We start from the raw sequence: 70,933 nt of genomic DNA on the forward strand, positions 1-70,933 counted from the left end.
ACTTATTATCAAAGGTATTTTTGAAAAAGTTTTCCAGGATTTACTATAGAATCAGTTACGGAAATGATACAGATCGGAAATGTACCTTTTTTTCTTTCATTTCTTTACAGAATTTCATTCTGGTGCAAACTCAAAAAGTGTGAAAATGAATTCAGGCAAGGATATGTTATAGCGGAGCTGGATAACGTACATTTAAAAAAGCCTTGTTCTATCTCTGTCCCTGACATTAAAATTTGATATGAAATTGAACTTTTTAAATTACAAACTCGTGAAATTTGTATTTCCTCTTAGCCAATGATTCTGCTGCTGCATTTATCGTTCACGATTGAAAACTTTTAATTATCAAGAGGGTCTGTAAAACATTGGTGAATGACAATTTAAAAAAATGAAAAACATTGTTTTCATTAGTAAAGTTATAAGAAGCTTCTTCTGTAAGATTATAAATAGTACTTTTTCATTTGAAATACCGCACTACACCGTGGGGTGCCTCACTTTCTAACTGATATTTTCAGATAGCAAGTCGGTATGTCTTATTATGGAAAACATTTCAAGTCAATTGAAACAATATTCGTCAAAATATTTACATCCGAAAATTTTAAAGAGAAATCATGAAAGCTTCTCAAATTCATAACACACGCTGATAAAAATAGATTTCATTTACAAGGAAGCTTTTGGGGTATCTTCTACAAATATTATTTTGATGAAAAGCGGGAACATCATAGCAAAATATGTGCAAACGTAATGCATGAATACTTTGTCTGCTTCATTTTTCATATAAAAACAGAACACTCAAGGGGAAAGAGATGGATTATTATTATCAACACTTTACAATAGAAAAGACAAAGAAGCAATCCGCTAAGGAATTCTCGTCCTTCATCCAAATCCGCTATAACATATCTCTGATTCAGGTATTTCTTCTTTTAATGTGAAAGTCAAAAAACAGAGCCAGAGTTTTCTTCCTCACCCTTTCCTCATCGAAACCAGGTCTTCCATAATGTTTCCATGACAACCGAAAAACTTTTCCGTTTGTTTTAATCCATGAGCATCCAGGGCAATCATTAACATCAAGTCTTTCAACAAGCCAAGAACGTAGTTTTTTCTTTTGGTGCACTATGCCTTCAGATAGTGAAGGACTGTATGGTTCATAACCATCAAAATCATTTCCTGGAGAGGCCATTGCTATTAGTTTTTATATCTGAAGTTAAATAAAAAGGGTTGTTTCATTTTAGCATAAAATAAGAAAGGGAGCATTCGAAAACTACGTTTGTCCAAATTTCCCTACTTTCAGACCCTCTTGTATATAAACGATCTTCACCGCTGTATAAGAACCTCTGAAACATATCATTTTGCTGATGATACTCAATTACTAAACTTTTCAAAAACTGTATGGAGTCTTTGTGGGAGGGTTAATGCTGATCTCAGAGACTTAGTCAGTTGGCTTAATGCTAACAAAAATTCCTTAAATGCTAGCAAAACTGAGTTTGTTATTTTTCGTTCCCCTTGGAGACAGATGGACTGTATTCCAAGAATTAAGCTTTGGGGGAAAATCCTATCACCAAGTAAAAGTGTGAAGTATTTGGGTGTTCACCTTGACAATCATCTAAACTGGAACGTTTATACTTCTTTCGTTGCTGCTAAATTGAGAAGGACAAATGGGGCAATATCCAAACTTTGTCACTATGTTCCAATTCACATCTTTCTAAACATTTATTACATATTATTACATATTACATTATTATTACAAGTGACCGTAGCATAAAGGTAGAGCAACCAGCTACGGTGCGCAAGGTTGTGGGTTTGATCCCCAGCTGGGTCATACCAAAGATTCCCGAAATGGTACTTGATGCCTCTCTGCTTGATGCTCAGCAACTAAAGAGACGGATCAAGGGTAAGTGGAGAAATCCAGGGAAAGTAGTGACGCCCTCCCCTACCTTCGGGTAGACAGCTATACGAAAAGGGAGCCTTCGGGTCGCCCTCAACTGCGGTCGCAAACTTACTACTTAAACATTTATCATGCAATTTTTGCCTCTCATGTTCGCTATGCTAGTCAACTCTGGGGACTGTGACAATACTGTCAGCTTAAATTACTCAAAATCTTTGATCAGATGAAAGTAATGAATATCTTATTTATTCAAAAATACCTCCAGGGCAATCTTCCGTCTGATGTCCTATCAACACTTAATTTTGATGAAATTGATCACAAAACTGGCAAAAGGGGCAAAGCTATTAAACTACTAAAACTTTCAACAGTCAAAACAACAAATTTTGGACTTAACTCTTTCTCTCGTCCTTCGTCAAAACAATGGAATGAGTAATTGATATACTAATACTAATAAATCATCCTGACACTGATTTTCACAACCTTGATACTGTTGATGAACTAAAATCTTTAGCTACAAAATTCTATTTAGTCAAATACAAAGCTGAAGATGAATAATGTTTGTGTGTGTGTGTGTGTTTCTGTTCAAATGTGTGTGCGTGAACTTAGTGTTTTCCCGGGGTGGGAGGGGGTGGGTGGTGTAACAGGAAGAACTTTTCAAATAAAACTACTCAAAGAAATTGTCATAAAATAAAAGTAAAAATATTATTCATACTTTTGTTGTTACTATTAATATTATGATAATCGTTTATTAATTTTTTTCTTTAGTTCTGTAACCATTTTTCAGTTTCTTCTAGGTTCCCCCATTGTATTAGAGTAATCTACTTTTTTTGTAAGGGGTTATCCTGCTGCGTTGCAGCGAAAATATATTCAATTCAAAACTCCCCCCTTGTTCGTCAGCGTTCGTTTTAAAGCCCCCCCCATTTGTATGTTCATTTCTATCTCAAATTTTTTAGCCCCTCCCTCGAATATTCGATTTCACCCTAATCCTGCTTTACAACAGTCACAAATACAACAAAAATTTCAAACTTTGACTTTTCTTGCGCCACAATTAGTTTTATGGCGTGAGATGATAGGCAATTGAACAAGTGGATAGCATTCTACTAGACTTCAGTAAGGCTTTCGACAAAGTCAGTCATCGTAAACTGATCATTCAACTAAAACATTATTATGGAATCAACGGCGACATCTTGTCCTGGATTAGGGACTTCTTATCAAACCGTACTCAGTGTGTTGTTGTACGTGGGAAATCATCAAAATCCTCACGTGCGTCATTTCTGGAGTACCTCAGGGTACAGTCCTTGGACCGTTGCTTTTCTTAATTTACATAAACGATTTGCCCGACGAAGTTAAATAAAAAATAGCTCTATTGCAGATGATGCATACCTTTATCGTTCATTACTCTCGATTGAAGAGGCTTTTCAACTTCAAAAGGACTTAAACAATCTTGTCTCCTGGGAGACAAATTGGTCAATGCAATTCCATCCTGATAAATGTCTAGTCTTGAGAGTAACCAACAAGAGAAATATCATTGACTCAGAATATAATATTCATGGTCAAACACTAAAAACTGTTGAGAAAGCAAAGTACCTTGGTATCACCATCTCAAAGAACCTAACATGGAATAACCACATAAACTGCATTACATCAAAGGCAACCAACACGAGAATGTTTTTACAACGAAATTTGTCATGGACTGACATAAACACGGGACTAACATGCTATAAAATATTCATAAGACCATTGGTGGAATACGCAAGTACGGTATGGGATCCAGTAGATAATCAATCTTTAATTCACCAAATTGAAATGAAAATCAATACGCTGGATAGCCAATGAGTGGAGTTATGAAGTCAGCCCAGAATCCCTCAGAAAGCCTTTGGACCTTGAAACCCTTGAAGGTTGGAGATACAAATCAAAAATTAAGATGCTACACGATATTACATCCGGTAAAAGGTTTGTTGACTTAAAAATCCACCCAAAGAGGCAACGCTGTTGTAATGTGAAATTCCAACCGATTCAAGGGAGAGTTAAGTGCTATTCATCATCTTTCTTTCCCTCCACCGTACAGTACTGGAATAAACTGCCATCAAATGTTGCAAACCTTGTTGATGAAAACGAATTTAAAAAAGAAATAGATGAAAATTTAACTTTAGGAATTTCAACTCTTACAAAATCACTAAGATAGATAAAACTTACACTAAACTACTTACTCAAATCCTTTTGCTAGTTTTTGAATAAATTCTCACACTTTTCCACACTAATCTACTATGCAAGCTAATCAACTCAAATCTGTCTGCTTAAAATTTAAGATTTCGACATTAAGATCATTTTATATTATAGCTTATTTATATTTACATACACGTACATACAACCGTACATCATGTGCCCAAGTTCAGGAGTTGCCATAAAGCCCTTTGGTAATAACCAGGAGGGCACATTGCTATACATTGTATATTTACATACATTTATTTATTTATATTAGATTTTAAATAAACAAACTTTTATACATAACTAACTTATATTTCAATCTATGTATTGCTGACAGCACATTTAAAAATTTTTCATTTTTGTAATTTTTACGTAGAATTTGCGAGATTAGGCTTAATTGTCTTATGCAAATACATAACTAGAACTAGAACTAACTAGAACTAGAATTCGATCTGCCTAGCCAGGGTGCAGTATGCAGTGCTGACAAGTCCTAATAAGGACGAATCGTCAACTGCTCTAACTATCTAACAAACAATGGGACGGCAATTCGGCCACCATTTCACCGAACCAAGTAGGCTTTTAAATCGAACGGAAATGGGCCATTCCAGAAAATTTTTGTATACCCCGTCGGACGACGTGCATTTTTAATTTTTTCTAGCCTCGGAAATAATTTTCTTTTCCAGTGGTGGGTCGGAAATTCTGATGAAAATCTATGTACTTTTGCTAAATGCATCGGAAATTCCACTCTATTTAGCCTTTTTTAATTCAATTGCCTTGGAAATTCATACATTTTCTTCTCTCACCTTGGAAATTTTGAATTTTGCTGAAAAACTTTGCCCTCGGAAATACGACGGGTATAAAATGCATAAAACCGCGAAATCCTCTTTATAGAAGAGTTTCTTTGTAAACATTCCAATCAGAGGGATTTCCCCAGACATGAAATTTACTTTTCGAATCCGAACGAAAGAGAAAACATTCGAATCATAACAACAAAAGGTTTTCCTTAGCATAAATAATAAGAAGATGCAACAGATCAGAAAGGTTTTCCCTCTTCTTCTTTCTCAAAAAAAGGTAAACACATAAACATTTGACTGTAAAAAGATTCAAAGTCTATTTTCTTTGGTCTAGCTTTCGCATAAAGCTCTTTAATTTATATTGCTGGATATTGGCTTCTGTCCGCTTCACATGGTTAATTCTTTTTTAAGAGGGAAAACCCGTTGAAATTTATTAGTAATTGTTCGAAAAGATCTCTGAGAAAACCTAGAATGAAGATCTTGCTATAAAATTTACGTTGTGGATTAGAAAAGTAAAATACGGAGGAGATATTTTCGTGTTTTTTTTACTCTAAACTACGTTCTGTAAAATACAACTATGAAAATCATAATGGCGACAAGCATTTTTAGTCGATCATGGATTTTCGTCATCATTAGGGTAGGGCGTCAACAGTCATTTTTGGGGCAAAGTCAGAAAATTCAAGATGTAGTGTTTTTTTATGAAAATTTAACCTATTGTGAGGCATTCTGCGCAATTTTTAAGGTCAGAAGTTCAAAATTGGCCGAACCCCCCTGGGGGTACTGATTCGCACTACAGGCAAAAATTGGAAAAATTGGCATTTTCTGGCCTTTTCAGGCCTGAAAATATGTCAAAACTATTGCAAATCCTATTTTTTTCACTTGCTGTACTAAATTTTATGAAGAAACAACAAAATAATCATATTGGATTGAAAATTGTGCCTATTAGAGCCCTAAAAGAGCCGTTTTAAGCCAATTTTGGGTAGCAAAATGCTTTTTAAGGCCAATTTTGCAAGCTCATAAACTTTAAACTGATCGATTCATATGCCTGAAATTTTCAGAGATGGAAGTCTTCAATAAAGTCTTTAAGCAAAATGAATTTCAAGTTTTTCACTTTTTTCAAAAAATCATAATGGCGTCTTCAAAAATCGCTTTTTAGCAAAAAAAATCATATTTCTCAAAAAATAGCATTTTTAAGGCAAGCTTCTACAAACTGAGTTTAAATGCTGACTGAAATTTTTTTTGCAGTGATAGTATACTGGAGATACTCCAGGGAAATCAAAATCATTTGCGTCTGGGATGGGTCTACCCTTACCAAAATATTGACTAGAAAAGTATACTTTCAGTATATAGAAAGTATACTGCATTCATACTTTTGCTCAAATTTAAAGATTAAAGTATACTCTAAGTATACTTACCAAAATCAAAGCATCACTCAAATTAACAAAATGTGTACTGCATTTATACTGCAATAAGAAAGTATGAGAAAAGTATACTGTTTTTATACTTTACTGTACTTGTTTTTCAAAATGAGATAAAAATAAAAATAGCTAGGTGTATTAGATCAAAAAGTATACTTTAAGTATACTGCCCTTGGAGTGGGAAAGTTCTTATTTGTTTTGAAATCATTTTTCCTTTGTTAATTTTCATGCATGAAAGGTTTTTTTAAAAAGAAGTGAATCTCATAAAAACTTTGAAACACATGAAAAAATTCTCTCATACATCAGAACATTAAATGAGTGTGGTGTTGTGAGAGAAATTTGTTTTTGACAATTTTTTGAACAGTTGAAAGTTTTTAAACATTTATAAATTTGAAGATGAAGGGTTTGCTTTAACGATAAGTAAAGTTCAATGGATGGTGTGCAGTGACCTTGCTAATGTAAGTATAAAGATTACCTGTATATTATTCAAAACTAATGGTGCACTATATGAATGTAATGAATCTTGTTTGTGATTATACTAGTGAGTCTGTGACAGCATGATGAGTTAGGTAGTTTAAGTTAAACCTGGTGTGAGTGCGGATACAGATTTTCTTTATCTGCTAAAGAGTTTTTAAGAATATTTACTTTCAATGTTACTTACAGTTACTTTACTGTTACTTTCAATGTATCAGATTAATGAAGTTTAGTTTTAAAATTTCTTGAAATTCATAAGCCTTATAGGCATGAACTTTTCAAATTTCATTGAAAATGTGTTTTGAATGGCCATGTGGTTAATAATAGCAACTTCTATGAAAGTATACTTTATTTATACTTTTTTGCAGTATATATGAAGTACACTTCCATGCAGTATACTTAAAGTATATGGAATATTGTTCCAAAAATTTAGTACTTAAAGTATACTTCCTAAAACATCAAAATATATACTGAAAGTATACTTTTAGTACTTCTGAAAGTATACTTGCAGTACAGAATAACATATACTTAAAGTATACTGAGTTTTGATAAGGGTATGTCTGCCATTATGGAAATAAAATCCCAGCTAATAGCCATTTTTCAGGCCAAAAACCCAAATTTGGACTGAAAAAATCTCTAAAATGTCAATAGACATGGGTCCAAATTTTCTTGCAGTGATAGTATTCTGGAAATACTACAGGAAAATCAAAGTCATCTGGGCTTGGGATTTGGGTGTATCCACCATTTTGGAATTGAAATTCCTGCTAAAACGCAATATTTCAATCAAAAATCCAATTTTTCACTCAAAAAATCTTAAAAATGGCAATAGACATGAACCTAAAATCTTTTTGCAGTGATAGTCTTCTGGAAATACTCCAAGGATATCAAAATTGTTTGGGTTTAGGATTTGGGTATATCCACCATTATGGAATTGAAATATGTGTTAAAACTGGCTAAAATACAATGTTTCAAGCAAAAACCCCGTTTTTGAATAAAAATTGCTCTAAAATGACAATAGACATGGACCCAAATTTTTTTGCAGTGATAGTCTTCTAGAAATACTCCAGGGAAATCAAAATTGTTTGGGTTCAGGATTTGGGTATATCCGCCATTATGGAATTGAAATATGTGTTAAAACTGGTTAAATTGCAACATTTCGAGCAAAAATATTATATTGACTTAAAAACTGCTCTAATATGGCAATAGACATGAACCTAAAATCTTTTTGCAGTGATAGTGTTCTGTAAATACTCTAGGGGTAAAAACTATTCAGGTATAACATGCTTCTGGGACCGCGATTTTTAAACTGAAGCCAGTTTTAAAATGTATATAATATTTCAAGCTAAAATTCAATCTTTTTTTGACGGAACAAGTCTTGAAAATGGAAATGTAAGTGGGCTATAAAGAATTGTTGAGTGAAATGGGATTTTTACATTCTTTGCTTAATGTAATATACACAATATTTAGTCAATTATGATATATTGGATGGAAATATGTAGCATTTTAACAAAGATTTCATTTCCATAAGGGTGGATGTAAACAAATCTCAGACTGAAATGATTTTGTTTTTCCAGGAATATTCACAGAATACTATCACTTCAAAAAAATTTGGGTCCATGTCTATTGTTATTTTAGAGCAATTTTTATTCAAAAACGAGGTTTTTGCTTGAAACGTTGCATTTTAGCCAGTTTTAACACATATTTCAATTCCATAATGGTGGATATACCCAAATCCTAAACCCAAACAATTTTGATTTCCTTGGAGTATTTCCAGAAGACTATCACTGCAAAAAGATTTTAGGTTCATGTCTATTGCCATTTTTAAGATTTTTTGAGTGAAAAATTGGATTTTTGATTGAAATATTGCGTTTTAGCAGGAATTTCAATTCCAAAATGGTGGATATACCCAAATCCCAAGCCCAGATGACTTTGATTTTCCTGTAGTATTTCCAGAATACTATCACTGCAAGAAAATTTGGACCCATGTCTATTGACATTTTAGAGATTTTTTCAGTCCAAATTTGGGTTTTTGGCCTGAAAAATGACTATTAGCAGGGATTTTATTTCCATAATGGCAGACATAGACCCATCCCAGACGCAAATGATTTTGATTTCCCTGGAGTATCTCCAGTATATTATCACTGCAAAAAAAATTTCAGTCAGCATTTAAACTCAGTTTGTAGAAGCTTGCCTTAAAAAATGCTATTTTTTGAGAAGTATGATTTTTTTTTGCTAAAAAGCGATTTTTGAAGACGCCATTATGATTTTTTGAAAAAAGTGAAAAACTGGAACTTCATTTTGCTTAAAGACTTTATTGAAGACTTCCATCTCTGAAAATTTCAGGCATGTGAATCGATCAGTTTAAAGTTTATGAGCTTGCAAAATTGGCCTTAAAAAGCATTTTGCTACCCAAAATTGGCTTAAAACGGCTCTTTTAGGGCTCTAATAGGCACAATTTTCAATCCAATATGATTATTTTGTTGTTTCTTCATAAAATTTAGTACAGCAAGTGAAAAAAATAGAATTTGCAATAGTTTTGACATATTTACAGGCCTGAAAAGGCCAGAAAATGCCATTTTTTCCAATTTTTGCCTGTAGTGCGAATCAGTACCCCCAGGGGGGTTCGGCCAATTTTGAACTTCTGACCTTAAAAATTGCGCAGAATGCCTCACAATAGGTTAAATTTTCATAAAAAAACACTACATCTTGAATTTTCTGACTTTGACATTTGACGCCCCACCCTATCATCATCCAAAATTCAAATTTACGGCTTTTTAACCTTTATTTTCTGGTAGAAAATGGTATATTTGTTTTGTTGAAAGTATTATTTTTCAAATTCTCCTTATTATGGCCTCTAAAATTGAAATTTTTCAAATATTATGCATTATGCATTATGCAATATGCATTATGCTTTATGCATTATGTACCCGTCGCTCGGAAATACTGTGCCGTCCGCCCTGTTACAGACAAATTCTGGAAAGGCCCAATATGAGAAAAATCCGCAGACGACCCTGCCGGTGCACCCGACAGTCGGGTGCTGTCGGGTGTTTTGTAGGGTGCTGAAATTTCTAAATTTGCGAAAACACCCGAAAATTGTGCACCCAACAGTCGGGTGCTTAAAATTCCTAACTTAGTGAGAACACCCGACAATCAACACTCGACATCGCCTCTGATGGGCAAAATCGCCACCCGCCCGTTACATGTCGGGTGCTGTTAAGAGCGCCCAAGATATAGCACCCGACAAAGTGCACCTGACTGTCGGGTGTTAAAATTTGGTTGGCAGACGATATCATCCACCAGGATGCAAGTGAAATTTTTCAATCTACGGACCTAGACGGGGGTTCGGTTATTATCAGTTAGGGTTAAGGTTGGAGCTCGAGAGTCACAATATAAGGCCGAAGGCCTTCTTAGGGGCATCCGTACCCTGTGACCTAACTTAGGATCCCGTAGGGATCCTTGTAGGGGCACCAGTAGGGTTGGGAGCTTTCCTAATAAAGGTCTGTAAATTACACACTATAAGTATTTGTGAATGACAGCATTCTGCCGTGTCTCGATGGCGCTAGCGGTTAGGCATTGGGTTTGTAAACCAAGGGTGCTTGTATTTGGTGGTTCGAGCCGGGGGTCGGCGACCTATTTCAACGGTACGGGCAAATTTCAGAAAAATACTTAGAAAACAGTTAGAAACACTAGAGAAAGTCAGAAAATCAGGATAGAAGATAGGAAAGTAGAAAATAGGGGGGAAATAAGAGAGGATGCATCCTGGTGGATGATATCGTTTGCCAACCTTAAAATTTCTAGCTTCGAGCACCCGACAACAGCACCCGACTGTTGGGTGCACCGGCAGGGTCGTATCCGCAGTGGAATAGAATATCTGGAATGAAGAAGACCAAATTAGTAGCAAAACGATGGAGCATTTGACATCACTCGTGCTTCAAGTTACACACTTGTTTATAGCACACATTGCCGCGTGCGTAATATCGATAAACAAAAACAAAACACACGGCATTTCCCAAGCCACCATCAAGCTGTCAGAACACAGAAGGAAGAGTAGAGGAGAAAAGGCAAAAAAAGCATCAACCCTGGCCTATCTAAACTTGACAAAAAAACATTAAATAAAGTAAGACATGAAAGTGAAACAGGAAAAAAACAAGTTCAATCAAGCCACCTTGAAAATTTCATGATAAAGCATAAAGGCAGTTTGGGTCTAAAATATTTGCAAAGTCGTGTGAAAAATTTAGTTTCATTTTCGATCACCTCCTCATTTGGCCATCTTGGTTTGTTTTGATTGAGAGAAAAACATTTGCCGAGAACCGAGCTTCCCGCTGAAACCCGCCCTGTGCGCCCACCCGCCAATACATTCTTCGCCAACCTTGGCCTTTTGCTTTATATTTATTTTTATCATGATTTTCTTGATCTCCAAAAATATAAAGGTCAGTGTTGCCAGTAAACACTCCATTAGAAAAAAGCCTTAGAAGTTTCAAATGCTTTATTTACGTTACTGCACTGATGGACGCCAGAGGAGAGAATACCCTGCAGGGTATTGAAATGCATCTTTTGATTTTGTGAAAATTTGAATTTATTTTGATGATTCTATCAAAAGTTATTGCAATTTCAATTTTTATGACGTCATCAAAATAGCGCAAAATCGAGGATTTTTGCGAATTACGCAAAATTTCAGAACAAAAAAATATCTGCCTAGACTGAATCTTATTCTACTTAGTTATACGCTTCGTTTGAGCCCAAAATGAGCTTCTGAAAATGATTTGTAACGTTGCAAGAATTTTGACCTCCACGAGCCCGCCTTATTCCCTGACGCTATCTCGGACACTATCATCTTAAACCTATAATATAAACGTCAAAAAGCTGATAATACACAGGGTACGAGGTTGGCTCAACCTCAGCCTGTAGCTCAAAATGGGAGAGGTAGTTATCACCATCCCACGACCAGTACGACAGAACCTCTTCTCTGCAATATCTTCTGGCTGTGAACCGTTGATGATGAGAACGCAGAATATAATGGTTGAACAAAACAATAAGTCGCTTTATTGCAAACCTTCCTTGTAGTAACGGTATGTCACTTGATGCTTGTTACATTTTTAAATAACTCTCATAATCATAATATTATGTTGTTTTTACATACATGTTTTATATTGCGTCATTGCGTTAATGCTTCCGGATTTCGTAATTTTTCATTTCTTCTGCCAATTTTTTTCCCTGTTACACGACCGTTGTGTGTGATTTAATGACCTGTGTGTGAGTATTTCAGGTCGCACTATGAATCCTGCCTATAAGACTCTAAAGGACAGTATTTAATTTGGACTCCAGTCCAATGACATTGATTCTCACGTCACGGTCAATTTTAAATCTCAAAGTTAGAAATTTTGGCGGCGAAATTTGGAGGATGCTCGCTAAAAGTTTTATTATATTCGCTGCCGGACTACAAGTAAGTAGAGCGCTAAAAATACCGTATACATAGTACTTCAAAGGGCCATGAATTTTGATATAGAAATCTTAGAATCTACGTGAAAAAAAATTCTGCGTCCAATGGTGTATGGTGATTTGAAGGAATTTAAAACAAAACATAGGCCACCCTTTTGCGATCTTGTTGTGAAAATTTCAAAAGCCCCAAAAACTATTCAAATCGACTCCAAGTCGTCTTATATGATGAGAAATACCTAGACTTCACACCAAAATTTCTTTAAAGGTATATGCAAAAGATTTGATTGATTTGGTTGTCTTTTTGAAATATCGAGAATTGACGCTCTCTAATTCGATCTTCAAGGGGAATTGGATTTTCATCGAATAAGGGAGCGTCGTTTATGAGAGTTTCTTGTTGACGGGGACTTTAAATCTAATCGAATAAGGGAGCCTTATGGAATAGTAGAACGTCGAACTAGAGAGCGTCAACTGTAAATAAATATTGAATGATTAGGTCATTAAAAATCAAAATAAATTTCTACCCATAAATTCTGTGCCGCGCTTTTTTCCAGACACGCAGTATACTCTCCTTTATCGCATTTAAATTATAGTTCAATTTTTTTCTTCTGAACACGATGTTTTAGTGCGACAAAAATAAAGGCTTTTTTTTAAAAGCAGTTTTCTCATCGAAAATAATCCAATATTATGAACAAAAGAATCAGTTTTCAACCAAAATGTAAAAATTACGGATATTTTCAATTTATTAATTGCAATATATATTGGCAATCTGAAAATGAAAGTGTCAATATCATAAGCCTAGTCTGTTTTAAAAGTTTTTGTTTTCTACCCCTGTGAAAGTCATTTTATTTCAAATTTTGATTTAGCTAGATTAATTGGTAGATGGCTATGTGTCTGATTGTGATATTTTTTGGAGTTTTACTTTTAGGACGTTTAGTTCTCTGAATAACAAGGGCTTATAACAAAGGAAGTAAAGTTTAATATCGAGGGCGGGAAAGGTGCGGGCTCAAGAATCATGCTAATCTACATATATCACAGAAACAGTAGAACCTTAATTGGTCGAAAATCGTCCGCTGAGTTCCTAAATAGTTCCTATTCCGTCGAATATCAGGTAGCTTTACGACACATTGTTGAATTGTATCGGCCAACCATCCAGTCAATAGCACAAAGAGTCTAGTTAGAGACTAGATTTTTTCAAAAATCTCGTTAAGAGTGATGACCATACCTGGAGTTTATAAACATTTTTACGACCTTTTAAGCGAATTTCTAACAGGTCACACTCGGTGAGATCTTATCTCAAATGTCCCAAAAAGAGATTCATTATCTTATTTACAAGCAGTAAAATATTTGCCCATTTGTCCTACCATTTGACGCAACAAAGCAAACAAAAAAAACTTAACTTTGCTTTGAGCTATACTGATCAAATAAAGAATTTCGAAAAAAGAATAGAAATGGATACATTTGAAACTTTATAAAAAGTTTACTTTGAGATTTATATGGTATATTCAGCGTTTGAGAAACAGTCATATTATAAGCTGACTTACATACATGCTTGGCTTTTCGTAAGTTACATCTGTCGTAAGTGTGACTTTAACGCAAAAATTTGATGGGTTTTTAATGCTTATTAATGAGTTTGAGATTAACGACCTAGTCACATGATAAAAGATGAACGCAGCAAGGAGAAAATCGTAAGTAATTTCACACATCTATAGTAAAATACCGGAATAAAATCTTTGACTTGAGGAGAACGCGTAAAGCTCGAAATCCTTAGAAGGTTGTAAAATAATGTTTTCGAAGCAATCAAGTTCGGAGGGTTACAAACAATTTTATATTACATTGATGTGAGATTTAGTAGCGTGGTGGGTCGACCAAAAGCTTTGGGCAAACTTGGGATGAGACTTTCGAAAGTTGGGACGTTGGTGCCTCCCTTATCGAATGTGAAATGAGGAGGGAGTTTATACAGCTTTTCGATTGTAGCCGCCAATTGCCGCGCAAGCATTTTTTGCCCGTTTGACCACCCTAAAACAGTCCCAGTCTTCGCGCCTAAAGGCAATAGAAAAAAGTGTTAAAAAGGGATTGGATCGAGTTTCGGGTAGTAAATTAAATAATAAAGTTGCACGCGCCTGACCGCGCAACTACGGTCGAAAATATGTATTATATTAACGTGAGATTTAGTATTGTGGTGGGCCGACCAAAAGCTTTGGGCAAACTTGCTGGGATGCAATTTTCGAAGGTTTGGATTTCGGCGCCCCCTATCAAATGTAAAACGATTAGGAGGAAATTGGAGTTTATTGGTAGCCGATGAAAATTTTATACTTTTTAGGTTTAGAAAAAGAAAAATAAACAAGTAACTGTATTTTACATAACATTTAACATTTTGATGTTTGACATTTACATTTGACGGAAAGGAGGGAACCAGCTCGAGCTTGAAAATGTGAATTGAATGACCCCACTCGATGTTCCTTCTGTCGAAAATATACGAAAATTGTTTGTTTCGGTGGTGTTAAATTTCATTTTCTGGATTTTTTTGATAAGCATTTGATTGACGTTTACTTATTCACGCCAGTATCTTCGTTGCCTAGAAAGCCGGTGACGAGAAGCCGATGACGAAAACTCGTATGGCGAATCCTATCTTTCTGTTTTTTTTTTTAATATGGTGATATGGCTACGGTAACAGATTATGGGGCTCATTTTCAACTAAAAATTACTTGGATAAGAATAGGCTAGACAAATTCAGTTAGGGCAAAGGTGCTTACCCGTTTTTGGTTCAAAATTACGTCATTTTCGCATTTTCGAGAGAGATCTCTACATTCACAAAATTTCTTCTAACTAATTTGAAAACTTTAATTCCCACAATGGCAGCTTTTCTTCATGAAGTTTTGTAACCGACTTTTAAACTTATTTATAAGTTTTTTTAGCGAGGAAACTGAGGTATACAACAAGAGACACCTTTTCGACCGTAGTCGCGCGGTCAGGTGCGTGCCACTTTATTGCTAATTTATCACTCTAAGCTCTAATCTAATCCCTTTTTTACACTTTTTCTATTGTCTTTAGGCGCGAAAAAATGACGGGGATGGTTTTAGGGTGGTTAAACAGACAAAAAATGTCCGCGCGGTAATTGGCGGGTACGGTCGAAAAGGTGTATTATAGCAAAATGAGAACATATATACAAATTACAAGTAGGAACAGATGTTTGTGAAAAACGTCAATGTCAGAGGAAGACCTTTTGAACTAAAGGTAAAGATCCGGTTTCTCTTTAATCACACCACGCAACTTCGTGATATACGATAAGTGTTAGTGTTTTGTACAATGACGCAGATTAGGACCTGAGTGAGGAAACCCTGCACAAGTGGCAAGGGGGTGAATTGTGGAGGCGTAGAAAATATCAGAATTGATTTTTAACTCAAAAATATCAATTTAAATTATTAAAATAATTCAATTCCCTCAGAACTGTAAAGGACTTATTTTGAAAGCGTATTCTTAGCTGATCTTTTCGGCTGCGCTGCCTCAAAGGTTTAAAGTGGTCAAACCATTCAATCCGATGGGAGAAAAGGATAAATAATAACATCCCTGTCTCAGTGCCCCGGTGGAACTTTTTCCCTCAGTAGGAATGAAAATTTCTGTCGAAATCCCAATGGGGATAGAAAATCTATTGTTTCCAGTTCGAAAATTCCAGTGGGGATGGTTTTGAAGTGCAATTTTTCCATTCAACTTTTTAGGTATTTTTTCCACCGGGGACGATTTTTTTGCCAATTTTCCCAGTGTGTGGGGGGGGGGTCCACCGGGTCTGTGACACAGGGGTGTATAATAAGATATAGGTCTTCGACCAAACTTTCTATTACTTGCAATGTCTAAAACGATGAAGTGAACTCATTAAGTTGACAGCCAAACGTTGGTGGGATACACGCTTTTTTTACAAGAATAACTTCTATAAAAATATCAGGGTAAGATTTCGAAGTTAGAACAATAGGCCTATTGTTTAGAACAATATAAAAATAAGAATAATGCTCACTCTTAGCCAAAGTAAACTATTCTTATAAAAAAGCGTGTATTACTCTTTCTTTTGATATGAGTTGTAAGGAACATATAAAAAGGACAAGAAATTGCTAAGCATGCGGAACTTGATACCACAATGTAAACATAGCCTTATAGGATAACCTTTTTTTCAAATCCATCTATTCTTGTTTTTGTATTTTTTGACAGTGTAAAAATGACACTTCCAGAAGACTCAACGGTGGAGTTCGATCAAACTGACGAAGCCTTTGAGGAGGAGGGTACGATCAATCAAACCGGTCTATCGGCACGGGATAAATTAATTAAGGAAGGAACTGAACTAGGTTACAATACCACAAAACACGAACAAATACAACAAAGTACAAAACAGCAGGATCAAATAAGCAAGTCAAAACAAGAAAATATCTTGCACAGCGAGGAAGATAAAACAGTATGGCGCACTGTACAAAACACTTGTTTGGAAGATAAGCCATTGAGAAATCGTAGACTTGGTCTTATTCACCAACAGTATTCTGCTTCACATGAAGATTTGAGAAACGTATCAAACAATAATCGGAGATTATCGAAAGATAATTTGAATTTATCGGCAAAAGATCTTCATTTACGAGGTTCTAACAGAGGTTTACGACGAGTTCAGGATACGACTGTAAACCAGCACCATCAAAGAGCTTCGACAGAAAATTTACATTTACTACATAGAAATCAACACTTGCGACGGGTTTCCGTTCCACATTTGGATCAAACGAGGAGCTTACCTGTGAGCCCGGTCATGTCTCCACGCTTAATGCGTCGTGCGAAAGAAAACTCAGGGTTCATACCTTGTCCACCTGATTCTCCGAAATCGAATCGCAAACACATAAGGAGGTCAAGCAACACAAACTTGAATCACATCAAAAATATGAGAAATCCAGAATCCCATTTGACAATACAATGTGCAGAAGATGAGGAAATTAGAATTTTAAACTTATCTGGTGGAAAACCTGTCAACCCAACGGATGATATTTTGTTAAAATTCGCTATCCATCGATCACAAAGGTAACGTCCATAAGCTCGCCTACTTCACAATAAACTCTCCCTATTTCGACCTATGTTATTTCGGTCTCCCCATAGCCCAAGTTAATTTGACTAATTTGTGAGCGTTCGAGTTGAAGAGAGGTTACAATGGATACAATGGACAATTTAAATAAGACGAAGTCAGGGATGGAGGTGTTGCCCATAAGGGGGGAATCATACCTTTGTTTCAATCGTAATAATTATTTTCTTCAAATTTTCAAGCGAAAAGAAATTACAGTTCTTTTTTTAAACGTTCTTTTTTATTGATGTTTCGAATCAATTCTTTTTCAGTGTGAAATCATTGCCGAACGCCATGTCACCACCACCGACAAATATAAACCGACAACTACCAACAAATTACTCGACTGGACGACGAAAATCGTTGCATAATTTTCAACGCTGTCAATCGGCTATGAGTTTACCGAATTCTCCACCGCAAACACCGATCGGTAACGCCGATCATCCATCGGGAGATTATCTTGCTAGTCGGCGTAGAACGGTAGCGCTCGATAGAGGAATTCAACTTCGAAAGACATTCGAGGAATGGTTGAACACAAAAACCCAAGAAAATCGGAGACGTTCGTTACACACGCTACACGTGAAAGAAATCGAACGACTACGCGAAGAACAATCGAAAAAAGAACGATTCGATCGAGGAAAAACATTCGATGAATGGAAATATGAAAAAGAAGAACGATTACGTCAGCAAATATGTCACGAGAAAGAGAAAACGAAAATTCTAAGCGAACAACAAGTGGTTAAAGAAAAGACAAACGAAGAGTTAAGAGAAAAGAAGTATAATGAATGGCTTGTTAAAAAATTCGAGCAAGAATTGAGAGATGAGGAACAGAAAATTGAAGAATTAAGAAATAGAGAGAAACTGAAACAGAAGAAACGACGAAATTCAAAATAATATTTTTCTTGGTTTTGAAAGGTTTAAATGATGTAAATAATAATAATCATTTCATTTAACGTGATTTGTACACAGTTTGGTAGCAATACAAACGGGGAATCATTTGCAAGAAAAATGATAATTTTGAGAATTCATATCTGCTCGTGATTTTCAGTGCAAAGTAAACCCGACGAACGACAAACACTCTCTGTCAATCGATACGAAAATTCTCTTTAGGTACTTAACCTAATCTGTTTAAAAATTAAAATTAGGATGATGATAGGATCTCTGAAAACCACCACGGATTCAATGACTAGAAAAATGCTGTACTTTAAAATCTTATAAACAGATGAGCAAGGATATAATCTCCGATTTCAAACCCAAGGTCATTTTTATCAAAAGAACATTTGATATTGGTTTCATTATGACATTTTCATGTCTTCATTTCTTTGAGAAAAACTGGTACTTACATGTTTCTGTGAAAAAAGGAAATTGTGAAACTTTTCTCTTGTCCTCTATACAAGTAATAACTTTCATTTATTTACTTTCAAGGGCCTGTAATGTAATGTCTGTGTGACCAAATGATTCCAGCAGGACAAACCGAAATGATCTCAAATCATAGAACCTAAAATCCATCATTTTTTCAAAATCTTTAGTACTTTCACTTCAAGTGTAATTCATAATGAAGCGACATGTCTGAACGGTGTTCCCATCAACAATTAAAGTAGTTTAAAGATCAAAAGAATATGAACTCTTTCTCTATCAAGTAAAGCGGTTCAGTCATAACCTTTTCTACCCATGACCTTAAAAAACTCCAAAAATCTTCACCAAGAAAGAGAACCATACCATCTCGTGTATTGTTATTCCGAAGCTTCTAAATTCTCCGAATTCGAATTTTGTACTTTTATTGCGAAACGAGTAGTTGATGCTTCTTTACTTTCCTGTAGCAGACGTAGGACTTGAATTTGCACTTTTATTGCCACCGCTAGTGTTCGTTTCTCCACCCTCATTGTTTTCAACAGAACGTAATAATCGGAAGAGGCTAGCAGCTTCACGTATACTACTGAATTCCACACAGAATGCATTCACTTCAATCGCAATGTCTTGGATGTTGATACTTTTGTTGCGAATTAAGGATTGAAGAAATACGCAAACCTAAAAAAACGAAAAAAACGAAAGATTTAGCAACAGTTGGTGGTAAAAAACCAGAGTTTTTCTTCGAATAAATTATTCCTCAATAAGCATCAGAGCTTGAATTTCCTAAGTTTTTATAATCCTCCTGCGTAACTTTTTTTAGTAAGGGAAATTTCTTCTTGAAATTTTGAAAATTGACAAGTACTTTGGCCTCGAAATTTTTACCACTGGTAGTTGGGTAAATATGATATGGAGAATCGGAATTATTTAATTTAGGCACGGCCACTTGTTTGGTTGGTATACAAAAAGGAATATAAACAAGGCTAAAAAACGTATTTTCTGATTGATTTAATGTGTTGTTCCTGAAGGGGGGGGGGGGGTGATTTGTATAAGAGACAAAAGAAACTTGCAGCTGAACCCATCCTCAAAACTCAGAGATGACTGCTAGTTTTTTTAGCCAGTAATAGGTATCGAAAATTTCAGTTCTGTCCACATGCCTGTCTGGTATTTTGAAGACCAGTCCATTTATAACACGAAATTTCCGTCAATTTCATTTTCGGCTTAGCCGATGGTCTGACTTTACTCAAGTTTACCGTAATTAACGCTTCAATTGTAAATACGTTATTAATTAAAATGGAAACAAGGGTATGTGTATCAACAAACTTACCAATCGTACCAGCCTCGATTGCATGTATTTATCTTTGATTGTTTCACATTTAGAAATACAGTTAGAGATGTAGAAGTGGATGAATTCTTGTGGTAAATCCACAGCTGTGGTCAAGCGGTTCACAACTTCCATAGAATGTAAGGACATCTCCATGTTGACCAGAACTGAGAAATATCTAGAAAGAACAAATTTGGTTAAAACTTTTTTTTTTCGATTGAACTTTTAGCTGGGAAGTACAGAACCCTGTTACACATTTTTTTCTTCTTATAAGCAACCAGGTTGTTAAGGTTGCTAAGGCTCGAGCCCTGAAATTTGACAATTTTTTTCGCTATTTTGAAAAGTAAAGCTTTTTAGAACCATGGAAAATCATGGCTTTTTTACAATGGCAAACCAAAGCCCCTGGCTCAATAAGCAAAAATATGGTATAACATCAGGGGTGGTCAAAGCAAATTTTTCAGAAAATGAGCTAGAATACCAAGCCATTTTTTTCTTAGAAAGTTTCACTAAAAGCGAAAAAAGTTTAGTGCTTCCTTTGATCTTGATTGTGCTTGTGACCAGCGAGATGTTGAAAAGACAAATATTAAGAAATATTGAAAACCGACCTTGATATAGAAGAGATGGAGGCTAATTTAAATATGAATTTATTTGATAAGAACAAAACGATATTTAAACTTAAAATCCCTTACTCAGTGATTTGCGAGGATTGCATCATTTTCAAGAGAACTTCAATGGCAACCAGAGGGTTGTTCTCAACTAAGTCAGGGAGTTTGCTCGGTGTCAAACCAACGTGATAGACTAGTTTACTATCTTTCTCCAATTCTTTGAGTAGTTGCTATAGTAGAAAAGGGAAAACTATTTGTTAGACGAACGGTTACAGGTCTTTGATATTCATCAAGAGTAACAGACCCTATTAGAGATAATAATTACTTAACAAGATAATACAATACATACTTTAAGATGTTTTTATCAAGTTCCTCAAATTTGGAATGATTTGGTTTCGCAATCTTAGAAAGGCTTTCGAATGTAAGAATCCCAACCTTTTAAGATTTTTTTTTCAATTTTCTTGAAATCAACACAATTTTTGAGAGCAAAAATTTGAAAGCATGTACCTGCTGTTGAGTTAAGGTGAGGGCTCCTTTGAAAGCCTTTCCCATTAATTGCCTGACTTCAACTTCGGCAGAATTTTCACTACACATCATTGTATCCCATTCGAAAGTGAAACTATCATCTGAAATGAAAAGTTATTAATTGTCCAAAACGTTAGAAATCTTCATATCAGTTTTTTTTGGCCATGAAAACTTTTGCAGTTGCGTCCCACGCAGTCCCACGAGAGCTTTTACGAACCCTAGGTGTTGGTATGTAGGGGCTACTTATAGGAAATTTTTTTTTGGTAAAATAGTACTTGCCAAGAAAAAAGTTTAGAAGTGTGTAAGAATCTACAGAATCACACACTCCCTTTCTTAAGGCCTCGAAAATAGATTCACGATCTTCGGATGAATTTGGAATTGGGAATTTCGACACTATGATGGAACCTTCGGATAGTCTCATTATAAACTAAATAAGTTTGCACAGTCAAGGAAAACCAAGACTCCCTTTTTTTTGCCTGTCTATCTGAAGATAGGGAAGGGCTTGGGTCTTTTCCCTGGATTTTTCATCTAGTGTTCGACTTTTCTGTTCAGTAAGTAGCCAAACATTAAATATTTTTTAAGGCCTTTGGTATGATCTTGTTGGGATCGAAACTGAAACATTTTACACAGTAGCCAAATGCTTTCACTTGCGATAGCTTTAAAATGGTACATTCATTGCAGAATATCAAACCTTTTGGGTTCATCCAGCAGAGCTCGTCTTGTTCCACTTTATGAAGAGGAGGTGGCAGCCGGAAGAAAGTGGGTTGTATGGAATTCTCCAATGCTCTTTCACTGTGCAGTGGGTTACATATCAACCCTTCGATCACTTGTTGTGCAACTGGAATGAAAGAAATAGAAATGGTAAAAGGTTTATCTGGTACAGTAGAGTCTCTTTAACTCGAACCTCTATAACTCGAATGCCTTCTTAAAATCGAACAAGTTTTATGGTCCCTTCAGTTAACAATGCTTTATAAACCTTCATCACTAGGAATTTCAAAAACTCGAACAAGTTTTCCAGTTATAGAGACTCAATTGAATATAAAACGACAGCTGTCACTAGGGATGGCACGCGGAGCTTGTATCGACCGGAACAGTTAGAAATTTCGTCGTTCCCATTAAGCACGACAATCCAGAGCATCTGTATGCTCCTGAGGGGTTTAAGAAAAAATGAACTAATATACTAGTTGTATTATTCACCTAACCAGAGATACCCTTTTAAACGTTGGATTTTGGGATAGCAAATTCCAAGATTTAATGGGTGTTGGTATAAATGAAAAAAAAAGTAAGTCATGTAAATAACCATGTTAGTCGGCTGGCAGGTTAAAATGACTGTCTTAACTAGTCTTAAACACAATAACATAGCGAGGACGGTCCGCAGAAAAGATTAAAATCCAAATACTCCCTTCTATGATGGTGGACATTATGCTATAACGTAGCTTTTCTATTGACGGAAGTTTTCACTCATATATCTGATAATTTACCTGCGGGATTGACGATTCCGTTAGTATCCATATCCGGGTCAGCGACCAAAGGGTTGATACCGCTCCTTGAGACTTGTGGTAAATCTGTTTGCTTTTCCAACATGGCGACTTGAAGTTCACTTATGTCGATTGGTCGAAAATTGGAGATGTCCATTGTCATTACTTGTCGTGGTGTCTTTTTCAACAGCTGTTAAAAATGGTAAGAAGAAAAACAACAATAAATTGAAAATGAATATCTATCAAAATGATAAACATCGAAAACCACAGCTACGATGACCTTAGAGCTTTATGATATTTTAAGTGTATCAACAAACTATATGATGCTCTGCAAAAACCTGCAAAAACCTGCAAAAACCTGCAAAAACTTCATATGCAGTTCGGTGACCACATAACACAGGGTACAGGGTACGGTACATCCATTGATCAGGGGCCATCCATGTAGTATGTACGCAGTGAAGGGGGAGTGGTTTAGCAAAAGCGTACGTCTATTGTTTAAACGACGTTATTTCTATTGTTCTCTGCATACAAGGGGGGGGGATCTGGAGATATTTTGCGTACGTACTATGTGGATGACCCATGGGCCCCCCACTTTTTTGCAGACCATGCCATACTTTTTAAAATTTACTATTTTAAGCCGTTATTCTCCCCAAGTTATTCTCCCCAATTAGATAACGTTTTAAGGTGTTTTGAGGGTGTAAAAAGTGAAAAGATTTCTTCGTCGCCCAACCTTGGTGTCCCCCCCACACTCAAAATGGCCAGCCGGGGCCCATGTGACCCCTTATAAGAAATTCTAATACCTGAGGAGTAACAGCTGGTGTCGTGATCAACTGATAAAGAAACATTTTTTCAGGTTGTGAAATTTCCATTGCGCTCGTTTTATCTGGTACATCACTGAGCAGATGAACAAACAATGGGGCGAAAGGATTTTTAACCAATGGTTGACTTCTATACATCTCGTACAGTAAGAAAAGAATCGTTACACGTTGGTTTTGATCAGGTAGCAAATCTGGTTGTTGGAACAACATCAGCTAAAATTTACATACAGAGATGATGTATCAATTCACTAAACATAGAATTAACATTTTCAAAAATAATATAACATTTAGTGTTTAAGGTTTTGTTTTCAAATTTAAGAGCTATATCGTTTGCTTGCTCATCAATTTCAATTTGCAAGCTTTTTAATATTGAATTGACACAGATGTGGAGCAAGGATGGTCAGAAAGAGGAAAAGAAAAACATTTTTTTGCTTATATCAGTACAATATAACAATAGGCAGACACTGTCCTGATATGAGACATGTAAAATATATGTAAAATATAATAAAATAAAAAGTAATATGTAAAAATAAAACCTTTAAAAATTTCCTGAGCTGTTAAATGTAAAAAATAAAATAATTTGGTCTAGACCAATTATCCCAACATAAATAATAAGGCAAAGATCTCCTTAGTAATGAATACTAACTACCCTAGAATGGCTAAGTATTATTTTCACAGCTAAACATTCCTGGCAGCGCATTTTTAGGATATTTCTGCTGCTTTAACCAGGCATACCAACAGAAAAGATTTTCTGCTACATACAAATGCTAGGAAATAGGCTACAGGTCAGCACTGACAGGTTGAAGTTACTTTATTACCTCCCAAGAGTATCAGTCTTTTTCTGTTGTAAAGTGTCAATAGGAAAGTTTAGCCGGGATTGCGATAAGTTTAGCCATCTTAGAGTATGATTTGGAAAAAGTGATCATTTTTATTGCTACGTGAAGAAGATAGTTATAATGATATGATACAAAATTGCTCAATATTTCCTAGGCTGGACTTAAAAAATTGTTGGTTTGCCGTCACCCGACCGACCCTACCTCGAAACCTGCCGACCCAAAAAAATTTATTGCCATTTTAAAGAAGATTTTTTTTCCTTCAAAAACTTCAAACAATAAAAAATCAAAACACGTGTCTTGTTTGTCTCAAGCATAAGAATCGTAAATTCCCTGCTAGCACTTCTGTTTTTTATTCAAAATTACCTAAATGTAAACAAACTGTTAACCCTTCTATGGACGAAAATTTCATAAATCCCCAAAATAAAAAAATATTTTGACCGACCGACCCGCCTTCAAAATCTAGGGTCGGGTGACGGCAAACCAACAATTTTTTAAGCCCAGCCTTAGTATACAGCATGTTTTCTTGAATTAATATTTCCACTTACCAGTGCTGTTCCAAGACGAAAATAATCATTTGGACCAAAATAATGATGAAGCGCATTCGATATAACATCAAATGTTGAAGCTGACTCTTCTGCAAGAATACTAATGACTGATAATAATTCCTTTTGTGATAATGTCATTTTTTATGAGTTTTTATTCATTTGAAATCTATGATGATAAGAATTAAAAAAAAAATTAAAAAATTCTCCTCACCTTGTCTTTTGGTGACCCCCCTGAAAGACTCCCTAACACCATGCTACTGGTTTTCTGTAAACTTTGTCAAAATGTTTAGATCAGAATAGACTTTTTATCAGTAATTGTTCCAAAGATATTTTCAAAAGGGATAATACCAAACATCACCAACTTGACCTAATTTTGGATCACCTTCTTCCCTTTCTTCAAATGTCCCTGAGCTTAGGTCCACTTTTGCGCTGTCTATTCTGATTGTGAATTAAGAAGCCGGGAAAAGGTTGGCTGTCTAAACCGTTTTTTTTTAACGTCAATGCAATGACTTCTTTAAGTAAAGATTTTAACTACCAACTTTGTGCCAAATTTTTGCAAATTTTTTGTGTCAAATTTTTCTTACAATTAGAATAGGCAGGACAAAAAGTTGGTTTAGACAAGAGCTTATTCCCAAGAGGAATTAAATTATAGATGAATGAAAAATATAATTTCTCTTGTTTAACTTTCTTGTTTTAATTCCCATTGGAAGCAAAGAGCTACAATAAATTTTTGTTTGCAATATCCATCCAATGTCATAGCTTTTAAAAGGATTGCTTTTATTAGCAGAACAATGATCTGCTCCACATTTTGGAAATAAGCCCTCATACATATACAGATGTTCAGTTCAAGCAAAATTCAAATTCAAAATAGTGACCAAGCCTGACCAAGCAAACATTGACAAAAAAAATCAGCAGCAGAGTAAGACAGAAATTTAATGAAGTAAAATATAAACAAACCTTGAACCTTTTTGTCTGTCCAAACAAAGAAAATATTCTAGCTGTCTCAAGGGAATTAAGGCGGGGTCAAAATACTTGCAACGTTACAAATCATTTTCAGAAGCTCGTTTTGGGCTCAAACGAAGCGTATAACTAATTAGAATAAGATTCAGTCTAGGCAGATGTTTTTTCATTTTGAAATTTTGCGTAATTCGCAAAAATCCTCAATTTTGCGCTATTTTGATGACGTCATGAAAATTGAAATCCCAATAACTCTTGATAGAATTATCAAAATAATTTCAAATTTTGACCAAAGATGCGTATTATTAATGTTTTTAGGATTAGAAAAAATTTTCAATAAAATTTGATGACGTCATCACTTTTCAGCCAAAAAACTAAAACCCTTAAAAAATGCTGACGTCATCAAGATTTTGAATTTTTTTTAAAATCTTTTGAAGATTTGCATTAAAATGCATCTTTGGTGAAAGTTTGAAATTATTTTGATGATTCTATCAAAAGTTATTGGAATTTCAATTTTTATGACGTCATCAAAATAGCGCAAAATTGAGGATTATTGCGAATTACGCAAAATTTCAAAATGAAAAAACATCTGCCTAGACTGAATCTTATTCTAATTAGTTATACGCTTCGTTTGAGCCCAAAACGAGCTTCTGAAAATGATTTGTAACGTTACAAGGATTTTGACCTCCACGAACCCGCCTTAATCCCCTGGAGGTAGCTTTGTTACTACTCGCGCAGCAGATATGAGATTGTAAAATTGTAGAGTAGAGCTGTAAGCGGAGCTGCGTAGTTTATTTGTTTTGAAATTTTGCTGCTTTGATTATTCAGTCATTTGAAGGCTATGCATGTTAGCCTCCACTGTCCTCAGTGAGGAGTTTTTGCCTAATTGGGAAAGTATGTGCATGTGATCTATGTGCTAAAAAATGCGGGTGGGATGAGTGCTCTTTTAGTGAACTAAACTTACCTTGCAAAACCAAGTGGATATTCAATGATAAAGAGGTGCGGAGGTAATCAAATTTATTGTCGAATTTGCCAGTCTGTGTCAATCGAACAACTTTAAACAAAAACCGCAATCAAACCAATTGAATGTAATCGAACGCGATTGAATAATTGCGATTCGATTGTCGAACATAATCGAATCTCAATTGAACGGCCGATTCCTGGGTAATATTAAATTGTGTTCGATCGCCAGTTAGTCACACTAGGAAATCAAGTTATTAGAAAAAACAACATCAGTCATCTACAGGATGTATTTGCAACAACAAGGATGAGCGTTACCTGAATCAAGTTCAAGATCCCAAGATAATCAATTAAAACTTGAAAACTTAAATGAGACAAAATGACGGATTGCGAACGTAGAGCAGCCAAATATCCAACCAAATTTAGTCATTCAATTCCCGAGACAGCGCTTCGATTTTTTTATTTTTTGGCTTAGCTGATCGATACTCAAGATTTTTTAAAGGTCTGATTACCTATCAATTCTATTGGTTAATCGATATCTAATCCACCAATTATTGATTACTCAAGATTATCAATTACATCGATTAACTACGCCTGGTCCAATTAGATTTAACCGCAATCAAACTCATCGACATAATCGTAATCGAACGAAATCGAAGATTAATCTAATGCAATTGACAATCAATCGAACGCAATCAGTTAGTCACGCTAGCCTCCCGCCAAATGCGTATCAAAGATTAATGCTGCGAAAGCGCTATATCGTTTACCTGACTCTGAAGCAAAAAAATGCGCCGCAAAACTTCTAAAGGGATTCATGAAAAAATAACCTGGCGCTTTTTAATGAAATTAACATTTTCAAAAACTTTGAGAAATTGCCTAAAATTTGAGCCATCTAGATGAAAAAATTTGAGCCATCTAGATGAAAAAATTTGAGCCAAGCCAACCTTGAAAACTAATTTCGGTTAGGAACATTTGGCGAGTTCCCGTACGCCGCCGTAATCAAAAAAATTATAACATCACTCATTAAAAAGTGGCTTTCGTGTCCTTTCGCACTTTTTTTAGCCTAGACGATGTAGCAAACATAGTAAGTATAAGCACACTGTGCTTTTAATTGGCTGAATTATTTTTTGCGTCGGAAAAACTTTTTCAAACTTTCAGCGATGATTGTCCAAACATTTTTTATCTCCTTACTTTCTTCATTTTCAATGAAGCACTCAAAGTTTACTGAAGGTAAGCACATAAGATATTCTTATAATTAATGATACTCATTGAATCACGCTTCGTCGTGCGCTGCGGTGGAGTGCATGACGTAACTCGCGCGGCAACTAACTCGCCTTCTGTTGGAAGATCATATTGGGCGTTTTGGCGTTACCACCCTCGAAGCAACAGGCGCCTTTGTCTTTCCGCAACTCTTTCCACCATTTTAGATCGCCTTAACAATAGATAAAAAAGGGCGCCATAATCTTGGAAGATAATTTGTTTTGGTCTCCGGCTTTTTTGGTTGTTTTCGATAGAAAATAGTAAGAAACTTAAGTTTACAAGTGTCATTTAGTTTTTGCTGGCTCATAGAATGGCAGGATCCTGGATGGTTTCCCTAACTGAATTTACAGACCAACTGCCCAAGAAAAAGATCTACGGGGAGGTGGAACCCACCTAGATCCGCGCACCACCGGATAGGCTGTTTCCTGGAAATTTTGCCGGGCCTTACAATGACCCATTTACATGTGCGGAAATACTTTTACTTTATTACTTTATTAGCGTATAAACAAGGCCTTAAAAATCGAAGCACTGTCTCGGGAGGAGGAATTGAATGACAAATTTTGGTTGGTTGATTTTGGCTGCTGCATGTTTTATTTTGTTTCAAACTTTCAAAAAACCCAACATAGAACAGGTGTATTTTGTAATGTAGAATATGATAGTGTGAATCTTTTTGAAATTCTATGTCAGGATTTTTTCTCAATGCCCCGTAACTATGCCCAGGGTACCCGTTGCTAAGACCTTATGTTAAAAACGAAAGCGATTACGGCAAAAAGTAGCGATTTTCGTAATACCTCAAATATTGATACTTGACTGAACTGAACTGTTCGATACGACACATTCGATTGACACCGTCTGGAATTTGTCAAGAAAACAAATCAAAACTGGCCAAGAACCAACAAGCCATCTTTGAAAATTGTTGTTTTTGTTTTGATTTGATTTCAACAAAGATTCAAATAACGAAATAAAAAACGTTCATGAAACGTTCGACAAATATCACATCGTTCGATTTTTTTAAGACACCATTTATATACATTAGAAGAACTAGAAGGAAAGAAAGATAGGCCACCCCCCACCATGGCACTACCTTTACGGCCAATCACAATTTTAGCTTCTCAAATCTAAAATCAGCCTCTCAGATTTGGAATTTGGCTTCTCAGATTATAATTTCAACTTCTCAGTTTTATGATATCTTTTTACTATTAAAGTTTTTCTTCTTCAAAAATTAAGAATTGATTATTCCGCTTTTCAGATCATCGTTTCAGCTTCTCAGATCATCTTTTCAGCTTCTCAGATCATCTTTTTAGCGTCTCAGATTAACTTTATAACTTCTCAAATTGAATAACTGTGTTCTAAATCAAGTTGATGCCTGAGTTTATGCTATTGGGAATAAATATAAACTGAACAGCTGATTTGAGAAGCTGAAAGGCTGAGAGTAAAAATTTTAAAAGTAGAATCGATGATTGGCCGAAAAATACCTCTCATAGGCGGGTGTTGTGCTGCCGTGGTTTGGGTGGTGTGTTTGGGGCATTATATAAGGCTCTTATGATAGGAAGGTCGGACCTTAGGCATGCGGCAGTAACAAAACATAGATTTTCGAAAAAAAATATTCAAGCTTACATATCTCAAGGAAGGAAACCTCTTTTAACATAAGTATTTTTTCCAAAGTGTAGAGAATTTATTCAGCTTTCTTTTGCAGAAAAAATCAGCACATCATGTCTTCATGTTCCTTCAAAATTTGAAAATGAGTACTCGCAGGTGAGTTTTTTCAAACTTCTTGTTCGCGGCACGGCAAAATTTTTTATCCGGGGGTTCTAAAATCCAAAGCGCTAGCCACCCAAAACAGCTATCGATCTGGAATTTTTTGCATCGTTCCCCGCAATAGTTTAGCTTTTGAGACGTACCACGTTCGTTGGTTGGAGCAACGTATATTTTTCAGGAAGTCAAATTATGTACTTAAAATGTGTTTTTTTCATTGAAAAAATCAAATTTTTTTATCGAACGTGAATTTTTTAGAAAGAACAATGTTTTTTCTTTCCAAATGTGAAAATAGTAAGAATCAAGCTGTTTCCGGTGGCAAGCGCTAAGGGAAAGATTATTGTGTAATTACCGTAGAGTCGTCTAATCTCGACATATGTCTTGCAATCTCGACATAGCTGTAGGCTGGTCTTCGAAATAAAAAATCAAACATAAACAAATACATACCAAAGTTATCAATCAATCACTAAAATGTACTCTCTCTCTATCACGTCACAGATTGTTAATATAATATGAGAAATGTGAAGTGTTATTACTTATATTTGAAAAGAAAACTTTAACGATGTAGTGATCGCTAAAAACTAATTAGCATACTTTCAACGAAGATGTCCAAATCACAACAACACAACATTTTGCACGCGAGGAATTTTTTAGTAGACATTTTTACTGTGAACCGAAAATAATAAAAAGAACCCGGTTTCCTTTTGAATTTAATGTGACCGCCATACTCGCAATCACAGCGTGCGGCCTGTTAGCGCCTAGAGCGTGTGTTTTTATATATAAGGAAGGGGAAACCGTGCGAATTATTTTTATCACGTGACTTGAAGCGTAATAAAGTTGTAAAATTTTAATGATGGACACGAAAAAGTTACGAGGAAGTTTGCATGCGTTTCGTGTGTTGTGTAAAACTGCTTATAATTTGGCTGTCTTTTTAATTGAAAGGATTGCAATGTTTACTGAACTTCTAGTTTGATGGATGAACTTGTTCGATAAGAATGATACCAAGAATTTCATTCAAGGTTTGTTTTGATTATTTAACAGATCCGGTGTCGAGATTGCAAGATGTGTGTCGAGATTAGACGACTCTACGGTACCCCTGTTTTAGCTACATCTACGGAAAATAAAACTCGCACCAAACCTCTCGCGCGGAATTTTTCATAAAACACTTTCGCTTTTGGTGCCGTAATGAAGGTACAAAATGGCTGGCGATGCGTGCACGAAAATGCTTGAAAAACTGAACTTCAAAATGTAATATCTTTGGAACTTTAAAGAATTGGAAGGTAAATGACCCCTCATTTTTCTTCTGATGGTTATGGCTTTCCATTAAACTTGGTTTGGTATTCTGCAAGTAAGTTTGAAATTTCCTCTAACCACCCTACTTATGACCTTACCTTGTCTTTTTTGCCAAAAGTTTTTTTTTTTTTCTTTCTTATCAGTGTCTCTTATTTTGCTAGCAAATTGCGAATTAAGGTGGAGTCTGGATCTTTTCACAACCCTTGTACAATACGGCTTGTTCAAGTAAATTTTAAACGTAAATACAAACCCCATTTTGTGGAAATAGATTTAATTCTCCAATAAACATAGCTCCAGAGTGATAAAAAAAGTCATAAAAACGTCCGCCATGTTTGATTCTGAAAATGAAATCGAAAGTGGTTTAAGTGTGATTCAAGTTAGCCCTTAAACAAAAGATAAAAAGTCTTCCGAGCTGTCAATCAAACCAAAGATTACGTCTTTCAAGGCTGTAAACAAAGAAAGTCATTGGCCAATAGGAAAAATAGTTTTACTTGATTGGTAGAGAATAAAAACATTACATCACTATATGATTACGTGCTGGTGTTTACATTTTCCCAAGCTGCCCAGTTAAAAAATCTGCCTTGGGATGTGAACGGTGAATTTTTTCTTCCCATTCACATCCCTGAACTGTAACCACTGTAACAGGCACTGAAACTGAAAACGGACCTAACGATATATTAGTTCAAAGACTACTTTAATAATGGTAAGACCGATTCTTTTAATCATTTCTTTTTTCATTAGTGAAACTTTGTCATCCCATCATGAACCATCGACAGCGCTTCGCTGCCATTGTATGGCTCAGGAGGGCAGGATATGGCGATGGAAATCAGGCAGAAAAAAATAAAAATCAACCTTGAATACCGCAAGAGGGAAAATCTGGTTTTTAGGTTCTTAATTTATATTATTTTTACGCTGAATAGATGAGAGTTTATCAAGGGTATGTGCATACATTAACAGGTTTTTTTTTTATAGAGGGAACCTTAAACTTTGGCTCCGATGTCCGACATCGGAGTCTAGAGCTTCTTATTTTTTCCAGACAGTTTCAGTTTTTGTAATAACAGCCCGGGGGGGGGGGGTACTAGGTTTGCGAGGTGATGGGTATGTCCGAGCCGAAAATCGAAAATCAACCCTTTGAGAGACAAAATTTTGGTGATTTTGGGACCCTTTGAGAGACTTTTCCCTAAATTTTGGTCCATTTTTTCAAAATTTTGGTTTGATTTTCACCAAATTTTGGTCAAAATTTTTGGAAATCGTGACCCTTTAAGAGAGAAGTTTTAGATTTTCGTGATTTTGGGACCCTTTCAGAGACTAACACTGAGACTTCTGAGGAATGAGAAAAGGTACCCTTATGGCTCGCACATACCCGGCACCCATTTTGCCTAAGTACCCCCCCCCCGGAATAACAGCCACTCAACTCACATTTGTTATTCGTTATTCTGAAGGTGCAATGCAAACTGAAAGACAACTTAGGAGATCATCCATTTTGGAGGACAGAAGATCAGAAAAAAGACCAACCAACCATACCAAAAATGATTGAAGAAATTCTTGAATTTAAGAAAATATGGGACAGATTCCTAAAGAACATTAAAGACGAAAGCAGAGCATACGTTGAAGAACAGCTGAAAGAGATTGAAATAGCTTTCTTTGTTAGCGTACAGGTTGAAGAAGTAGGTATTATACTATTAAAAAACTTTGTGTAATATCGTGAAGCCGGGTAACTTGCATCAGTTCAGTGGAGGCTAACATGCATAGTCCTCAAATAAATGACCTGGCTGGTCCTTAAAACACAAAGTTAAATCAAAACAAAAATGGTAGAGTAGAGCTGCGAGTGGAGCTGCGTCGTTCATTTGTTTTGAAATTTTGCTGCTTTGATTGGTCAGTCATTTGAGGGCTATGCATGTTAGCCTCCACTGATGGAAGTTACCCGACTTCAAGGTAGACTTTAGTAGCTATGTGATACTATTTCAAATCCAAAAATTGGTGATGAAAACATTATGTAATGACTCCAGAAAAACTATTACACAATTCTTCAGGCTGAAAAATTTAACTGACTTCAGGCAGTTTTTGGGAAAGCTGAACTTAATTTTGTGCAATTGTTTTTCACTTTCAGGGGATAGGTATGGGGACCCAAGAAGAAGACTCCGATGAAAAATTACCAAAAGATAAAGTTCGAGAAGACACTGAAAAGATTCTGGAAGATTTAAAAAGAATTGAATTAGAGGAAAAAACTGCCAAGCATAATTTCGACTACAAAAGAACTAAATCTGTTGAAACAGTTTTAGACACTTACAGAAAAGGTAAAGAAAAACATCACAAGCCTGCTGCAAAAAATGAAGAAGAATTGACCAATCTATATAAAGCAAGAAAATATCTAAAGCAACTCATACAGTTAGAACAAAATGATCAAAAATTCTCACAACTCTTAGAGTTAGATATAATCAAAACTACACATGAAATACTAATGGAAAATCTCCTTGAGGGTAAATCTGGACAACCTGGTCATTTTAGTAAATCCCAACGATTTGGTAGCTTTAAAGGGAAAGAACATCATTATCCACATATTCCTGATGACAAAGTGACAACAGATATTTTGACAGCTCTGGTTGATTGTTACAACAGTTCAGTGGACAAACAGAAAAGGGAAATCGACGAACTCAACTCAAAGACTTTACAGCAAATATTCCAATCAGCTGCAAAGTTTTTGTTTATATTTTTACAACTACATCCATTTTCTGATGGTAATGGTCGGCTGGGACGATTATTATGTAGCTACTTCTTAGAGCTTATTTGTCCATTCCCAAGCTCAATTTACAATGTCTACAGTCCAACAGAGAAAAGCGACTATGTCAAAGTCCTAGTTGCTGCAAGAGAAGGAATTGAGTTTAATGTAACATTGAATAACAAATCAGAAGGGCTTGATTTTTTCGGAAAACTTTATGATCATGACGAATCCAATATGACAGCCCTTATCATTGAATCCAACTGGTTTTCTTGGAAAAAGTTTATTAATGTTCTCCAAAAGAAATTCAAAAATGAGTGTATATTAATGTAAGAGAGTATCCAATTTAGGAAAAAATTCTGAAGACAAATTTTTACTATATGAAAGCTTTGAAAAAATAGCAGAAATTTAGAATTCCTAAAAAAATATCTTCGTCAAAATTCACATTATTAGTCGAGTGAAACAGCGTAAAGAAAATGACACGACTTACAAGGTCCTAATTTCTTTCTTCTTTGTTTGTAAAACTAATTAAATATATCACGTTAAAAAAATATCACAAGTGCTTGTGAGGCTCTTACGGTGTAAATTCGTTCATAGGGTTAGAGGATATCATTCTACAAATTAAAATTTAGCCCTAGAAATGGCAAAAAAATTTCGATACTCCATTTAAATATATCTTCCACTCCCTATGAACGGTTTAATCTGGAAGAACCCACTGTTCATCAATAGAAGCACCAATTTTACATATTATGAAACATTGCTGGTAAATGTATTTATTAATTATTTTATATTCTAGGAGTTTTTTTTTGAAAAAATGTCTGCAAATTTCTATGATATATAATGAATCAACGGATCCTGCACTAATGTACTTCCCAGTTTTCTCAAAGGTAACGAATCGAGTGGGAATTGAATCCACGACCTCTCGCTTGCCGGGCGATTGCTCTCCCAACAAACATTCGTTACCTTTGAGAAAACTGGGAAGTACATTAGTGCAGGATCCGTTGATTCATTACCTATAAGTAATACGCACTTGATTTCACACACTATGATATATATTTAGTCATTATGAAAATGGGCAAAATAAAATCATAGTTTGTTTAACACCGTTTTTCTAATACTCCTCCTTTTATAGCTTCCAATAAAAAATACAAAAGATATCACAATTTATAGAAATGACTGCTAACTTTTTTATTTTAAGATCATGTGACGTGATGTCCCCGTTATTTTAACTTATTCTGACTCTTAAACTTTGAAAATGGCCTAAACTAAAGGATAAGAAATGGTCTTCGTTATCACAGATATCTGTAAAGCCCGAAGGGCTAGATAGGCAACTTTAAGCTTTCTCCAGCAAAAAAAAGTGAAGCAAAAATTTGACTTTTTAAATTTCGTGCCGATGGATAGGATCTAGCATTTCAATTGTTTTCGGAGCGTGAGATCAAAAAAAGTAGGCGGCAAGCGCTATTTCACATCTCTCAAACCGGTGAAATTGCATATTTTAGTCACGTGACTTTGGTAGGAAATCCTTCCAAACCTAGGCTTCACTTTTCGATAAAAGCCGCAAATCTAGCCCTTCGGGCTTTACAGATCTGTGTTCGTTATCCTAAATAAAGTCTAAGTATACAAAAATTCACAGAAACTAATACTTTCCTACATGCAAAATTACATTGGGAACTAATTTTGACAATCATCAAAAACCTCCAATATTTAATTTCGGACAAAACTAATTTTGGCGAATAGCGTGATTTCTTTTCCCTGTATATAAGTAGTTCTATTTTTTCTGAGACGATTAATTTGTCTGAGACGAGCAATTTAGAAAATGAGCATTATGGAGGAATGTATTTTCCATTCATGTTTCAATAAATAGGATCTCCTCCACAGATCACATTTTAATAACTTCTCGTCTCGGACGATTTTTTCGTCTCAGTATATAGTGTTTCAGGTAAAGAATATAGGTTAGTTTAATACTACACCCCTCTGTCACAGATCCGCTGGGGCCCAGCCCCACTGGAAAATTTGGCAAAATATTCGTTCCCGTTGGGAAAAATACCCTAGAATTTCAACCCCACTGAGAAATTGACTTGGATTTCACCCCCCTTCGAAATTCATTGTTTAGAAATTGCACTTCCAAACCATCCCCACTAGATTTTTTAACCTTGGAACAACAGATTTCATTCGAAGTTTTTATCCCCGCTGTAGGAAAAAGTTTCACCGGGGCTGTGAGACGGGTGTTATATTGTAGGAGGGGTTGAGTAAAGCAAGTACAACGTTTTCCTTCTTACAAAGGAAAAATTATTTATATCTTTAGAATGAGCTTAAAAACAAGTCGAAGACTAAAGCCACAAAACAAAATGACAAGAATTTGAAATTAGATAAACCTATCAGAGCTCACAATCTCAGTCATGTGACCTTTTAGCTTATTGTTCAGATAGGGGCTATAAAGATTAGAAGAGAGCTTTAAGTTATTAACCATATTTTTCATATCCACATTTCCACATATAATATTTTTTTCTCATAATATAGGGGGGCACTACTCTACAGTCAGCTTGTCAAAGTCGTTGCTTTTTTAGCTGTAGTCAAAGAGTTTCTGCTTCTTTCAATTCAAAATGGTAAGTTTTATTTCATTTTTTGAAAATTCACAGACCTAAAATGTCGGCTCATGGGGATCACGAATGGGACCTCCATTTTTAAGATTGTAGATTAATATTTCCCATCGTGCATTTTGCAGAAAAGATAATACTGACCAAGCTTCCTCATTTTCTATATTATTTAATTTTTGTACATCCCTTTTTGACTATATTTTTTGACTTTTTTTGACTATAACTCTACAATTGCCAAGGGGTTAGAAACCTGCTTAGAACCCCTATTATATGCGTTTACAATGAAGTTGGGCACTTCCATTCTAAAATCTCTGAAACAGGCGATCTATCATGAAAGATTCTAAAAGTAGGGTATTTTTGTGGAACAAATTTCGTACTCGTTCTTGCAGGGGACAAGCTGGAGTTTTTACAAGCTCTTATTTGATTTGGTTGGTCGTTAACCAGTAATAAAACAATTTTGTTACTTTTTCTAAAGAACGCGTCATCTCTATCACTTCAAATGACCAATTAGTGAAGTATCTTATAAAAACTCCAGCTCATCCCCTTGTAGAACATACATAAGCAATGTAATAAATTGTTCGGTTTATTGACGTGAAGGGGCCGGATAGAAAATCTTGTCGAAATTTCCTTATCAGTCTGTCGGATCACAAGAAAGTATTTTTTTGCTCCAAAACATTAAATGTCATTTATTAAATTTCAAAGTTTAGAGGAAATTTTGACCACGATGTTTTAGAAGACAACGAGGTGACAACTTATTAAACTTAAATAAAAACCACCCTTTTTATCAATTTTTCGTGACTACAAAATATTTCACCCAAAATTGTAAAAGCTAAATAAATGTCTTTTAATGTGTTTTTGAAATCTTCTACATCCGATTAAATTCTAGCTAAACTTGTACCACATAATAACCTCTTAAAATTTTAGCATTAAAATTGAAATTTAAACAAACTTATACCATATCAAACATTGTGGGTATTTTTTCATAAGCCGAATTGTCTATTGTTTCCACCAGTGACATTGTTTCTAAACGACGAGATTAACAATCACACTGCCACGAGAGCTCCTACAAGAGCATGTTGATCAACGAAAGAAAATTTATTGTGTTTTCTAATTTCCACCCTTAAAACTGTCCAAAATATCTAAAAAGTCGACCAAAATGTGTTCCTTTCATCTTGAAAATAAGTAAATTTGGAACAATGCTGTCAGATATTTTCAAAGCCTAAAAAATGGACCCTTACCAGCGACACGTCCCGATAGCCGATACCCAATTTTTCCTACTCTTGGGTACCTAATAAGCATCCACCGCTAATTAATTTTTGGAAAATGTTTTTGAAAGTTCCCTCTTTTTCCCTAATTCTGCTGTATTAGCCTCCTTTTCAAAAAATCTCCGCCCAGGACATTTTTATTCTACCCCCCCCCCCCCCCCCCCGTTTATTATTATATTTTGAGGATTTTTCCACCCACCTTCCTTACTATAATTTTCTTATATCGGACTAAAAAAGTTCATACTGTGAGTTCATATAAAATTACGGTGATTTCTTTTTAATTTTCTTCCTTTGTATCTTTTCACTAATAATTCTCTGGTCCTTATTTCTGTCATCAGCGTGAGTGTATTTCAGTACATGTTGGACAAGCCGGTGTCCAAATTGGCAATTCTTGCTGGGAACTCTATTGTATTGAGCATGGCATCACACCAGATGGACGTATGGATACAAACGGAGGAGGATCAAATCCGAATGATGATTCTTTCAGTACATTTTTCAGTGAGACAGGCGCTGGCAAACATGTTCCAAGAGCTGTATTCATTGATCTTGAACCATCAGTTGTCGGTAAGTTTGTGCTTACTTGATAATTGGTGTGAAGTCGTTGCATTGACGCTAGTAAAAAAGGCCCCCCAGTGGTTTGCATGAATACGTGAATGGACATTTTCGGTTGCGTGAATGCGTGAAAATTGAAAGAAAAATGCGTGAATGCGTAAATTGAAAAAACTTGCGTGAATGCGTGAATCTGGGCTATTTTGTGCGTGAATACGTGAATTTCCCCTTTTTATCACTAATATTGTGTGCAGTGTGTTCCCGATTTTCCAATGTTTCCAATGTATGTGCCCTGTAAAGTAGTAGTCGGAGGTGAGCCGAAGGCTCCTCTTTCGATGGTAGGGGAGGGCGCCACTCTTTTCTACCTGGATTGCTCCACTTACCCTTGATCCTTCCCTTAATTGCTGAGCATCAAGCAGAGAGGCACCAAGTACCATTTTGGGAATCTTTGGTATGACAACAGGTTGAACCCACAACCCACAACATTTGGCGAAGACATTAAAAGGTATGCTTTGAGACTTCGATGTCTACCGTACCGTAATGAGTAATGTGTGATTCTATGATCTTTTATTTTCAGACGAGATCAGAACTGGAACATACCGTCAACTGTTTCACCCTGAACAACTGATCACCGGCAAAGAAGATGCGGCTAACAATTACGCTCGTGGTCACTACACTGTTGGTACGCCTTGATTTTAAAACGTTCATCGGGCTCCTTTAAAAATAATTGAACTGGTCTGGGATTTCATCAAACATTTGACTAATCTGAAATTTGTTTCAAATATATTCAAATTATGCATATCGACCGACGCAGAATTAAAAATTATGATCTTTCTATCACGAAGATACTCGTACTCGGTAACAAGTACGAAAGTTTTATCTTTTATCATTTATTTTTGTGTGTTTAGGTAAAGAATACATCGACCAAACATTAGACCGTATCCGCAAACTAGCCGATGCTTGCCGAGGATTACAAGGATTCTTGATCTTCCATTCATTCGGTGGAGGAACTGGATCTGGTTTTTCCTCCCTCCTCATGGAGCGTCTCTCCGTTGACTACGGTAAAAAATCAAAGTTGGAATTCGCTATCTATCCGGCACCACAAGTATCCACTGCCGTCGTAGAGCCTTACAATTCGATCCTTACAACTCATACAACGTTGGATCATACAGATTGCGCTTTCATGGTTGATAATGAAGCCATTTACGATATCTGCAAAAAGAACTTGGACATTGAGCGACCAAGCTACACCAACTTGAATCGATTGATCAGCCAAATTGTCTCCTCAATTACAGCTTCATTAAGATTCGACGGCTCATTGAATGTTGATTTGACTGAGTTTCAAACTAACTTAGTCCCATACCCCAGAATCCATTTTCCAATGGCGACATACGCTCCAATCATTTCAGCAGAGAAAGCTTTTCACGAACAAAATACTGTCAATGAAATCACAAGGTGTTGTAGTTGTTTAATATCTTTGACTCCATTCCAGAAGTATTTCTGTGGATTCTTTTCAGTTCAATCATTTTGCATGAACATACATCTCGATCTATGCACTGCAAACTTAGCAAATCTTAACTCGTTTTTTTTGTGATGATGAGTCAATTATAATACAGTGGAGTGTTTTTGACAACTCGAAGTTCTATAACTCGAATGTCTCCTTAACTCAAAAAAACAAGTTTTCGTCAGGTCCCTTCAGCTCACGATGCCATACAAGCTTTACTCCATATCTCGAAATTTCCTTTACTCGAACAAGCTCGTGTTATGGAGACTCGACTGCAGTGAATAAAAAAATTATGTTATCTTCCCTATAGCGCTTGCTTTGACCCGCAAAATCAACTAGTCAAATGCGATCCAAGACACGGCAAATACATGGCATGCTGTTTGTTATACCGTGGTGATGTTGTTCCTAAAGATGTCAATACAGCTATCGCTCAAATCAAAACCAAACGTACCATTCAATTTGTTGATTGGTGTCCAACTGGATTCAAAGTCGGTATCAACTACCAAGCACCATGTGCTGTCCCTGGTGGCGATCTTGCTAAAGTTCAACGAGCCGTCTGTATGTTGTCTAATACAACTGCTATCGGAGAGGCTTGGGCCCGATTGGATCATAAATTCGATTTGATGTATTCGAAACGCGCTTTTGTTCATTGGTATGTTGGCGAAGGTTAGTGATGAGTTTTGAAAAAAATTTCCTTCAAGTTTAGGAATCTTTCGAACTTTCCAAGAAAGAGAGCCAAATTTTCCATAACTTTGATTCTAATGCGTACAATCAAAAAATATTTGAGAAAAAAAGAAAATTCTCACAAAATCTAGGGCGCACCACACCCCTCCCCCCACATTCAATTTCAAAGCCTGGACCCACAACTCTAACTTAGGTTCGAAGGGTAGAGTTTTAACTCTGAGTTTTTACACTAGACTTAGATCTGAGGACCTTAGAATTTGAGGACCCAAAAGTTCAAGAATGGTCCAACAAGGCTCAGAATATAGCATCGAGTTTTATAAACCCCTCACAAATTGAAATATTCGATTACATTTAACAAATAGCCCAAAAGCAACTTTCTCGCCCGAACTTCAAATTTCGAAAAACGTGAAAATAACCAAAATTCTCATTATATTTCATTTCGACACATATTTTAGACGTTAATGACAAAAACGACAGATGAGATGGACTTTTTATAAGACACTTTAATAATTGGTCATTTGAAGTAATAAAAATGACGCGTTCTTTAGAAAAAGTAACAAAATTGTTTTATTACTGGTTGTTAACGACCAACCAAATCAAATAAGAGCTTGTAAAAACTCCATCTCGTCCCAAAAAGGACCTAACCAACAACCAACCAATCAGCTTTCTCTTTACTATGCTTCTATATAGGTATGGAAGAAGGTGAGTTTTCAGAGGCTCGTGAAGACATGGCTGCCCTTGAAAAAGATTATGAGGAGGTTGGAACAGATTCTATTGATGAAGATTACGATGAACAAGAAGAATACTAAAATTGAACACTTATTGCATAATGTCCGAAAATCGGAATGTTTTTTTTCCAAAATGTTATTTCAAGCGATTTCTTCCATCATATATAGATTGGAAGAAGAAAATTAATTGTGCTAATATATATCACACCCCTGTCTCAGTACCCCGGTGGAACCTTTTCCCTCAGTGGGGATGAATATTTCTATCGAAATCCCAATGGGGATAGAAAATCTATTGTTTCCAGCTCAAAAATTACAGTGGGAATGGTTTTGGAGTCCAATTTTTTCCATTCAATTTTCAATGGGGATATAATTTTCCAGTGGGGACGATTTTTTGGCCTATTTTTCCACCGGGGTGGGGGTCCACCGGGTCTGTGACACAGGGATGTTATATCATTGTAGGAATAATATTCATCGGAAATTTTCTAAACGTACCAAAATTAGGAGTATATTGTCCGAATTTATTTCTGATTTAACAGGGCTTTTCCAGAAAAAAAACCGTGCACCCCCTGTTGAGGAGGTCCAACCTTTTGTGACCTACCCCCTTGGAATTCCAGCAAACTTTAGGATCATACCCCTCTGGAATTCCGAATTTTTACAAATTTTTAATCATTACCCCCTTGGAATTCCGCTTATTTTTGACGGATTTTCGTCTACCCCTATGGATTTCCACTGCATTTCAAACTTTACCCCCTTGGAATGGAAATGGACCTCCTCAGCAGGGGGTGCACGATTTTTTTCTGGAAAAGCCCAATGTGTCTAGGAAAAAGTGGAGCAGATTTTATATATAAAGTATCTGAATAAGAGAACTTAGAAAAATGAAAAATCTACAATTTCAAGGTCTTTTTTGAAATATTAAAAATACTATACAAATTTTCGTTCAATTAAAAATGAATTTTGGTAAGAAGCATATCACATATGGAACAATCAACAAAAGCATATGTTCAGTCGCTTTCAATTGAGTAAGTCTTACTTTATCGTCGTGTATGGAAAGTGGTAGTGTCATTTTATGTTTCCTAACAGAAGAAATTAAACGTTTGTAGGACAAGACAATCAGCAGGAAATTGGTCACAATATATGCAACAATAAGTGCATCCTGCATGTTGCAACCCTTCATTATAGATGATGATTCGTTCTGAGTCAACCATATGGGAAACCCAGATATTGGTAGGTGGATCATCGAAGCTACCGTAAATATCAACCATAATGTTCTATCTCTCAAATGAATCTGACATGTTGATAAACAGATCGATATGGAGATAAACGTGAAACTTGACAATCCAGTCAGCTGAAAATACCGTGCAGTAGCCAAGATATAACTACTTGCATCGTTCACTTGTTGGTAATACGTCATACAAAAACATGAAAAAGAGGTGGTATTGGTCAAGAATGAAACAACCAGTAGCAAACCTGCAATCTTTTTGAACTTGTTACTTCGTATTAACATGGCGAGTTGACAAGTTACCATTAGCAACGGGAAGACATTTGTGACAATGTTTTCTTTTGGTAGCATGATGTCAATAAGAATCATTATATTCTTAATGCCATTTGTTTCATTGATAGTCACATTTTGAGATAAAATGGTGTATCCAGATGACTTCTCCATTTTTGCCAGCAAGAGTAAGATTCAAATGTGGATTCAACTGATATGCAGATTAGACCAAATTTCAAGTGAAGATCATTTTTATATGATTTTTGCGGATTGTTCATTTTTTTTTAAGTTTTCAATATATATTCAACAAACATCAATCAAAGGGAGAGAATTTTTCGATGACCCTATAAACAGTGAAGTGAAGATCATTTTTATATGACTTTTGCGGATTGTTCATTTTTTTTTTAAGTTTTCAATATATATTCAACAAACATCAATCAAAGGGAGAGAATTTTTCGATGACCCTATAAACATAACAACATAAAAATATGATTTCAACAATATTCAATTCAACTAAGTTCGTAGGATATTTATACGTGAGAAAATTCCCACTTATAAATATTTGAATTATTTTTAATAAGTGATGCAAACCAAAACTTACAAAAAAGATTGTAAGATATTTATACGTGAGAAAATTTCCACTTATAAATATTTGAATTATCTTTAAATAGTGCTGCTATCCCAACGAAATTTTTGGGGATAGTGTGAGAATTTTAAGGTGAATTTGCAGAAGGTTCTTCCGCAAAAGTTTTTGAAAAGCTGATCACAAGAGTAGTATATATTTTCGTGAAAAAAAACTTTGAGATAAATTTTAGTCATCTCCTGTGGTGTGTTTATCTCGGGTATAATAAATAACAAAATAAAAAGACCCCTGTGTCACAGCCCCGCTGGGACCCCAGCCCAACTGGAAATTTCGCAATAATTTCATCCCCGGTGGAAAAATACCCTGAAATTTCAGCCCTACTGGGAAATTGACTTTGATTTCATCCCCATTCGGAATTCAATGTTTAAAAATTGCACTCCAAACCCATCCCCACTAGATTTTTTAACCTTCGAACAATAGAATATCTATCCCCATTGGGGTTTCAATTGGAGTTTTACCCCCACTAAGGAAAAAAATTCCACCGGGGCTGTGAGACAGGGGTGTATAAAACATCGCTGTTGAAGCGCAAAATCTTTTCCCTGTGATATGGAAAGGAGGTGCGCGTCTTTTTTCAACACAGCAGGAACTTTTCTCCAAATTGCGCCATCACGGTTCGAGAGGCGGAGAAAGTTGTTCTTTATTTTGCTGGAAAATGTTGTATAAGCAAATTCTAGAAGACATGTTAAATGATCATTTAATGCAGTCAATCGCATCGAAACATTACGTCAATTCATGATATTCATAACGTAATATTTTCTACGGAAAGACCCCGGTTTTTGCCAGTAGTGGCAAATTTTAAACAATTTTTGTCTAGTTTAAAGCTGCCACTAGTGGCTAAAACCGGGTTATTTCCGTAGAAGACATTACGTCATGAATATCATGAATCGTTAACATAATAGGAGATGATCTATTATTGGATTAATCGTCAGCCGTGCAAAATTACTTTAGTAATTGGTTTAGAGGAGTGCGATTAATCGTTAATTGCACTATTACCACTTTTTGCACTCTTCGGCGGGGGTCCCCCCCTTTTGTCCTTTTTCCCTTTTTCTAAAAAAACTGTGATTTACTAATGATTATTTACTGACGATTACCTCGGAATCGTATGTTTTGTCGTCCTTCGGACTCGTGCAAATTACTATTTTCTCCTTTGTTACTCGTGATTAATCGTTAATTGCACTCCAAACCATACGATTACTAGTACTAATTTTAAACAAACTTTTCCTTCAAAATAAAAAATTAGATCACAAGGACTAAAATAATTTTATAAATAAGTTATTTATTTTCTAACATTTCCTTGGTTACATGTAAGACTTTCTCAGAGACAGAAAATCGTTTTTTACATATGTAAAAGGTATACGGAATGAATAAGCGAAATCTTGCCAGTATCCTGGATAAAGGATAATAAACAAATATGCAATTTATCCTGCCCTGGCAATAAATTTGACAAAACAAAACTTGATTAATCAAACTTCAAGACTAGTTCTGAAAATATAAAACCAAACAAAACTTTCACGTTAAGCTTTATATGCCAAACAAATTCCAACAAAATAACTGAATATGATAGTTACCAGGCACGATACACTGGGTACGGCAGGTACCGCGGCCGCCGTACCAGATTTTCACGAAAAATCCTGAAATTTTCCTTTTCGTCGGTAAAATCCCTCATTCGCCGTACCAGATTTAAAAAGCTTCTGTCGTGCCTGGTTACTTACTACTTACTATCTTGGTCGAGATGTTAATGTTTGATAAATCTGGTCAATACTTCGAGGTAAAACGAAAATTGACCTATTTTATGTCGAAATCTCGATAATGAGAAGATTTAATTCTTAAATTTTCGGAATTTAGGCAAAAAAGCTCAAAAATAAAAGAAAAATCAGCGATGAAAAACTTTTTTTAACCTGAATATCGGAAATCGACAAGATTCTTCAGCATTTCGGAAATGGATGAATTTTTTACGAAATGGAATTACTTTATAAAATGTAGTCTTTATAATGGACAGATTCCCCTTTTGACAGACCAACTGGGAACCCTTCCCACTGGAAAGATTTGCCAGAATATCGTCCTCAGTGGAAAATTATTCTCTGATTTAAGTCCCCACTGAAAAATAATCAAATAAACAAATCCTCACTTCAAAATATTATGCTATTTTTCCCATTCCCACTGAATTTTGAAATCCTCAGTCATAAATAATGTGGGAATATCAATCCCCATAGAGTTACGATCCGTTATTTTTTATTCCCACTGGCTGAAAAAATCCTACCGGGTCTGTGAGAAGGGGGTGTATCATTGTTAATTTGTAAATAAAGCACAATTAATATTGTTAACAAATAAATCAGATGAAACAAAAACTCAAAACACACTTTGGGCATGAAGAAAATTACAATCTTAAATTGATTGAAAATTTTTAATAGAATTTTGCAATAATTTACTAACACAAACAAATTAATGTACAATTTGAAATCATGTGGTCAGAATTTAAAGTGGAAACTTCATTTCAGGCTGAAGATTTACAAAACAAAGTCGATTCTTGAAAGATTTTTTATCTTTCAGTCTGAGTGAAATAGAAGAGCTTTGAACATCGTGTGTAGTGAGCGGAAGCGATGTGTTTCTTCGGAATTTTTAAAGTTTTTGCTGTTTTCACTTTGATGAATATAACTCTACCGGTAATGTCAGACAGAAGACCTGAAGAGTCAACCATTTTGAAGAAACCACAGAAAGTTTTATTGGTGTCTATCGATGGTTTCCGTTGGGATTTGCACAAAATAACCGACACACCAAATATTGATCGAGTGATCAAAAATGGAGTAACAGTAGATCACGTGTTAAATGTTTTTCCAACTAAAACATTACCCAATCATCAAAGTATAGTAACAGGGCTTTTCCCTGAGCATCATGGCATGGTTGATAATGATTTTATTGATAAAGACTTAGGTGCTACATTTTCTCTTGAAAATCAAAAATGTATGGAGGATCCAAAGTTCTGGCAACAGTCGCTTCCAATCTGGATTCAAGTTCAACGCCAAACAAAATACAACACTGGTAATTTATTCTGGCCAGGCTATAAAGTACCGTATAAAAACTACAATCTATTTTTCAACGGAACACCAGCATACCACTTCAAAGATAACTACTATAACGAAACATCGACGTACCTTCCTTCCAAAAGCCTTCAATTTCTTTACGAAAAGGGTATGGGTGATTACAACAAAACATTTTACAAATTAATAGACCAAGCTGTTGAATGGTTGGCGCAGGATGATGTTATCTTTGTACCTTTATATTCTATGGAACCTGACTTGACTTTACATGAGAGTGGAGTCGAACATAAAGATGTGAAAAAACAAATCGAACAACTGGATCAATACGTGGGTTTTATTTATGACAATATAACTCGGCATCCAGCACTGAAAGATCAAGTTAATGTCATCTTTATAGGTAAGCGAGCTGTCATCTGAACCAGCGCTTAAACTAGTCTTAGACTCATTCAGGCTATTTCAATATCGTTATTTCAAGGGAGCTTATACTCCATAGTGCAACGTGTCGTTTTTGACAGTATGCTCTAACTGCTAACAAAGATCAACCGATCCGAGCCTAAAAGAAGTAAAATGACTAAAGGTTTTGTTTTTACATAAGTGTTTCCGTTTCATATCTGACACATATTTCATATCAATACAGTGTCTTGCTATTGTTATATTATGCTGATATAAGCAAAAAATGTTTTTCTTTTCCTCTTTCTGACAAATCTTGCTCCATATCCGTGTCAATCCAATGTGAAAAAGCTTGTGAATTAAAATTGATGAGTAATAAGCATACTATATCACTCTTATCTAAAAACAAACCCTTTAATTTATTCATACACCCCTTTTCTCGTTTATGATCTAAGATGCTCACTTTTATTTGTAATATTGCACCCAAAGGTTTCCTCAACGAAAAGTACTGAGTCCTGAGTGCTTAGCGTGGTAGCGTGGTAGCGTGGTACGGTAATGAATTCTAAAATTTCCGTAGATATTAGATCTGTTGAAAGACAACCGGGAATGTGATCATTCATTGGAGTGATTCTTAGCGATTCTACCTTTGAACCTTTGTTCTTCTTTTAGGTGATCATGGACATGTGACCACGTCAGCTGATCGAATGATTGACCTATCAAAGCTCGTCAATATAACACGTGATATCGAGGGAGTTTTTGGATTCACGAACGTTTTCCTATACATAATGCCTAACAAAACCCGAAAAGTTTATGAACAATTAAAAAGCAAGGCTGATAAATCGACTTTATTTCGAGTATTTTTAAAAGAGAACATACCAAAATATTTACACATTGGTGATAATTCGAGGACAGGTGATATATTGATTTTACCAGAGCCTGGATGGATTGTCGTTGACAAGACAAGGTTACCAGACTATCTGAAGGAGCCAGACTGGGTGAGATCAGAACATGGCTATGATAGTATGAATAGAGACATGAGTCCTGGATTCTTTGCATTCGGACCAATGCTTAAGAAAGGTTTTAAGAAATTCTGTATCAAGACTGTAGATTTATATGAATTGATGTGTAAAATTTTGGGCATTTCGCCTGACCCAAATGATGGTAAATTTGATAGAGTGAAACCACTTTTGATCAAAAATAAGAATAGAAAGGCTTGGAAATCTTTAAAAGATAACATCTACGAGGACTGGTCTTTAGATGGAAATTCCTATCAAAACAATTTAACAATGAATGGCGATTTCAGTGCAAATACAACCTACATAGACGATAATGTAAAGGATAGAAGTTCATACGTTGGGAATTTAACAACAAAGACAAAATTGAATAATGGTAATATTTTAAGAAACGATGACGCCCCAAGTTTGAAAGATTTCTCGAAAAGATATGAATTTATACAATCGCAAACTTCGAAAAGTATGAAAAGTGAAAATGGCAACATTAGATTTGAAATCAAATATGATAACGATGCAAAAGAAAGAACAATTAACGGGGGTGAGGATGACGATGATTATGATAGTAGTAATCACCCTATTGTTTGTAAATAAAGATTTCAATTAATTTATAAACTATGATCGTTGTCTATTCTTATGGAAGGAAACGCCCTGAATCCAAATTTACTCTTTCAGTATTTTTGCAAAAGGAATTTACCCTTCGAATTTACAGGGTAGTCCCAACGGTCAATGATTATACCACAGCTAATAGGCCCTAATGCAAATACTAGTACACCCTTCTCAAAGACTCACTAAAAACCCTTCACATTGGAAAAATTGGTTAAAATATCGTCTTCAGTAGAAAGTTATACTCTAATTTTTGTCCCCGCTGAAAATAATTAGATAAGCAAATCCTCACTGCAAAATATTGTGCTATTTTTTCCATCCCCACCGAACTTCTGGCGGCTAGAAAATAAATGGAATTCAAATCTCCAGTCATAAAAAAACATGGGAATACCGTGGCCCATATATGACATGCTATAAACAGCACTTAATCGGAGTTATAACATGTTAACATAACATATAAACATGTAATTTATATCGACATAGCGCGATAATATTTATGTCAATAGAACATGATAAAGATGATTGATACCGTCATATTATATTAATAAGATAACCTTTTTATGTCGACATTATGAGATAATTTATATCAATAGTATACAAGATACAAGATAATTATTATAATATAATATAAGGTAATATAACATTTCGATTTGAACGAAGATATAATTATATCAGCATAACGAGATAAAAATTATGATAATATCATGATAATATTATGATAAATATTATAATAAATTTATGATAAATTTATGATAAATTTATTATGATAAATTTATCATAAATTTATCATAAATTTATGGGGATAACGCTCCCCCGGAGGGGATTCAAAACCGGAGCCTACTCTCCTCTCCTGCGTTTAAGTCTGTTTACGCGGCAAACTCTCCACTTCCAAATCAGACTGTGTACCCATGTGCTTCAAGAAAAAGTAGAAGTAGAAGGCTGGCATCAGAGAGAAACCAGACATCAACATCCAAAATGGAGTATACTAGCGGAAGTGCTGAGGATGTAAGTTCCTTTGTTCTATTACTGTCTATTTCTTTAAAAGCTTTTTATTTGGTGTTGGTGTTTTTGTCATTCTGGGTTCTGATTCTGATGGTCAAAACATGGTCCATTTCGGAGTAGAGTCTTGAGTTTGTAGCAACAGTTTTCTGGAATGGCCCAATAGATCTCAGCGAAGAGTTTTTATGTTGGACATTTTCTTTGAGGGCAACCATGACATGCTCTGAAAACTGGTCACAATGTATGTTGTCAACCTTTGAAAATGCCAGTAGCTAAATATGAAATAGGACCTCTTTAACTTTTTTTTTATGTTGTTATCAAGTTAGGAAAGGATTGCAGTCGTGAGTTGGGCAGTTGTAAAATTACTGGCTACCGAAAATGTGCTACTATAGCATAGTCTACCAACTAAGTTGAGTCAAAAACTTTTGAAATCAGCTCTTTACGACAGCTTCTATTCAAAAACAAATGGAAAGCGAAATGCGAAATGTTACATTCAAATATTGTACACAGCGATACAAATCAGATTTCAAGCTCATTTTCAGCATTATTGAAAGCTGGACGAGAAAATGGAAATAGCGCAAAGTTGAACCTATGGAAGAAGCGTACAAACTTATCTGCTTTAGCAGTTGATTCTTAAGCTTTCATGGTCAATTTTAACAGCAGAATTTGGATGGAAAGGATCTATAACAGACAATGAAAATGTTGAAATCGTTATTGTGCTATTATCTGGTTTTAAGTTGTATATCCTATACACTTACTTTTACTGCCAAGACTGTTCCAATTATAAAAGTTGAGGGAAAAGGTGGTGATTTACTTGACAATCTAAAGAAACCACAGAAAGTTTTATTGGTGTCTATCGATGGTTTCCGTTGGGATTTACACAAAATAACCGATACACCAAATATTGATCGAGTGATTAAAAATGGAGTAACAGTAGATCACGTGTTAAATGTTTTTCCAACTAAAACATTACCCAACCATCAAAGTATTGTAACAGGGCTTTTCCCTGAGCATCATGGCATGGTTGATAATGATTTTATGGATCGAAAAACTGGTGCTAGATTCTATCTGGCAAGCGATGACTGTATGACTAATACCACGTGGTGGGATCAAAGTCTTCCAATCTGGATTCAAATTCAACGCAAAATGGGTTACAAAACTGGCAATCTCTTTTGGCCTGGTTATAGAGTTCCTTATAAGAATTACCTAAGAGATAAAAATCATCCAGTCAATGAAACAGCATTTTTCCTACCATCCAGAAAACATTCGAAAGACTATGAAGGTGGTAAAGGCGATTATAAGAAATCCTTATACAAGGCTATGCACAAAGCTTATAGATGGTTGAAAAGAGATGATACGATCTTTGTATCTTTATACTCAATGGAGCCGGATACCACTTTACATGAGAATGGTGTGGAGCATGATAAAGTGAAACGGGAAGTCGAAAAGGTGGATCAATTTGTGGGAGCGATTTATGATAGGATTACCAGGGATGAGAAATTGAAAGACCAAGTCAATGTTATCTTTGTCGGTAAGTCATACTACTTTGGGCGTACGTTTTTTTCACGTATCTTGCACTTGTTCTTAAAAAATAATTTTCAACATATTCTCAAAATTTGTAAATTTTTACGCCCACTTATTGTCTCCGATTCGGAGAATCTTTCTGACTTGAAGTCGACATTGGTTTTTGTAATATCAGCAGCAAAGAGAAGTTTGATTTTTATGGGATCGCCAAGGGGCTGGCGTGACACGTGAATGAACCTTTTTTTCTGCCGTGAATACATGAATTGAAATATCAGCGTGTAAGTGAAAATAAGATATTTTTTGCGTGAATACGTGAATTGGCTAAAATTTATACGTGGATACGTGAATTGAGGGTCGACTTGGGGGCCTTTTTAGTGTAAAACTTCCAAAGAACCCTTAAAGAAGAACCTCTGAAAGTTTAATCAAACTTCTTGAAATCTTAATATTGGAAGTTAATTATTTTTTATTTTCTCTCTGAAGGCGACCATGGTCATATCACAACAACGTCTGACCGAATGATCGACCTTTCAAGGCTCGTCAACCTTAAGGATGACATCGAAGGGCTTTTTGGATTCACAAACGTTTTCCTATATACCAAACCAAACAAGACCGCCAAAGTGTACAAGAAATTGAAGAAATTCAGTGAGAAATCGACCACTTTTAGAGTGTTTTTGAAAAAAGATATCCCAAAGTATTTACACGTTGGCAATAATTCAAGGACAGGTGATATATTGATTTTACCGGAACCTGGATGGATTGTCGTTGATAAAACGGCATTAGCGGAATATTTACAGAAACCGAACTGGATTAGGTCAGAGCATGGTTATGATAGTTTAAACCGAGAAATGAATCCGGGCTTTTTTGCTTTTGGTCCTATGTTCAAGAAAGGTTTTAAAAAGCCTTGTATCAAAACTGTAGATTTATATGGATTGATGTGCAAAATACTGGGTATGGAACCAAGCCAAAACGATGGAAAATTTGAGAGAGTAAAACCACTATTGGCAACCAAACAAAAACTGAGGAAAAAGAAGGGCAATAGGAAGAAAGCGTCTCAGAGAGGAACTATTCAAAAAGTGACATCAGTTAAGGGGAAAATTCAAGGGACAAAGAACATGGGGAAAATCATTTTCAAAAAGAAAAAACAAAAAAGCAAAAATAACCAATCAAAAACAAAGAATGACAAAAGCCGAAATGAAGATGAAGATGAAAAAAAGCAGGATCAAGACGAAGAAGATGAAAAAGACGGAGGTGATGAATATGACGAAGACGACGACATAGATGACGTAACCAGTGAAGATGAAGATGACGTAATCAGTGGAGACGACGATGACGTCATTGATGATGATGACGACGATTACGGTGACAATGGAGGGGAATATGATAGCGATGAATTCCCGATCGTATGTAAATAAAATGAAAATATATTCTTATGTTTGAATCTTTTTTATCGTACACCAATAATTCATAAAATTTGTATATAGAAAAGAATTTCGGAAAAAGGTAATTTTTTGGAAATATTAAGCTTTGCTTTTGAATTTGCTACACAAACCCTTCTAAAAATAATTTTAGCTACCACCCGATAAATTTACGAGGAGAATTTGTTTCTCATAATAAATTTTCTAGAAACGGTTAAGATACATGAAATGAAACCATCGAAGTGAACGATGAAAATTACTACAAGCCCTATTCATGATTTCAAAAATATTTCGAATTGGGCTCTTCCAGAAAATGTTCGTACATGGGGCGGAGGTAGTAAAAAATCTACAAAATTTGCCTTGTCCGGGGGGCGGGGGTAAATATGCTCTGTTTTGGGGCAATTTTGCTCCGTTTGAGGGTAATTTTGAATGACCAGGGGGTCAACTGATTCTTGTCCAGGGGGTAAATTTCCAAAAAATGTTATATCATCCATCCCGCTTATTCAAATTTTTTCTGGAAAAGCCCATTCTGCGGAATGAAAAACTTCAGAAAAGATCGATTTATCTATTTTTTGACGTGGAACCTGAATCTTTGAGGTTGAGGAGGAAATATTTCGGTTATTATACTTTAGCAAAAATAAAATGTTTGATAATAAGATCTTCCTCCCCAACGAAGAAAGCCACTTATAGTTATGATTTGTAAAAATACTTTTTCCAGCATGTTGTACTAGAAAATTAACAAAGAAGAGTACTTTAGGCGTGCAAACTTTCACGAGCAGAAACTTTCGCGAGGTCGAAAAATCGCGAAATCTACGACATTTACTTTCGCGAATTTGACGAAAAAAAAATTTTATTATCCTTTTTATCATCAAAGAGGAAAATTTGAGTAATTTTTTTTTGAAGATTTTTTTATCGCGAGCATAAACTTGAAAGATTGGTGGATGGAGTGGGAGTGGTAATCGCTGTTATTAAATCATTTGAACACCCCCTCCTCACAGAGACACTGGGACCCCTTTCCACGAGAAGCTTTCCACTGGAAAAATTGACCAAAATATCGTCCCAAGTGGAAAATTATACTTTAATTTTTGTCCCCACTGAAAATAATTAAATAAACCAATCCTCACTGCAAAAAAAGTATGCTCTTTTCGCTATTCCTACTGATTTTTCTGGCTTGAAACAAGGGAATTTAAATCCCCAGCCATAAAAAATACGGGAAAGTCGATCCCTGTTGACTTTCAGTCAGTTATTTTTACCCCCACTGGCTGAAAAATCCTACCAGGTCTGTCAGAAGGGAATGTTTTGTCAGGAAACTCGTTTGAATGATGGTGTACGGGTGAAACTTAGTTATAATCAAATTTAATATTGATTACGATTTCGTGGTTTTATAGATTTTGAATTTTTTTGAGAATTTTTCGCGAGCATATACTTTCGCAAATTGCCCTGTTGAAAATTTTCAAAGACATTAACTTTCGCGAAAAAGGCCAAAATTCGCGGAAATCGCAAAAGTGTGTACGCCTAAAGTAATCGCCCCCCCCCCCCCTTTGTTGATTTTTCCAACAACCTCCCCCCGACCTTGTTAGAACCCCCCAGTTTAATATCATTTTTGAAAATATTTTTAGCTGTCAAAAGAATAGTCCCTTATTTTGCTCTAAATAGTCTGGTTTTAGTTTATGACTACCTTAGTTTTAAGGTACTTAGAATTAAATTTCCACCTCTAGGCAAAGTTTATTCTCTCTAAACCTCTTATGATACATTTTTCAACGAAAAACCTAATTTCACCTGTTTCAAATATATTAAAGTATTCGACTTTTTCAAATAGAAAAGAAGCCAATATAAATAAATTCAACTCTCGTCAAGACCCAGTTTATGACCGATCACATTTAGGTATAAATAATATGTTCATACTGTAATCCAACTAAAATAGATTCCAAAATTTTAGAAAATTAAAAATATTTTTGAATGTTTTCCCCTAAAGTCTGTTCCATAACAATTGGCAGTCTGCACTTTTTCAAATATTCCTCTTCATTTTGAAACTTTCAGGAAATCTTATAAACCATACATCAAGCGGCTCAAAATTATCTTTCCAACGAAATTTTACATTTCATTGCATCTTTTTCCCTCAAGAGAGCAATGGGCTTTTCCAGAAAAAGTCTGAATATGGGGGGGGGGGGTGAAGGATATAACGCGCTATTTGGAAATTTACCCCCCGGACATAGTGAATTATGACTCCCGGACAACAGATCTTACCCCGCCCCCGGACAAGCATCAGTTGACCCGCCGGCCATTCAAAATTATCCCTAAAGCTTTTTTCACATGCACGTAAATTTTTACTTTAGACCTTACGGAAAATCGTTCGTAAGGTTGTCTTTTGGGAATTTCCCCGAAATTATGTAAACTCTACATAAGGCCTTAAAACACTACGTAAGCTTAGGGGAATTCCCACCCCTCAAGGTCTCAAGTAAAATTTTACGTACATGTGAAAAAAGCTTAACAGAGCAAATTTACCCCAAAAACAAGGCAAATTGTTTTTTCACTACCCCGGTCAAAATATCCAATATATCCCAAGAGCCCAATGTTAAAAAAAGAACGGACTGCCAAATTTTGTAGGAACAGACTTTAGAAAGGGAATTTTAGTATTTATTATTAAGTATGTCATTATTACTGATTGGAATTAGCCTCAGTTCCAACCCCCCGTCTATTTCCACTCAAACGTTGTCCCAACTAACGACGGAGTGGTGTAAAACACGTTAAACAAGAACAACGAGGCTTAAAATCGCTAAAAAATAACAATTGCTGTTTAATTTTTAAGAACTAATAAACAAAGGTAATATCACCGTATATCAAAAGTTATTGATTTGATTCTTATAGAGTAAATGCTTATAAGAAAAATGAATATGCTCATATTGCGTGCCTTCCCTGGTTTACTTTGTAAGAACTTATTACTGAAAAGTATATTACCGTCTAAAAAGAGTTATTGATTTGATTCTTATAAAGTAAGTGCTTATAAGAAAAATGAAAATGGTCATATGGTGTGCCTTCCCTGGTTTACTTTGTAAGAACTAATTACCGAAAAGTATGTTACCGTCTAAAAAGAGTTATTGATTTGATTCTTATAAAGTAAATGCTTATAAGAAAAATAAATAATCTCATATTGTGCGCCATCCCTTGTTTACTTTGTAAGAACTAATTACCGAAAAGTATGTTACCGTCTAAAAAGAGTTATTGATTTGATTCTTATAAAGTAAATGCTTATAAGAAAAATAAATAATCTCATATTGTGCGCCATCCCTTGTTTACTTTGTAAGAACTAATTACTGAAAGGTATATTATCGTCTATCAAGAGTTATTGATTTGATTCTTATAAAGTATATGCTTATAAGAAATTAAACAAGCTCATGTTGTGTGCCATCCTTTGTATACTTTGTAAGAACTAATTACCGAAAGGTATATTACCGTCTATCAAGAGTTATTGATTTGATTCTTATAAAGTATATGCTTATAAGAAAAATAAATAATCTCATATTTCGTGCCATTCTTTGTTTACTTTGTAAGAACTAATTACCGAAAGGTATATTATCGTCTATCAAAAGTTATTGATTTGATTCTTATAATGTATATGATTATAAGAAAAATAAATATCCTCATATTGTGCGCCATCCTTTGTTTACTTTGTAAGAACTAATTACCGAAAGGTATATGACCGTCTGTCAAGAGTTTTTGGTTTGATTCTTATAAAGTATATGCTTATAAGAAAATAAAGAAAAAATCAAAAATGTGAAGCTAAAGACACAAAGATATATGACGTAATCCAAAGAGAACCCGCGAAAATCGTCCGTGGTTATACGAGCGTGTAATTTGTAAATTAAATTTAGTGAGTTCGTCCACCGTATCGAGTACTTTCGTTTTCTAATTTTTTTTCCGATGACACCAACACCGCCGCCGCGAAAGGCTATCGTAATACTTTCGCTAGGCGAAATTAACTAGGTCAGTGTGGATGTAAACCACACTGAAACGACCGCCTTCCATCACGCATCACGCTCGCTAAAGAGCGCGCGCGCATTATCAACGCCTACATATCATCTCCAGTACATTTTAGATTATTCATTGAAAATAGATTACAATATAGCCATTTTTCATGTCTCGATCATTCATTTCCGAATAAAAGACATTCAGGGGAAAAAAAGAGAAACACCTGGGTAATCTAGTTAAAAAAACCGAAAGTAAATGGTAGACAAAGTAACGAGCCAAGGCAAAACGAGATTAGCGTACCACTATGAAAGAAACCGCCTCCGGCGGTCGATAAATGATAGGGTTCGATAGAAGGTATATACTGTTTACATTAATGTTAATACGATATACCAGTGTCCTTTCATAATCAATAACAAACAGGAAAGAGCATACAGCCATTGGAAATACGAAAATACATGTCCAGAAATTTAACTGAATAACATCTTTAATACTCCGTTTCAATGTCCGAAAAATATCTAATCTTTCTGCTCGGACACCATGAAGATGATGATGATTAGTTCCAACCTGTCTTTGTAAAGAGACAATGCTTGTATTTCGTATATATAAGTTCATTTTGCCTAAGCTTATCAAGATGAAGCAGGTGAAGACTCTTATAACGGTTATGTAGATACCAACACCACGACTTGAGATTAAAACGCAATCAGTAGCAATATTTGTGACTCCACGAATGAAGAAAAGATATAAAACGAAAGTGGTGATAAATCCAATACAAACGACAGCAACGCGTATTTTCTTTTTAGTTACAATAGAATGGTACCTTAAACAGTATTTAACAGCTATCGTTCGATCGACTGCGATCATAGTTGTGACATGAAGGGATACGCTCATCCATAGGTAAGCACCGAGATACAAAAACACCAAAAGGTCATAGTATAGTTCTTGAGACATCAAAACAACGCTTAATACAGCTAAATTAGTGATAGCGTAAAGCGAGTCGAAAATTGATAATATACGAATCAAGTAATATTGCTTGTTCGTTAAACGTGACTTTGTGATGGTGTACTGTACAATGCCGTGTAATATCAGTGTTGGTATTTGTAAAAGCAAATATACTATAACTCTTACCTCCATCCTCCTGCTTTGACAAAGAAGGCAATAAGAATGGGAGACAGTTTTTCAAGTTGTATAAATATTGTAATGTTGTTCTATCGAAACGAAAAATCTATATAGAAAGCCTTCATCCGATATGTAAAGTGGCAGATACCAGAATGAATAAATAATACTCCCCTGCTGATACTCCAAACGATTCTCTCTACAAAAAAGAGTTAAGGTATAAAATCCAGTATCCCCCTGTATTAAAGTCGCTATTGTGACATATATCGGACGGAGGATCGAGACAAAAATACCATTAGATGCTAGAAATTTCCGTTATTGTTATTCGTCGTTATTTCGCTATTGTGACTATATTATTATCTTCTTTTTTCTCTCACCTTTATTCATTAATTTTCTTATCATTTTGGTATTTTGTGTTCTTAAAACAATGGCAAAGGAGATAAGGGGACGGAGGTAGAAATGGCTTTTAGAATACAAAAGTTATAAAAGTTTAAGCCAAATTTTTTACCACATTTGACAACTCCTAAAATGAAACGAAACAAAGTTCTGTGCATCATTTCTCCATATAATTTTTTCACTATCCCCAAAAATATGAAAAATAAGTAATTTTAATGTACTAAATTCGTCTATTAACAAAATAACCCTAAAAAAAATTACTACAATAAGATATTACAGTTTGCCTAAATATAATGGTTGAAAAGATATTTCAGAGTAATAGTTTTTTTTTCTAGAGATTTAATTATTAACTCCTTTAAGAGCCTAACCCCTTTTCAAAATCCTTTACTAAAAATAATATGAAGAAGGTGTAGGTATATGTGTAAGAATACAAAAAATAAATAAAATTTAAATCTATACAAAAATTTATCAGAGAAAAAGAGCTCATTAAAATAAAAAGTAAAGGTTCTGACAAGACGCTTGGCAGGGCAGGGTCACATTTTGAACGTCTGAAAATATCTGATAGGATTGCAAATTCACTGAAAGTTGAAAGTTGCATAAGGCAGTGTCAAAGTTTTGTCTGTTAGGGACCATCATAATTTTGTCAGAATTTTGAAAACATTTTTCCTACCGACACGTGGGAACTAGTGTATCAAATACAATTTTGAGATCTGAGGCTCAGCAATCGACCTTTTCATAAATTTCGTCACGCCTACCTCGTTTTCGAACTATTGCTATGGTAATTGATTCCCAGAGGAGTTTATAAGAAGTTTACTCTATTTATAAAAGTAACACATGAAGACTCAAGAGGTTTAATTATATAGGTAATGTTTTCAAAGCGAGGCAGTCGTCGTACTCAAAAAATTAATGAAAAGGCCTATTGATCGCAGTTAATGTTAATTATCAAAGGTTTTAAATTAATTCTACACTTTTAACTATTTTCACTGTAAAGGAAAGAGACATCCTCTAATGAAATTAAAAGACCTTAGTCACCAAAAAAATTACACAAGTCTTGTGCTTAATGTTTTGAGCATTTTTGGGAAGAGAAGAATTAAAATTGTGAGCCCTTGATCGCTAAAGATATAACCCTGGTATTGTATGTATGTATATTTGTCAAGTTATGCGTTTGGCTACTTTAAAAGAACAGCACACCCCAAACATAGGACCGTACACAAAACAAAATTACAACCCAATTGAGATAAATTTATCACTCGACAAAACAGCCACCCCTGCTGCAGCTCTTGATTTCTGCATTGAAAAAGCGGTTAACCAGCGTTCGCTATTCGGGTCATAATATTCAACTGAGGTTAAATAAGACGGTCCGTCTATGCCACCAATTGCATGTATGTAACCCCCGTACGAGGCTAAGGATACACCGTCTCGGCTATACGTCATTGACGGCGCAGTAGACCAAGCGTTCATACGTGGCTCATAAATCTCCACCGTATCTAAACGTTGTATACCATCAAAACCGCCTGAATAAAAAACAAAAAATCTAAATTCCTTTTTTTATGTAATTCTCGTCAAGAGCCAAGAGGCAGATTATAATACTTTTATTGTCTGTCTGTCTGTCTGTCTGTATGTCTGTCTATTTATCTTTTTTTTGTTCAAAATTAAAAATTTTCTAAATTGATGCATCAAAACATAATTATGACTGTTTTTCTATGAAAAATTAGGATGAAAAATTGGTCAAAAACCACTATTTTCAAGATTTTGGGGCAAAGATTTTCCGAAAATCCTTTTTTAGTTTTCGCCGAAAATAAGGTTTTAAAGTTGAAATACTGTTTATCGAAGAAGTCTTCCTTTTCTTCTTCATTAAATTTTTTCATTGTGATTTTTAAGTTTTCAGATTCAGGAATAGTTGGCCTAACAAAAGATGTATAACATGCCATAGTTTTGTTGGCTACACCATGCAGAAATCTATATTTGTACATGGCAAATATGGAAAATTCACTATGGTCAGAGCCCTTAAAGGTTTTGATTTTTAATAAGAGTGATATCGTTTGCTTACTCATCAATCTTTATTTACAAGCTTTTTCGCATTGACACGGATGTGGAGCAAGATTGGTCAAAAAGAGGAAAAGAGAAACATTTTTTGATTATATCAGCATAACATAACAATAGGAAGACACTGCCCCGATATGAAATATCTGTCTGAAATGAAACGGGAACAGTTATGTAAAAACAAGTGATACTTTTATGGACCTACCTGGTTATGCATTTAACACATATATAATTGATATCTACCTGAGCATATGAACGTTAAACAATCATTCAGAACACAAATAGTGACGATTTATTAAAATTAGTCGTTTGTTTCTTATAAAAAAAAACGTTTAAAAACCAAAATTTCATGCTCTTGAAATATTCTTTCATATTCAAGACTTCGTTAGCAACAACATCTATCTCGTCAAAAAGTTGAGTAATTTGGCTAAGAACATTGATGTATGCTTATTAATGGTGATTCTAATAGATAAAGATGCGTTTTTTGAGCTGGAAAGTTCTTCCTTTACAAAAATCTGCTTGACTCATCTTTTACCTACTTTCATGCAAAAAATCAGAAAAAACAACGATCCAATATTTCACAAAGTCCAAAAAACCCTTTTGTTAGCCGTTTTTTGGCCCATGTTTGCCCAAAAACATTTTTTTTTCGAAATCGGCCTCCGTCACATTCGAGGGTTTATAGTTATGCATCTTTATTTCATGGCTAACACACATATTCTTTAAAAGTAAGCCCTCATGAGCAAAAAAAACAACATATATCTCATAAATAAAATTGAGTAATTTGACTAAGAACATTGATGTATGCTTATTAATAGTGATTCTTATAGATAAACATACGTTTTTTAAGGCAAATAAATTTTTTTGCAAAAATCTACTTGAGCCATCTTTTACCTATGATGGTACCCTACTTTCATGTAAAAAATCAGAAAAAATTAATGATCCAATTTTTCACAAAGTCCAAAAAACCCGTTTTTAGCCGTTTTTGGACCAAATTGGCCCAAATTTTTTTTTTTCGAAAATCGGGCTCCGTCACATTTTGGCCACCACCATTTTGCATCTTTGTACCAAAAATCAGATGATTCCAATGATTCAATCTCGAGAAAAGCTGGTAACGTACGAACGGACGGACGGACGGACAGAGGTGAATTTATAGGACCTCCACCCCACCGGGGTAGGTCCAATAAAACCATTAAGATATATTTTGAAAATTTTACACAAAGTCTCAAGACATAAACAAAGCTGTCAATAGGGTCTCTTTTGCTCCACTTGTTTAATTTTATCTGTTTATCCTCCACGTTCACTCCAAAGCCCTATTCCATAGCCCTACTTGATATCTTTTTGGCACCTGAGGGTGATAATTTCCACACGAAGTTGCATAAAGTATTTTTGTTCGATTTTATTTTGAGGTCAAGCGTCCAATAAGAAAACGACACCTTAACACCATAGTACCGAAAATCAGGATATCATTCGAACGATATATCAAAGAGAATTTCCTAACAAATTTTTGAAAAATTAGATTGGTTCGAAAACGATTACTCAAAAGGTTAAATACACAAGCTGATAATAAACTAAACAAGAAAAAGAATTTAAACCTAGCTAGCCCCCTGGAGTTGCATAAAAGAGACTAGGTTCGAATCATTTTAGCCAAACTTTCGCTATACTCAGAGAAAGCATTTCATTTTTGAAAACAGAACACAACTACTAAGAAGGTTGATTAAAGGTTTAGAACACGTTTTGGCAAATACCTTTTAAATAACGATCAACCGTGTTTGGTTGAGAAGTGGGGGAGAGGAACGGGGTTGGCCCCTAGGGTGCGAGGACGGGTCAGAACCCAAGGGTGGGATGATAGGGGTAGGACTCTAGGTTGGGCCGATGGAGTGGGGCGCTAAGGTCTGATGATGGAGTGGCACGCTAGGGTTGGACGATGGGTTGGGGCGATGACGTGGGACCTTAGAGGTGGTTACATTTGGTTTGGGAACTAGGGGTGTGATGATCAGTCCGCTAGGGTCGGACAATGGGTTTGGTAGATGGAGTTGGACGATAAGGTAAGAAGCAGCGGAGGTAGAACAGGAACAGGTGCGAGATTAGTTTGAATAACTCTGGCCGACAGTATTAAGCTACCTCGTTATTATTGTTATCATATAGAGCTACGAAACTTTCTAACTCCTCTGGGTAGTATGAGCTCTGTGAAACATCCTTAGTAACAGCTACTCGCTAGTAATTGCTATTGATCTTTCTACCTACGTCAGACCAGAAATTTGAGGGCAAGAATCTGCCCTGAATCTGAGTTGGTCATGGTGATTGATCTATTGGCGTATCGAGACGATATTGACTTAGAAAAATACACAAGGATATATTTCAAGACAATAAAAACCAAAAGAAACTCACTAACCTGCAGCATAAAGTATCCCATCTTGAACAGCACATCCAATGCCCGCGCGAGCAGTATTCATAGGAGCGATATGACTCCAACGATCAGAGATTGGGTCGTAAACTTCACAAGTGTTCAAGAAGGCGGTACCATCGTTCCCGCCAACAATGAACAGGCGACCGCCAAGGCCTGCCACACCTTAAGGTAGAGCAAACACCTTAGATTAATTTCGGACTCGTCGTATCTTCCCAAAAACAAGAAGGGGTGTGAAATTTTTCTTAAGAAGGAGAGAACCTTTTGGGAATTGGGGGATCAACTTTCATTTTTTCTTGTCTAATTTAGCATACTTTTTATCATTTAGCATGTTTTTTTTCGAATTAGAGAAAATTTCGAATTTCGGTATTCTGAATGACTTTCCAGCTGAATGGACCATATGTATTAGCTCGAATTAAAGAGAGATTGGAATAAAAGAATTTCTAATCATAAAGAGTTGACTGTACGTACTTTACGTTTAACGGGAAGTTTACAAAGAAATACCTTATCGGGGGAAACTTCGTCGGGGAAAAGTGACGAAATTTTGGCCAAGTGACGAATATTTTTCGCCGACGAAAATTTTCCCCGGCCTTAATGCGTTTACCAACTACCAGCAAGTGACGAAAATTTTTCCCCGACGAAAATTTTCCCCGACGAAATTTTCCCCGACAAGGTATATGAAACAAAGAGGGACTATTATTGCTGGTTGTGTTTCGAATTATCTGTTCGTTAATGTACAGTTGACTCTCTCTAATTCGATCTTCAAGGCATCAAAAAATTTCTTCAAACTAGAAAAAGATTCGAATTAAAGAAAGTATATCATAAAACTTTACAGCTGACCGGGCCTTTAATTTTGAATTAAAGAAAGATTTGAATAATAGATGTTCGGATTAGAGAGAGAGAGAGAGAGAGCTGATTATATCTACGTAGGTCTTGTCATAGAGAAAATGAATAAGATAACTTACCAGGAAAGCTACGACCTATATGCATGGGCGAAACGTAATCCCATCTACAAGCTTCGTCATCGTATCTTTCGACGCTCGTCAAACACACACGTCCGTCGTAACCACTCAATACGTACATCACGTCACGTAAAGAGACCGCTCCCGCACCCGAACGGCAAACCTAAAAGAAATAAGAAATCATACTGAATCATAACATTTTTCTTAAACTTGTAATTTCTATATTTGTTTCTTTTTTGAAGGTTTGAAGATTCACTTTAATTCATGATATGCACCTTGCAATGTCTTCCACGGACCAAAAAACTGATTGGTTGAAAGTGACGCATTGACTGATTTTACGTCACTTACGACCAATCAGCTGTTTTGTCCGTGATGTAATGTCAGAAGACATTGCAATGGTGCATATCATGAATAGCAGTTCTTTTTACTATTTAAATTTATCGCATGACATGTAAAATATCTGCAATCTGATTGGTTACATTATACAGTGCATAAACGTCATATTTTTATTTATTGCACTGTTCGTTTTATTTGCACTGTTGCGCTTCATTTAATGCACTGATCAATGCAACAGCTTCATTTTTTTGACGTCAATTTCATTGAGAAATTAAAAAATAAAGTAGATTTTTCAAGTCTTGCGATAACCCAATTATCTCATAATACCTCGTGCAATAGGGGTATATTTTTCTAGTTCTTTTATTTTTGCTGTTATTATCACTCGCCTAAAGGCTCGTGAAAATATAGAGCAAAAAATAAAAGAACTCGAAAAATAAATCCTATATTGCACTCTGCACTCTGCACTATGCGATAACTAATACATATTCACACGTATATTTACTGTCTTCAAACCATACTCAAAACTAAAGCACCAAGACTTAGAATGATGAAACCCCTAAACGGTATTTTTCAGGGTTTGAAGAAGACTAGACTGTCCAACGATGAGATTTTTTAATACTTTGTTGAGAGAAAATATACGCAAAGCCCGTCTCAGTATGATCTGCAGCAAAGGCAAAAAAAGATTGTATGTAACCTTTAAATAGAATTCAAAATTGATTTGTTTTTTTCTCTTTCAATAAAATGGGAAAATGAAAATGAAAAAGGAAAAAATCTACATGTTGTAGCATTGTTCTATGATCCAGAACAGTGATTTTTTTACCTCAGAACATTTAGAATTTTTTCAAAAAGATGACGTTCTTGATTAAAGATTTTTGTACCCCTCAAATCAATAAGTTTCTGATCATTTCAAGGAAAAACAAAACGCCACTTCAAACGCCTGGGATGGGAGGGGTTAAAAAACGAGGGAAAAGGGGAAAATGATATTTCATTTTTTTCTGCTAAATTACAGACATTTTCCTCTATTATTATTGGTCCCCCCCTAAGCTAGAAAGTGTTTTTAAAATTACATTCCGTAATTCGAATCTTTCTTTAATTCGAAAAAATTTTTTTGGGCCCTTGAAGATCGAATTAGAGAGCGTCAACTGTAAAGTGTTTCAAACATTATACCTGAAGTGAGGGCGTGGCAGTCCATGTGTTTTTCTCAAAAGAATACATTTCAACAGAATTCATTCGTGTTGTACCGTCAGTACCAGCAATTGCGTATATGTTACCGTTCAACTCGCATACGCACAGCTGCTGACGTTGGCAACTCAATGAGGCTACTGATTTCCATTTCTTCTCATATAAGCTACAGTATACAGAAAGGAAAATGCTGAATAAAAAAATTGAATATGGGGGGTGTAGGATATAACAATTTTCAGTGATTTACCCCCGGACAAGCATCAGTTGACCCCCCGGACAACCCAAATTACCCCCGGACAGAGGAAGTTTACCCCCGGACATAGCAAGTTTTGATAATTTTTCGCTACTTCCCGGACAATATATCCTCCACCCCCATGTACGGACATTTTCTGGAAGAGCCCAATTCAGAGAATGGAAAAAACCCAGTAGTAATACATAATGAAATATAATCAGTAAGGAAAGGAATTTTTTTTTCTCAAATTTCTCAATCAAAAGATACGTTTTCCATCTCTCTCAACAATTTTCACCATATTGATGAAAAAAAAATTCTTTCATTGTTATTTAAAGAATCTCCGACCAGCCAAAGGAATAATGCTAAAATGCGTTTACAGAAGGATTTAACAAATAAGGATCAGTTTTAAAGACTTACCAAAAGCATTCAACTTTGTCAGTGATAAGTTCACCAGTTTCTTTACCACCCACTGCAAACAATAAACCAGCCGTTGAAAAACGAGGCGACGTTCGCCAATTCCTTAACTTCGAATGGTTCTCTGGTTGTAAATGATAATTTTTAGCTTCATCTAACAAATCTCTACATTTCAAGTTCTGTTTGATTAAATTTTCCTTATCCAAAACGTCTGTTATACACTCTCTTGATAGTAATGGTAGCTTGACTTGCGATAATAGCACGTGTAACTTAGGCCCACGATCCTCTTGATCATGTGACACCCATTTCATAACAACATTATAAACTTGCTCCTCGTTGTCCACTTTGAGGCTCTGGTCACACAGTAAATTTTTCAATTCCGTAATCGAAAGTGTCACAAATTCTTCAGACTCAACAATCTCTAGAAAATGTCTCTTCATAAAATTATCGACTTTGATAAGAAAGTCTTTAGTGCATTGATATAATGCAGCGAATTTACGTATCCCAATACAGTTCGTAGAATCTAATTGCTTTTCCAAGAAATCACAACAAATATCAATAGCTTTTGGTAGTTGAATCAAAGACGAGTGCTCTAATGTACTTTCAACGTTGTCATTATTGACATCCAAATGTCCAGTATAAACAAAGTCTACCAGATCTGAAATCACGTCTGGTTTCACATCTTTCATAACGACAATACTTTCATAAGTCTCTTTCATATCATTTGTAAACATTGCCATAAAGTATTCACTGCACGATGCCAGCACGGATCGATGTGCATGAATTTGGACATCATCAATTTTCAATACAACATCACAGAGCTTTGTTATTTCTTTACGATGTTGATTCATTGATTGTAAGATGGTTTGACTATGTTGAAAATCGGGATATTTTGTGTTCAGTTTATTAGTGGTAGTATTTGTACAGATTGCTGCTGAGTCTACACTTTCACACTCTGAATCAACTGAAGTTACTGATTCCGTTCTTGCATCAGCCATTCTTTCATTTATCTTTTTCCTGAAAAAAAAATTAAAACATATCAGTAAAATGTTAATATGTTCTTACTGAGATCAAGAGTTTTCATATGTTCCACCAAAGTTTTCAAAATTTCAAACAAAAATATAAACATACAAGAGTCAGGGGACAGTACTAAGAAACACCTCCCATCACAGACTCACTGGGACCCCTTCCCATTGGAAAAATAGGCCGGAATGTCGTCCCCAGTGAAAAATTATACTCCAATTTTTGTCCCCACCGAAAAGAATCAGATATGCTATTATTGAGAACTGAAATCCCTAACCATGAAAAATATGGGAATACCAATCCCCTTCGAGTTTAATAGTCCGTTTTTTTTACCCCAAATTGGCTGAAAAATTATACCGGGTCTGTGAGAAGGGGGTAGTACGAAGAAGTACTAAAATCTTAGGAACACCAAAATAAATTACAAGAAAATGGGACCAATTTTCCCCAAAGTCACGATACCAATACAGAAAATTGAACTGAAAAACTGAAGAAAAAGGCTAATTACAAAAATTAAACTTGACTAAAACCTCTCAGATTTTCCTTTGAAATTACTTTTTTGGTATACTTTACCACCTTGTCAAGGGGTCTGTAGGTGTAAAATTTTGCAAGGCATGTTGGAAGATCTGTCTGGCATTCTTACGATTTCAAAAGGAAATGCAGAGAGACTAATTGACTGGAAACAACCAGGTGAAAATGGAACTAAGAGAAGAAGTGAGTTCTGAATCCACCGCTAAGGAGCAGGATGAGTACTATGGTAATAGGCAAGACAAGACAACCGACCTAGCTGCAGTTGGAAATCAAGATAAAGTTTCCGCGGATAAGTTCGTGGTAATCATATTGGTGCAGTCATTAGCAAACAGAAGGTGCATCTAGACAAAATCCAACATAGCCTGATGGAACATTGCGTGTTGGATTGCATTGTGTGTGGATTGGTTTAAGCCAAAGACTTCCAGATTCATACGATAACATTAATGATATCAAAGAATAAGAAAAAGAAGGATGACGAGACAGGGTGTCTACAGATTTTTTTTCAGGATTTTCAAGGTTTTCAAGGTTTTTGGCAAAAATTTTGGTACTTTTCAAGTTTTTTTTGATAATCAGTTGGCACGCCTCTCCGCTAAGATTTGTAACATACTAATAGAAGACATTGCGAAAAACAAATATTCGAAGTCAAGTAGGTATCAGAAATAACTTATACATCTTTTAACAGAACCAGTTTTTATATAAGACATGTGCAAAAAATGTGTTATTGGTTGAGCCCGGAAAAGGGAATAGACTTAAAAACGACCATACGATCAGCCTGAAATAAGGCCTTTAAAGTCGAACCCATATAGTGCAGAAAAGACTTAGCCCCAAATTTGAATAAATTTGGGCAAAAATCGACCCTTTTGGTGGATTTTCTTAAAAGTTATTGACCATTTTAAGACAAAATATGGTGAAATTTTCTAAATCTTACACCTTTTGAGTGTACTTTTTTTTTTCGTCTTTGCTCATTTTTACCCTTACAGTGCACTTTGGACAGCTTGGAAAAAGGACCGTTAAGGGCCACATATAATGTATGGTAGGTCAAACGACCTTGAGTGCCTCGGGTTTTAGAGAAATTAGTGCCATAGAAATTCTATTTCTCTTTTGTTAGTTGAGCCGGAAACCTCGTCATACATTTGATAGACACATGGCGTCCTCCAGCTTTTTGGTCCCCCCTAATATGAGCTAAAATCCCCCATCTGGCCTTTCCCCCCCACCTGTCTTTAAAATTCGTGCTCCCCCCCTAATTGGGAAATCCCCCTAGCCGTATTGTATAAGGGTTGCGAAGTGATGATCCAGACTCGCCTCAATTCGCAAGCTACTATAGCAAAAAAAAGACTCTCAAAATCCCAAGAAAGACAGGCTCATAAGCCTGAATGTCCAAACACACCAGGAAGGTCTGTATTTATCCTATTACTCCCCCCACTAGGTAGAGGACTGAATATACCCCCTATTCGCCTTTCTCCCCCCATCAAGCATGAAATTTTCACTTCCCCCCTGGCACCAAAATCTGATTCCCCCCCCATCTTCCTGGGGGGGGATGATCCCATGAGACATAATCGAACATGAACTGACACATCAGTTTCTAGAGGGGTCCAAGACCACCCCTCCTTAGCCAGGAACCCCCCCCCCGCCAAGGTAGGAAGACCACTCCCTCAATTGGTATCCTCCCTTAAAAAAAGTGGCGGGGTGGGAATATTTTTCTGGGGTGGCCCTTTTTAGAGATTTTTTGTTTTTGGCGCCCCCTCTCATACATTTAATTTGCTTCCAAATACATTTGATGATGGAAAAACTAAATCATAAACACAGAGAAGAGTGAGAAGCGAGCCAACAAAACTTTCAGTTTTTGAGGTGATAAGGGGCACCATTTTTGGATTTTCAATTGCAGATCTTTTAATAGGGGCGTCTGAAAAGAATTTAAAATTTAAAAATAACTCGAAAATTTAAAGGAAATTTTGCATACCATGCAATATTGAAACTTATGTACATTGGAACAACTTTTAAAACAGACCAAATAAAACTATAAAAACTATTATTCTCCTTAATTAGATAACGTTTTCAGGTGTTTTGAGGGTGTAAAAAGTGAACAATTTTCTTCGTCGCCCAACCATGGTGGGCAACATTTTTTTTAAATCTTGCCACCACCCAACTCAAAATGGCTCGTAGGGGCCCATGAATATGCATCCTTTCTTATCTCTCTATCTATTATAAAGAATGTTTGCTGAAGGGTACAAAGATTTTCTTTAAAAATTAGTTGGTCGACATCAATGATCTTTGACATTTGCAGCAGAGACTTATTTTTACAAGTTCTGTCACATCCAAAATCAATGTCATAAGCATGAAATCTCACTAAAGATTATCTACTGCTAAATTTTCTACTTGGGAAGACCTCTTACTTGATCTAACTTAAACTAGGACTACAATCAGAAGACATTCCCAATTCAAATCTAATAATAAAGATAATTTGCAAGGCCTAAGATATTAGCAAAACACAACTGTTATACCAGATACTGCATCTTTTGATTAGTTTTATTCATAAAAAGTTTTATTTGTATCATTTGATTATAGGATCAGATAGGATCCAGCTTACTTCCAATTTATGATTTATTTTTATTTATTGAGTTTTATTTAGTTGCATATCATTAGGTATAATGTAGCCTGGGAATCCAAGCTCATAATCTTAGAAAAAACAAAAAATACCTCACCTCACAACGTTCTAAGATTATAGAGCTTGGTGCAGGTAGATTAGTCTGACACAAAATGTTATAAACAATCTGTGTGTGAAGCCTTGTTGACAGACTTGCTGAACTTTGGAAACCCAGGCAAACACACATAATCAACTTACCATAAAAACTCTTTCACAAGCTCTAAAGACTTTCAAAACTACAGGGGGGTACCAAGTTGTGGTACTAGACCAGTGCCGAAAAGTTGTACTTTCTTGTTTTTTGAAATTTATCTTAGACCACCACCACTTAGTACTGATACTTTTACCTTTAGACTATCAATAAACTAACTAAATAATAGCTGTGGAGGAGCTTGGAAATATACAAGTGAAATTGTACATTGTTTGTTTTATGGTTTCATTGTTGGAGTTATTTATATTGAAGTCGTGTTATATTGTTTTATGGTTAAACGTTACTCGTGTTGTGAAGTTAATAATCGTTAATTGTTTTACTGGAGAAATATTGTTTATTATTTTGTTGGAGATATTGTTTTTATGGTTACCAACAACAAGGTAACTTACTTCAATTTTCAAGTACCCTGGTACTAAGTTGAATTCACCCCTTAAAATAGGTATACCACCCCTTAGTATTGGTACAATCTTGATATTACCATTGAGAAATGACACACCACCGATGAGTACGCTGTACTAAGTTGATTTCCCCCCTCAAAATATGTATACCACCCTCTAATTCTTAGTAATTTACTTTCTGGCCTTTGGTTTCTGGTACTTTCTGGTACACCTCCTTTTAAATTTTCTAAAAAACTTTACAACACTGTATTAAAAAACATACCACACCACTCTGAAAAATCCCTGTCAAGGTTAAGTCAAATATCATTTTTAAGCCAATTTTTTTTGATCAAAAGAAATAAAGTTTCAAATAAGAACATATGTCAGTTAGGGAAACAATCAAGGATCCTGCCATTCTATAAGCCAGCAAAAACTAAATGACACTTGTGAACTTAAGTTTCTTACCATTTTCCATCGAAAACAACCAAAAACATAGCTACTTCACAAAGCCGGAGACCAAAACAAATTATCTTCCAAGATTATGGCGCCCTTTTGGATCTATTGTTAAGGCCATCTAAAATGGTGGAAAGAGTTGCGGAAAGACAAAGGCGCTCGCTGCGTCCAGGGTGGTAACGCCAAAACGCCCAATATGATCTTCCAACAGAAGGAGAGTTAGTTGCCGCGTGAGTTACGTCATGCACTCCACCGCAGCGCATAACGTCGAAGCGTGTTTAAATGAATTATCATTAATTATAAGAATATCTTATGTGCTTACTTTCAGTAAACTTCGAGTGCTTCATTAAAGATGAAGAAGGTAAGAAGATAAAAAATGCGCTGGATAATTTTCATTGTAACAGTTTGATCAATCATCGCCGAAAATTTGAAAAAGATTTTCCGACCCAAAAAAAATTTCAGCCAATTAAAAGCACAGTGTGCTTATA

The 70,933-nt window shown here is 35.5% G+C and overlaps 8 protein-coding genes across 9 annotated transcripts in view; 5 read left to right on the forward strand and 3 right to left on the reverse strand.

The window, feature by feature from the left end:
• Window positions 1-1,216, reverse strand: part of LOC136807905 (interferon regulatory factor 2-like) — a 6,355-nt gene extending 5,139 nt beyond the window's left edge. The window contains exon 1 of the mRNA XM_067064523.1: window positions 965-1,216. Within this exon, the coding sequence (XP_066920624.1) occupies window positions 965-1,177 (213 nt within the window). The 5' untranslated portion in view covers window positions 1,178-1,216. The remainder of the gene's footprint in view (window positions 1-964) is intronic.
• Window positions 1,217-13,718: 12,502 nt separating this feature from the next.
• On the forward strand, window positions 13,719-18,282 carry LOC136807906 (trichohyalin-like). 2 transcript variants are annotated; one of them, XM_067064525.1, is made up of 3 exons: window positions 13,719-13,900; window positions 16,416-17,261; window positions 17,571-18,282. In XM_067064525.1, exons 1-3 carry the CDS (start codon window positions 13,878-13,880, stop codon window positions 18,190-18,192), a joined length of 1,491 nt encoding a protein of 496 aa, XP_066920626.1. In that variant the 5' UTR covers window positions 13,719-13,877; the 3' UTR covers window positions 18,193-18,282. The 2 variants fall into 2 exon arrangements, with proteins under 2 accessions (XP_066920626.1, XP_066920627.1); XM_067064526.1 differs by lacking the exon at window positions 13,719-13,900 and adding an exon at window positions 15,376-15,449.
• Window positions 18,283-18,611: 329 nt separating this feature from the next.
• On the reverse strand, window positions 18,612-24,948 carry LOC136807907 (CCR4-NOT transcription complex subunit 11-like). Its single transcript, XM_067064527.1, has 8 exons — window positions 24,777-24,948; window positions 23,378-23,608; window positions 22,581-22,767; window positions 21,791-21,937; window positions 21,082-21,200; window positions 20,659-20,804; window positions 19,973-20,147; window positions 18,612-19,326 (listed from the first exon to the last, which is right to left on the reverse strand). Exons 1-8 carry the CDS (start codon window positions 24,912-24,914, stop codon window positions 19,105-19,107), a joined length of 1,365 nt encoding a protein of 454 aa, XP_066920628.1. The 5' UTR covers window positions 24,915-24,948; the 3' UTR covers window positions 18,612-19,104.
• A 6,609-nt stretch (window positions 24,949-31,557) lies between these two features.
• On the forward strand, window positions 31,558-34,216 carry LOC136807910 (uncharacterized). The gene is made up of 3 exons (XM_067064530.1): window positions 31,558-31,704; window positions 32,444-32,668; window positions 33,112-34,216. Exons 1-3 carry the CDS (start codon window positions 31,702-31,704, stop codon window positions 34,051-34,053), a joined length of 1,170 nt encoding a protein of 389 aa, XP_066920631.1. The 5' UTR covers window positions 31,558-31,701; the 3' UTR covers window positions 34,054-34,216.
• Window positions 34,217-36,226: 2,010 nt separating this feature from the next.
• Window positions 36,227-41,547, forward strand: LOC136807913 (tubulin alpha chain-like). Its single transcript, XM_067064532.1, has 6 exons — window positions 36,227-36,326; window positions 37,921-38,146; window positions 38,709-38,813; window positions 39,040-39,586; window positions 39,946-40,301; window positions 41,010-41,547. Exons 1-6 carry the CDS (start codon window positions 36,324-36,326, stop codon window positions 41,126-41,128), a joined length of 1,356 nt encoding a protein of 451 aa, XP_066920633.1. The 5' UTR covers window positions 36,227-36,323; the 3' UTR covers window positions 41,129-41,547.
• Window positions 41,548-45,729: 4,182 nt separating this feature from the next.
• LOC136807908 (bis(5'-adenosyl)-triphosphatase ENPP4-like) lies at window positions 45,730-48,232 on the forward strand. Its single transcript, XM_067064528.1, has 2 exons — window positions 45,730-46,614; window positions 47,277-48,232. The coding sequence occupies exons 1-2, from the start codon at window positions 45,780-45,782 to the stop codon at window positions 48,209-48,211; spliced, it is 1,770 nt and encodes a 589-aa protein (XP_066920629.1). The 5' UTR covers window positions 45,730-45,779; the 3' UTR covers window positions 48,212-48,232.
• Window positions 48,233-49,799: 1,567 nt separating this feature from the next.
• LOC136807909 (bis(5'-adenosyl)-triphosphatase ENPP4-like) lies at window positions 49,800-52,267 on the forward strand. Its single transcript, XM_067064529.1, has 2 exons — window positions 49,800-50,753; window positions 51,227-52,267. Exons 1-2 carry the CDS (start codon window positions 49,916-49,918, stop codon window positions 52,156-52,158), a joined length of 1,770 nt encoding a protein of 589 aa, XP_066920630.1. The 5' UTR covers window positions 49,800-49,915; the 3' UTR covers window positions 52,159-52,267.
• Window positions 52,268-57,787: 5,520 nt separating this feature from the next.
• LOC136807911 (kelch-like protein 12) overlaps window positions 57,788-70,933 on the reverse strand; it is a 23,342-nt gene continuing 10,196 nt past the window's right edge. The window contains exons 2-6 of the mRNA XM_067064531.1: window positions 65,216-66,229; window positions 64,552-64,732; window positions 63,052-63,211; window positions 62,075-62,251; window positions 57,788-59,153 (exon numbers count right to left, since the gene is read on the reverse strand). Coding sequence (XP_066920632.1) covers window positions 58,861-59,153; window positions 62,075-62,251; window positions 63,052-63,211; window positions 64,552-64,732; window positions 65,216-66,229 — 1,825 coding nt within the window. The 3' untranslated portion in view covers window positions 57,788-58,860. The remainder of the gene's footprint in view (window positions 59,154-62,074; window positions 62,252-63,051; window positions 63,212-64,551; window positions 64,733-65,215; window positions 66,230-70,933) is intronic.

This window comes from Clytia hemisphaerica, unplaced genomic scaffold (genome assembly GCF_902728285.1).
Source record: "Clytia hemisphaerica strain Z4C2 unplaced genomic scaffold, Clytia hemisphaerica genome assembly, whole genome shotgun sequence".
Classification (NCBI taxonomy): domain Eukaryota; kingdom Metazoa; phylum Cnidaria; class Hydrozoa; order Leptothecata; family Clytiidae; genus Clytia; species Clytia hemisphaerica.

Excerpts from the sequence above, each read along its gene's own strand:
- LOC136807906 (XM_067064525.1), top strand. The coding sequence starts at position 13,878 with ATGAACGCAGCAAGGAGAAAATC. Across the intron at positions 13,901-16,415 it reads AACGCAGCAAGGAGAAAATC|TGTAAAAATGACACTTCCAG; the intron begins GTAAGTAATTTC and ends ATTTTTTGACAG. Across the intron at positions 17,262-17,570 it reads GCTATCCATCGATCACAAAG|TGTGAAATCATTGCCGAACG; the intron begins GTAACGTCCATA and ends ATTCTTTTTCAG.
- LOC136807907 (XM_067064527.1), bottom strand. The coding sequence starts at position 24,914 with ATGACATTATCACAAAAGGAATTATTATCAGTCATTAGTATTCTTGCA. Across the intron at positions 22,768-23,377 it reads CACCAGCTGTTACTCCTCAG|CTGTTGAAAAAGACACCACG; the intron begins GTATTAGAATTT and ends CATTTTTAACAG. Across the intron at positions 21,201-21,790 it reads CTGCTGGATGAACCCAAAAG|ATGATAGTTTCACTTTCGAA; the intron begins GTTTGATATTCT and ends TTTTCATTTCAG.
- LOC136807910 (XM_067064530.1), top strand. Across the intron at positions 32,669-33,111 it reads TTAGCGTACAGGTTGAAGAA|GGGATAGGTATGGGGACCCA; the intron begins GTAGGTATTATA and ends TTTCACTTTCAG.
- LOC136807913 (XM_067064532.1), top strand. Across the intron at positions 38,147-38,708 it reads TCTTGAACCATCAGTTGTCG|ACGAGATCAGAACTGGAACA; the intron begins GTAAGTTTGTGC and ends TTTTATTTTCAG. Across the intron at positions 38,814-39,039 it reads TCGTGGTCACTACACTGTTG|GTAAAGAATACATCGACCAA; the intron begins GTACGCCTTGAT and ends TTGTGTGTTTAG.
- LOC136807908 (XM_067064528.1), top strand. The coding sequence starts at position 45,780 with ATGTGTTTCTTCGGAATTTTTAAAGTTTTTGCTGTTTTCACTTTGATG. Across the intron at positions 46,615-47,276 it reads AGTTAATGTCATCTTTATAG|GTGATCATGGACATGTGACC; the intron begins GTAAGCGAGCTG and ends TTCTTCTTTTAG.
- LOC136807909 (XM_067064529.1), top strand. The coding sequence starts at position 49,916 with ATGAAAATGTTGAAATCGTTATTGTGCTATTATCTGGTTTTAAGTTGT. Across the intron at positions 50,754-51,226 it reads AGTCAATGTTATCTTTGTCG|GCGACCATGGTCATATCACA; the intron begins GTAAGTCATACT and ends TTCTCTCTGAAG.